At 52.8% G+C, this 64976-nt stretch overlaps 23 protein-coding genes across 23 annotated transcripts; 14 read left to right on the top strand and 9 right to left on the bottom strand.

Moving 5' to 3' along the window:
- The first annotated feature begins 1785 nt into the window (after nt 1–1785).
- On the top strand, nt 1786–2827 carry BDP55DRAFT_437065 (uncharacterized protein). Its single transcript, XM_060567564.1, has one exon. The coding sequence runs from the start codon at nt 2055–2057 to the stop codon at nt 2787–2789; it is 735 nt and encodes a 244-aa protein (XP_060422268.1). The 5' UTR covers nt 1786–2054; the 3' UTR covers nt 2790–2827.
- Nucleotides 2828–3967: 1140 nt separating this feature from the next.
- On the top strand, nt 3968–5664 carry BDP55DRAFT_567111 (uncharacterized protein; the record flags this gene model as incomplete). The annotated part of the gene is made up of 2 exons (XM_060570565.1): nt 3968–4105; nt 4162–5664. The coding sequence occupies 2 exons, from the start codon at nt 3968–3970 to the stop codon at nt 5662–5664; spliced, it is 1641 nt and encodes a 546-aa protein (XP_060422267.1).
- Nucleotides 5665–7781: 2117 nt separating this feature from the next.
- Nucleotides 7782–8210, bottom strand: BDP55DRAFT_685553 (uncharacterized protein; the record flags this gene model as incomplete). The annotated part of the gene is made up of 1 exon (XM_060576455.1): nt 7782–8210. A coding segment is annotated over one exon (181 nt), but the record flags the coding sequence as incomplete, so codon positions are not given.
- A 6-nt stretch (nt 8211–8216) lies between these two features.
- Nucleotides 8217–10630, top strand: BDP55DRAFT_761596 (AGC/DMPK protein kinase; the record flags this gene model as incomplete). Its single annotated transcript, XM_060580870.1, has 2 exons — nt 8217–8813; nt 9783–10630. The coding sequence occupies exons 1-2, from the start codon at nt 8645–8647 to the stop codon at nt 10628–10630; spliced, it is 1017 nt and encodes a 338-aa protein (XP_060422265.1). The 5' UTR covers nt 8217–8644.
- A 1780-nt stretch (nt 10631–12410) lies between these two features.
- Nucleotides 12411–12989, top strand: BDP55DRAFT_685546 (uncharacterized protein). Its single transcript, XM_060576454.1, has one exon. The coding sequence runs from the start codon at nt 12506–12508 to the stop codon at nt 12752–12754; it is 249 nt and encodes an 82-aa protein (XP_060422264.1). The 5' UTR covers nt 12411–12505; the 3' UTR covers nt 12755–12989.
- Nucleotides 12990–14443: 1454 nt separating this feature from the next.
- BDP55DRAFT_685541 (uncharacterized protein) lies at nt 14444–15571 on the top strand. The gene is made up of 2 exons (XM_060576453.1): nt 14444–15164; nt 15218–15571. Exons 1-2 carry the CDS (start codon nt 14773–14775, stop codon nt 15264–15266), a joined length of 441 nt encoding a protein of 146 aa, XP_060422263.1. The 5' UTR covers nt 14444–14772; the 3' UTR covers nt 15267–15571.
- A 353-nt stretch (nt 15572–15924) lies between these two features.
- On the bottom strand, nt 15925–16364 carry BDP55DRAFT_685540 (uncharacterized protein). The gene has a single exon (XM_060576452.1). The coding sequence runs from the start codon at nt 16243–16245 to the stop codon at nt 15970–15972; it is 276 nt and encodes a 91-aa protein (XP_060422262.1). The 5' UTR covers nt 16246–16364; the 3' UTR covers nt 15925–15969.
- Nucleotide 16365: 1 nt separating this feature from the next.
- Nucleotides 16366–18382, bottom strand: BDP55DRAFT_773939 (FAD binding domain-containing protein; the record flags this gene model as incomplete). The annotated part of the gene is made up of 6 exons (XM_060581192.1): nt 16366–17069; nt 17124–17436; nt 17506–17677; nt 17769–17932; nt 17978–18242; nt 18296–18382. 6 exons carry the CDS (start codon nt 18380–18382, stop codon nt 16571–16573), a joined length of 1500 nt encoding a protein of 499 aa, XP_060422261.1. The 3' UTR covers nt 16366–16570.
- Nucleotides 18383–18566: 184 nt separating this feature from the next.
- Nucleotides 18567–19958, bottom strand: BDP55DRAFT_685535 (uncharacterized protein; the record flags this gene model as incomplete). Its single annotated transcript, XM_060576451.1, has 4 exons — nt 18567–19302; nt 19352–19447; nt 19498–19841; nt 19896–19958. The coding sequence occupies 4 exons, from the start codon at nt 19956–19958 to the stop codon at nt 19017–19019; spliced, it is 789 nt and encodes a 262-aa protein (XP_060422260.1). The 3' UTR covers nt 18567–19016.
- Nucleotides 19959–25706: 5748 nt separating this feature from the next.
- BDP55DRAFT_436702 (uncharacterized protein) lies at nt 25707–27287 on the bottom strand. The gene is made up of 3 exons (XM_060567563.1): nt 26472–27287; nt 26277–26420; nt 25707–26221 (listed from the first exon to the last, which is right to left on the bottom strand). Exons 1-3 carry the CDS (start codon nt 27172–27174, stop codon nt 25935–25937), a joined length of 1134 nt encoding a protein of 377 aa, XP_060422259.1. The 5' UTR covers nt 27175–27287; the 3' UTR covers nt 25707–25934.
- Nucleotides 27288–30846: 3559 nt separating this feature from the next.
- BDP55DRAFT_638668 (uncharacterized protein) lies at nt 30847–33485 on the bottom strand (the record flags this gene model as incomplete). Its single annotated transcript, XM_060573146.1, has 4 exons — nt 30847–32151; nt 32196–32581; nt 32760–32999; nt 33293–33485. The coding sequence occupies 4 exons, from the start codon at nt 33483–33485 to the stop codon at nt 30847–30849; spliced, it is 2124 nt and encodes a 707-aa protein (XP_060422258.1).
- Nucleotides 33486–34093: 608 nt separating this feature from the next.
- Nucleotides 34094–34780, top strand: BDP55DRAFT_685500 (uncharacterized protein). The gene is made up of 2 exons (XM_060576450.1): nt 34094–34219; nt 34280–34780. The coding sequence occupies exon 2, from the start codon at nt 34287–34289 to the stop codon at nt 34554–34556; it is 270 nt and encodes an 89-aa protein (XP_060422257.1). The 5' UTR covers nt 34094–34219; nt 34280–34286; the 3' UTR covers nt 34557–34780.
- On the top strand, nt 34661–35119 carry BDP55DRAFT_436547 (uncharacterized protein). The gene has a single exon (XM_060567562.1). It carries the CDS (start codon nt 34765–34767, stop codon nt 34999–35001), a length of 237 nt encoding a protein of 78 aa, XP_060422256.1. The 5' UTR covers nt 34661–34764; the 3' UTR covers nt 35002–35119.
- Nucleotides 35120–36146: 1027 nt separating this feature from the next.
- On the top strand, nt 36147–36341 carry BDP55DRAFT_567100 (uncharacterized protein; the record flags this gene model as incomplete). The annotated part of the gene is made up of 1 exon (XM_060570563.1): nt 36147–36341. The coding sequence occupies one exon, from the start codon at nt 36147–36149 to the stop codon at nt 36339–36341; it is 195 nt and encodes a 64-aa protein (XP_060422255.1).
- A 1890-nt stretch (nt 36342–38231) lies between these two features.
- BDP55DRAFT_638667 (uncharacterized protein) lies at nt 38232–38828 on the top strand (the record flags this gene model as incomplete). Its single annotated transcript, XM_060573145.1, has 1 exon — nt 38232–38828. One exon carries the CDS (start codon nt 38232–38234, stop codon nt 38826–38828), a length of 597 nt encoding a protein of 198 aa, XP_060422254.1.
- A 1934-nt stretch (nt 38829–40762) lies between these two features.
- Nucleotides 40763–41776, top strand: BDP55DRAFT_638666 (uncharacterized protein; the record flags this gene model as incomplete). Its single annotated transcript, XM_060573144.1, has 3 exons — nt 40763–40801; nt 40860–41074; nt 41122–41776. The coding sequence occupies 3 exons, from the start codon at nt 40763–40765 to the stop codon at nt 41774–41776; spliced, it is 909 nt and encodes a 302-aa protein (XP_060422253.1).
- Nucleotides 41777–42537: 761 nt separating this feature from the next.
- BDP55DRAFT_685479 (uncharacterized protein) lies at nt 42538–44239 on the top strand. The gene is made up of 4 exons (XM_060576449.1): nt 42538–43075; nt 43123–43221; nt 43278–43598; nt 43645–44239. The coding sequence occupies exons 1-4, from the start codon at nt 42717–42719 to the stop codon at nt 43751–43753; spliced, it is 888 nt and encodes a 295-aa protein (XP_060422252.1). The 5' UTR covers nt 42538–42716; the 3' UTR covers nt 43754–44239.
- On the bottom strand, nt 44104–44825 carry BDP55DRAFT_721355 (uncharacterized protein). Its single transcript, XM_060578510.1, has one exon. It carries the CDS (start codon nt 44530–44532, stop codon nt 44134–44136), a length of 399 nt encoding a protein of 132 aa, XP_060422251.1. The 5' UTR covers nt 44533–44825; the 3' UTR covers nt 44104–44133.
- Nucleotides 44826–46403: 1578 nt separating this feature from the next.
- On the top strand, nt 46404–47012 carry BDP55DRAFT_638663 (uncharacterized protein; the record flags this gene model as incomplete). Its single annotated transcript, XM_060573143.1, has 1 exon — nt 46404–47012. The coding sequence occupies one exon, from the start codon at nt 46404–46406 to the stop codon at nt 47010–47012; it is 609 nt and encodes a 202-aa protein (XP_060422250.1).
- Nucleotides 47013–48056: 1044 nt separating this feature from the next.
- BDP55DRAFT_685470 (uncharacterized protein) lies at nt 48057–48433 on the top strand (the record flags this gene model as incomplete). Its single annotated transcript, XM_060576448.1, has 1 exon — nt 48057–48433. A coding segment is annotated over exon 1 (230 nt), but the record flags the coding sequence as incomplete, so codon positions are not given.
- A 91-nt stretch (nt 48434–48524) lies between these two features.
- BDP55DRAFT_685465 (uncharacterized protein) lies at nt 48525–49726 on the bottom strand. Its single transcript, XM_060576447.1, has 4 exons — nt 49637–49726; nt 49494–49587; nt 49184–49376; nt 48525–49127 (listed from the first exon to the last, which is right to left on the bottom strand). Coding segments are annotated over exons 1-4 (609 nt in total). The 5' UTR covers nt 49639–49726; the 3' UTR covers nt 48525–48807.
- A 3493-nt stretch (nt 49727–53219) lies between these two features.
- Nucleotides 53220–54181, top strand: BDP55DRAFT_638662 (uncharacterized protein; the record flags this gene model as incomplete). The annotated part of the gene is made up of 2 exons (XM_060573142.1): nt 53220–53284; nt 53335–54181. The coding sequence occupies 2 exons, from the start codon at nt 53220–53222 to the stop codon at nt 54179–54181; spliced, it is 912 nt and encodes a 303-aa protein (XP_060422247.1).
- A 9156-nt stretch (nt 54182–63337) lies between these two features.
- On the bottom strand, nt 63338–64924 carry BDP55DRAFT_567081 (uncharacterized protein; the record flags this gene model as incomplete). The annotated part of the gene is made up of 4 exons (XM_060570559.1): nt 63338–63493; nt 63588–63972; nt 64051–64337; nt 64430–64924. Coding segments are annotated over 4 exons (1323 nt in total), but the record flags the coding sequence as incomplete, so codon positions are not given.
- Between the last annotated feature and the right edge of the window lie 52 nt (nt 64925–64976).

The following is a 64976-nucleotide window of genomic DNA, read 5'->3' as shown; positions in this document are numbered from 1 at the left end:
TAGCCCGCAGACGTGGCGGCCGCTGACGTCCCCTGCATCACTGAGCAAGGTGCATGTACACTACGCAGACACCTTCTCCCTCTGCGGCGGAACGCCACCCACGGGATGAACGGATCTGAAACCGTGTGCAGCACCCCAGTGGGAGAGTTGCAGCAAGCGGACGCCCTGGCCTGTCTGCCACGTTCGATAAGGTTAGCGTGTACTCCGTAGTTGCATGGCTACCAGTCGTCTGATGATTGGGCCCACCAACAACGGCTACGCCTGTTTTGACTACAGCGGAGGCGAGTCAACGACGGCACCGACGATGGGTTATTGCGATGCGCAGCGACGACCTCGATGTGCTGTCGTCCTGGCCGTTGGAAGAGGATGCCAGCTTCTACCAGAGGGGGCGCTTCCGTCACACAATCTTGCAGTCACAACCGTGACTCTGCTTGAAGGAGGCGATCAAGACACCTACAGCTGAAGTGGGTTGAGGACCGTGACCAAACGCCCAGCGAGACCGTTCAATGTAGCCGAGTCATTGCGCTACAGGATGTATCTTTGCGAACCGCAGGTACCCGGACGAAGGGCCAACTTCTCAAGCGCAGCTGCCCCGTGGCTCCGAGGCTGCGGCAGTCGACGTGGACATGGTAGACATGCATTCCATTGACCGCTCTGCTTGAGTGCCCACACCGGTCAAAACGGGAAGCAAGTGGCAGATCGTTTTGTTGTTTGCGCCTGGTATCTGAACATGAGTTCGTATTGGCGCATCCACCGACGGGCTGTGGCCGTTAGCAGGGCCCATTGTGATTGGTCGCTATAATACCCACATTTATGGAGGCTGAAGATCTAGTAGGGCGTAGGAACAAAGCCATTATTTGCTCAGGAAGAAAGCCAGACACGCCCCTCCCGCTGGGTGAGGTACCCATGTTCGTGGTTGGCAGGCATCGGGACCGGGAGGACGTGCCTGCACCCCTGCTCTTCGACTGTGAGAGATCCTGTGGGTGCTCTCCTCCCATCCTTGTCGGCGCATGGTGCAGGGGGATGGGCCACACCCAACGCCGTCTCGCCAACAGAGCCTCGTCTGCGTACCTCTTCGAGTCGTGTGAAAGCCATCCCTCGGCCGTGTACCAGCGCGCTGGGGTTCCCATGCGTAGACATGGGCAGCGTGGCTGGGCGTGCCTCGTCTGCATTGGGCAATCAGGTCCGTGTAGGGTGGGTGACTGGAGGTGTTCGAAGAATCATCCCTAGCCATCAAGGGTGAGCATGCCTTGACCGTCGGAAGGTCGACGCCCTTCGGCGTCTGCAGACGCCCACCCTGCGTGAGGTACAAGGTTGGATTCAGGCAGCCAATTTCACCACCGCACGCGCGCGGACGATGTCCCCGGAAGGCGACGAATAGCGAAGTGGCATTTTGTGAAGGCCTCCTAGTTCTCGAGCGATGGGCACAGCGCAGGAGAAACGCTGTGCACGCACCGGCCACGCTGCTCTCTCTGCTGACGATTTGATCGTTCGTTGCCCCCCGGCTTGTACTCATGCCCCAGGCAGCCTCAAAGGTAGTTGATGTGGAATGGCTGGTGACTACTAGGTTTTTGTCACCACATCCAATTCACATTGACCTGGTATACGCGGTAGTTCTTGATCATCGCATCGCTGGCGGCACACCGCTTTCTTCAGCTTTGGTATCTATCTTGGGACTTTACATAAAGAGAATCGTCGTGCCAAAAGGCCTCCCTTGGGACCGTCCTATGAGGAATCCACCATGTCATCAGGCTGAACGGCAGGCTCTCGAAAACGCTTCAGCATCACCCATCGGTCGCATAGGTGTCTGAACGGGGCACCCGATTCTCCCAACAGGAAGGCCTCGACGCTCGGAAAGCGGAAGCGCGCTTTAACGTCATGGCATCCACCAAGGTTCCGTTCATGTCTGGTCTCAATCAACGAGGTTCGTGAGCATCACGTTACAGCCACCTCGCACAAAGCTTACATCTCTAGCTTCGTACGAACGCTGTGGTGGTGAGGTGGCAGAAGACGCGCAGGACCACGTGAATGTGGAGGACAAGCGCAAAAGCTTGATGAAGCTACAGAGCGCCTTTCACGATGGATACAACTGCATCAGTCCTGCTGATCGCAGTGCAGTAGAGGTATTGATGCAAATGACGACCGGTTGCGTCAGGTCACCGACGGTGTTCGGCGTTGACTCTAGTACTCTGAGCTCGCGACCTGCCGGCGAAACAGTGAATCCCTCAAACCATGCGACACCACCAAACTACGACTGCAAGCTTCAGCAGCAGTCGCAAAATCAACTGCCAGAGTTGCCGAGTTCAAACGTTGAGACAAAGAGTCTGGGTGTGAACCGAGTGATGGAGCCGGCAGACGATTCGGAAGTCCCACACAAGACGCCGTCGCCCAGTCTTGGGCGCGTTATTTACGAAGGAGCTGAGAAGTCAGAAATAGTACCAGTCATCTCGGATCCAATCGCCACCGATGACACTGACAGAATCCGGGAAAAGGCTCATATGCGGGACGGACTAATTGGGCCATTCCAAAAGCTACACAGCCAAGTGGCGTGGATTCAACATAAATTCACAGAGCTTGAGCAGGAAAATACTCACTTGGAAAAGGAAAATGCTGACTTACACGAACGTAACGCTCGTTTAAAAAGGAATGCGGATCGTTTAGAAAGGCGGGTGAAATACTTGAAACGCCGCAAAGCTTCACTTAAAAGTGCACTCGCGGTGTTACAAGCAGAGAAGGGGGGGCCGTGCTTCGTTGAACGGGAGAGGTCTTTTGATATCTGCAGTGAATGATAACAGAGGATGGTCTTTGCGGGGCTATGTTGAGGGAGCAATGGTTCCGAGTCTAGGTAGCGAACAAGATCGAGTTTCACGCCAGCCGCAGTATTCCAGGATGAAAGTCGACTCCCAGAACGGGGACTAGCTTGGGGCTACGGCTGATGACCACAGACTCATTAGCGGCTAGCTTGCAAGTTCGATGGTGGGCGAACGGTCCCAAAGGCTTGCATTCTGAATTGGACGATCTACTCACATTCATCTGGTCCCACTATCCAGGCGTATCCACGAAACTTGCCTTTTCTTAAGGGGAGGCTCAGTGACCAGGATGATAGAAGTCACTAGGGTGTAGAGAGAACAGTCAACTTTGACGGCATGGTGGGGTGGCCCTGACCTATTCGTCGGTCGGGCGAGCACTCCACGAAGCACGCCCCTCATATGTCATGTCCTTTGGCTCTGGGAACCCTACACCTTGTCGATGGCCTGCATCAAATACGACGACGAAACACCTAAAAGAGCCCTACTCGGCCCAACACAGAAACAGACCGCTGGAGTTTGGTCTGGCAAGAGGTCCATTTGAGTGGCCCGGGAGGGGGCAGAGCACCGAAGTCAGCTGGTGCTGAAACCGAACATAGCAGTCTCGCTACGTCACTCAGAGTAGCCAAAGACCTGAATCAGTGCCACGAAAGAACTTGGAACCCAGCGGCGAGCGTGACTTGGGATGGCCAGACGTTACACGATTGATAGCCTCGATGGAGGTCGGTAGTATTGGCCTCGCTGTTCACTGACTGAGGGTAAGGTTTGTTTCGTTTGCGCGTGAATGCATGCATGATTTTTGCCCCTCTGAATTGTCGTAACATGCATCTCACCATGTCTTGCTGGCGAAAATAGATCGGGACCACGGCAGACCTTTTGCATTGAGGGACATAACCCCAAGGCGTGAAGCGAATAATGTAAGTCCTCGAAACGCAGCTAACACTTGTCAGATTCTGCCCATGAGCGCGTGACCCAATAATCTCCCTAATACAGGGGAGTGCTGCCCTACACAGCGGGACATCTGAACCGACCCATTATGACTCTGAGTGGATGAGGCTCCGCGGGCCATGGTCTTGCATAGCTACAAGATCGCCAGAGCGCGAAGCATTCGACTCGGTCCATGGTTTTTCACAGAACTCACCCTCTGTCCGGCAATCACAATGCAGAGACTCTCGCACGAGCTCCTTCTCCTTGTTGCCAAGCTCCTCAGTCCTAAGGATCTATGGAATTTCTGTCTTGTTTGTAAGAAATTCGTTTTTCTCATGCACGATGAGTCCTGTGCAAAAACCCTACTCGAGGTTTGAAGATGTCCTTCTCAAGTATCCCCAGCTGACAGTATCTAACCTAAATCAAGAATCACGCCCCGTATTCCACCGAGATGAGAGATGCGCGTCCATATGGAAATTACGCTCGTGCATTGCGCCGACGAGAGAAGACCCTCAATGCCGTCATCATGGCCGAGCCATACGTAACAGCCGTCGTTGCGCACGCGAATGAATACATCTACTGCAACGGCATGCTTTGCTACACGCAGAGAGAAGCCCAAAAACTTTACCTCCTTAATATTCATCACTCGGCGCGGAAGAAGGTCGAAATCAGCGTGGACAAGCTACTTGCTTCCATACTCCACACTACTCCGGCAGAGAAGTATAAGCTCCGACCTATCTACTTCTCCGACGACATTCTGTCCTGCCTATATATCCCGCGTAAGAAGACAGGAATCGAACAACTTCTCGTCATCGATATTGAGAAGCGGAAAAGGTTCCCCCGTAAAGACTCTACTTCCTGCAAGAAGGCGTTTGTCAGAAACAATCAGGAGTATTTGTACTGCGGAACTTATGACAACAACGACGAAGTGTGGATGCTTGAAGTTTTGAGTCTGAGCGAGGGAGCCTGGCTACCTGGATTTCTTATCCTGGATGACATCGCCGGCTTCGACGTTGGGATCTCTCTGGCCTTCGAAATCGTGGACGATCACTTCTATGCTGTATCAACCACACCGAAAGATGAACCTGACGAGACGGGTCACTTGTCTCGTTACCACGGCGTGCGCTATCCCCTTGGTATATGCGGTCCCGAGGACAAGCAGCTGATGTCCATGTTTCGTCGTAACCACCGAGACGGCCCGATGGATGACAGATGGACGACCCTCAGCCTCGAGAAAGACTCCAAAACAGGAGTTCTCGAGGTCGTGGAGTGTCGAAGAGAACATTCTTACAACAGCAACGGGGAATCGAGGACTGCCTCGAGCTCGAGAACTGTCTATCGAACGGCAGTCAAGTTCTCTAGTGACGAGCCTGCTGATGATTCGGTGTCTACAAGAGAAGGCAGTGAGCAAGATTCCATCCACGTATCTGGCTTTCAAGATCAGACACCGCGCTCTCACGGAAGTCCATCGACCTTTCACCGAGGAGACGATAGCTTCACAGAACCACTCATCACCTTTAACAACTGCTTTGTAAGGTCCTACAGCAGCCCCTGCGGAGCTTTCTTGGACTTAATCAACCCTGCGGCCGTAGATGAGAAACCTGCGAACCTTCAGCTGCGGACCATGACTCGTCTGCAGGTGGCAACGCACAAGCAACCAGATTCTCGAGAAACAAACCACATCGAGAACGTGATATCTTACTGGACACTTCGGACTAAAGCACACGGAGAATCAGGAAAACTGGCCGACACTCTCACGCCACGTGGTCAAGACTCTCAGTGGGAAGTTTCCGGAATAGCTGATGACCGATCTCTTATTTACATCTCGGGAAACACTAAAACTGAAAACTTACGCCCTCTGGTGCTCGTCTCTTTTGACCCTTCCATCAGACTGCCTGGGGTTTTCAACTTGCTGGAGACTCCATCGTAGAGCACCAAGAGAGATGAGGTGAAATATCATCCTGATACGCCAGCAACTCAGGGAGGCTTAGCCAATCCTGCCGGGGTCTCCGGCGATTGTGTCGATCAACGACCTTCGCAAGCCTTCGCACCGGAGCTCACTTTGGCTGGTCCGGAAGCACCTATTTGGCTTCGATCCGTCGAAGCCATGTGTCCGAGCGGGCTATGTGTACCCTTAGGTACGATGTAGCGTACGAGACACGAGGTGCTGTAGAGCGTTCCCGCTGGGGCAGTCTAACATGTGGAGAGCTAGAACCGGATAGTGATACAGGACATCTTGAGGAACGACGAGTTGTTGAAAGTTACAGGATTATCAATGGACCTTCTCGAAACTAGTTCAGATGTTCTTTACGCAGTGTTGCATTGAATAACTGAACCAGACATTGGCCAGCTGCGTCAAGATGCTACTGCTTCGTCTTTATGATGAGGCCTCAGCCTGCTGGAAGTCTATAAAAGGTGTACACAATAAGATGAGGATATTCTTGCATCAAATCATGTACCATGATCTTGAGAAGTTGAGATCAGGATTCCTCAGGCTGCACTTGTCTTCTTGCCAGGAATCTTGAAGCAGAACGGTGGTCTGGTTGTCAGAAGTCGCAAGCAGCCTGGCACCACGCAACTGGTCTAAACTGTTGGACGTTCACCGCACCAACACCTACAATCCTACAATATTGATAAGCAGTTGGAAAAGAGTGACCATGGCCATGCAGAAAGACGTCTTCCAGACACTGGGGCTCGTGGAAAAGATACCCGTGACAATACGGGATACCTCGCCTGGGATAATATGTAGACTTAGACGGCTCTATGCAGCTTTTGAAGTTGCTTACTCTAGTCAATTCGTGCTTTTCATTCATAGAAATGTTAGAGATCTCGCACGGCTGTGATTTGATCGACTCTCACTTGGGTTCTTGATCGCCTGAAGCTCGAAATTTCGCCACGTTGCCAGGTTTTTGTTCGAAGTGGGCTGCTTTGATTGACTTGAAAAGTTCGTCAATGGCCGTCCAATCTCGACTCGAACTTTCGATCGGAGTCGACCGTCTTCGCACTCCCGGTAGTGCTCGCAGCAGTTGGCGATTTATCCAGCATATCTTGCCCCGAAATGGCTTCCACCGAGACTTTGAGGGAATAGCGGTGGCTTATTGAAAGAACCCTCGGTATGAATGTGCGGACTTATCCTTGGGCGCTATGATGAATGTGTTAAGTTGTTTCACGTCATCACGGGAAATGAGTATGAGGGGAGAAGTGTGGAATTTCCCAAGTGGTTTGCCATTGCACGAGTTCCCACGCATGTCCGAAAACAAGAACTGGCATTGCCTCAGCCCACAATAACGGTCTTACGGCCTGATACTTAGCCACTTTGCGTTTGCCGCGTCGGAACTCAGGATCGGCATGCCTGAGCCAGCCCGAGATTCTGCTGCCGAGGGACTTTTCTCAGACTTCCGTGGCCTGCGGGTGGATCATCCGAGGTAGTAATGCGAGGCAACATCCATAACCCCATGTGAATGCCTGTCGTGTCCTTGCCTCATGGCCAGCATATTCTTGTTGAGCCTTTATTCGGTCCCTTGACGTCTCCAACCTCTCGGATAGCGATCCTAGAATACCCGCCTAGCGCCCTCGGCTGCCTCATTGTGCAGGTAGGCACCAGTGCGAACCACAGCTCATCCCCTTCCGCCTTCCGGAACAATTCAAGGCGACTCAGAGCCTCTTTTTGGTTGTGTCAAGACAGGGGTTTCCATTGCGCAGCATGCCAGGTTTCAACCTGCATTGTTGCGCCTCTTCACGGCGATCAGCGCAATAGGGTAATTTCGAAAACAAAACAGTCTGCATGATTCACAGATTCGGATGGGGACACGTCACGCAATCATCTGATGGCGGCGCTGCTTACCATCTCGGCGCGCCTTTCCAGTGGATAGTGTAGCCGGCAGCCCGTCGCTTGAACAAGACATAGGCGAACCACCCGAACAGGTTTTGCCCTGCGTGGTGGATCCATGGGACACCACACCAGGGGGTGCACATGCTCCGTTAGGTATTTATGTACTGCATATACTTGGGAGGCTGCCAAAAGCTTCTCGCCCTACGCCCCCCTCCCCCACCCTCGTAGCTCACAAGACGACAGATTAAGGGGGGTCTCAAAGCCGTAATTGGGCTGCCAAGATAGAAGACGCGTCTGGCTTGCTGGCTGAGCACCCAAGCTGGCCTGTCGACCACCTCTACTCCACGATCGCACACTATCGTGGTGACGGTCAAGCATGCGCCCTGCGAGAAATCAAAGTTGGATTGCCCACTATACAGTGCAAGTAGCGAATATCAATGGGAGCCTCCTTGGCTTGGCTCGGTCAGATTTGCGGCCCATCCATTTTGAAGACGATGCGTCCAATTCGAAAGCAGTCTCTGAGAGAGGTTTGCGAGTGACACAGGGAATCTGACGGTGCACACGCGGCGCGTGCAAATTTATGCTGCTTCAAAGTCGGGTCGAGTGTAGGGCGAATACAGCGTTTACGCTCAGCAAAAAACATGCATATGCACATCAACACATGACTTCATCTTTACCGTGTGATTCGGGCGCAGCCACTGACTTCCAATAAACCCTGAATATCATCTTACAAGCACAGGTGCCTACATGGGCGCTCCTATAGGCCAACAACAGACTGGGGTGTCGAGCCCATGTTCACAAGCTCCAGAAGTAAGCCTGGTCATCGTTCAAGTCAGAGTCACAATGATGACGCTGAATCATACACCAAGGGAACCCACATGGCTCGGAGGCCTATATAATCAACACTGGGTCCGTTGTAAGGAGACTCAGCTGAATATGAAGAAGTCACCCACGTACTACACACCTCTGTCTTGTCAGATCATCTTCATACACCCAAACGCGCATGGCCTTAGTACCATTATCTCTCCTATCACCATACTTCGAGCATAGCTGATTTGAGACAGAACTGCTTCTCGCTATGTGCCAACAAATCCAGCCTACCACTAAGCACATTTGCGACCATACGATCGACGAGGAAAGCTACCTCATAGAATTCGAGGATTGCGGCGATTGTGGCGAGGTGAAAGAGGGCCCAACATACCTCGGAGCGACTACAAAGAGAGACCCATGCGATGACTGCAAGGAGAGTGGGGCTTGGGAAGAGGTTGATGGTCGATGGGAGAAAGTGTGAGCTACTCGAGGAAGGTAGCGGAGAACGGGACAAGACACACCGAAAGATCCTCTATTATGGGCTGTCTGAAAGGAGCATATTACCGGTGGTGTTGTTATTATGTTGTTATTGTTGTCATTGCAGTATCTAATGCCATAGTGGCAGAGGCGCAGCTACCCTTGCGGCAAACCTACCGAAGGCTTTGTGGCGAGGAAAGCCGCAGACCTTGAGCTACTGTACATACATCAACTTATCCGAAGGCTACCAATCCAAGCTCGAAGGCCATTAGGTCTCCGAACTGTCAATGAGTGCTGCTGGCCGGTCCGACGTGGTGATGTGTTGATCCCTGAACCGCAATTCCGCTCACACGGCCACTCCATCGACCCAGCACTCGCAAGTCTCCGGCTTGGGCGCCCTTTCAGTAGCCGTCCGTGGTAAAGACCACCATCGCGTACGGCCTTGGCAATCTTTTGACCGCATTGATATTTCTTTCATATAGCCTACTCGACGATGACCGACGTATTTGTATGGTGCAGGGCAGGAGATAATGATGCAGGGCTTTACAAGAACAAAATCTTGTTCTGCTACGTGAGCACTTTCATGCGCGTTGGCATCTTAAGCGTGACGAAGCGCCGCAGCCGTTACTAGAGCCTCGCCTCCGATTGGCTCAAGACCCGTGCCGCCAGCTTGCTTAGTCATTTTCACGGGTACCCGTGGAATTTTACATGCACGGGTACCCGTGAGCCTATTGGGAGCCATCCTAGCATGGCTGCTGACTAAAGCGGCCAATACCGAGTAGGATAAATATCAGCTATCGAGTTACCCAACCTCCTGCCAATCGCTGCCTTCCTTGTCCTTTCACACCGTTGTCCTCACACGAAGTCAATCATGCAACGCGTCTCGAACCCATACCGACAGATCACAAGACGCTTTATATCACTTGGAGCGGTTTCGTGGGTCTATCAAATAGACGACGAGATTGCGCTCAAGTTCCCGCGGCAAAAAAAGCTACGTGAGTTCGTTCACGAAAACAGTATCTACGACAAGTTCGAGAGCCATCATAGCCCATGCCCACACATTATACAAAGCTTTTATCGCATGGAAGTGGCCAATTTCCTTCAATTTCTTCCCCATGGTTCCCTTCACGATCGACTTCAAAGTAACCAGACAAGGGATGGAGACAGGGTCATTTCGGTCGACCGATTTGAAGACAGGCGATTGAGCGAGCGCTGGGCCGCGGAGCTTTGTGCTGCCAATGCCTGGCTAGAGGCTTTGGGAGTAGTCCATGGAGACCTGCGGCCAGCGAACATGCTGCTTGATCAGCAGAATCACTTGAAGTTGGCAGACTTTGATAGTGTTGCCAGCATTGGACAGAAGTCCCTTGGAAGTGCATCACCATGGGCACGGCTTCGACCGGAATCGAAAGCGGGAGGATACGGGCTGTATGGCCCAGAGAGTGAGCAATTCGCTATTGGGTCTATGGTTTATTACATGGTGCGAGGTTTCGAGCCGTACGGGGGCCCTGAACAAAATGATTGGGCGGCTGGCGTCGCTGTTGATCTTTGGAAGAATCAACAATACCCCGATATCCGAGAAGACGATCCGTTGGAAAGGCTGGCTTTGAATTGCTGGAGAGGCTCGTTCGTGTCCATACACTGCTTAAAGGAGGCCGTGATGGACGTACCGGGATCTCAGGATATGGCAGAAGCGGCTAATTGGACGGCAGAATACGGCTTGGAGATGAGACAGAAATGTGAAGCGTTGTTGGGTCAAGTAGCGCAGTCAAGAGCGTGATGGACAAGCACGGCTGTTGATATATTTCTCTATTCTGGACAACTTCGTGTCTCTTTATCCACCCGCATGCCCAGGAGTGTACTCTTCTGCCCAGGCTTCGCTGAGTACAAATACCGTCGGTCCGCAATCTCGTCTGGCGTATGTACTTTGTCTGTGCACGCAAACGCGACTATGCTGTTCAATTTCGCTATATCGCCAGCTGTAAGCATTGTTCCTCACATCAAGGGCAGGAGACCCTGACTGGACATCAGTTCCACAATCTTTACCGCCATCGCCGACGAAACCACCATGCCTCCGTCCGAGGGCGAGTAGGGAATCAGCGCGTCGCTGCTTCTCGGCCACGCGACCTTGGTTGGGAGCCTATAGATAGCGCCGGATGTGGCGCATCCTCTTCCTCACAGCAAGATGTGGACACGCTGAGGCCTTGTTGATTACCAAGACAGTGACTACGTTTCCGCGAAACGTCCGGCCAGGCGACTACCGCTCTGGAAGCCGTGGCGGTAATAGCGTGCACTTCAAGCGAGGTAACAGGCAGTGGCGAGGGAGGGCCTGAACGGTGACATTCTATTATCCGGCCGCTATTCGCCCTCCCCCCCACCCCCACTCCTGGGGCTCGTAGACTGCAGTCTGCCCCAGACTCTTAGTGTTCAACTCTTTATGATATCGTGTTCCAACAGTCTATAGCATTCATGCAGAGCCAATGACAAGTAGAGTTGAAAGCACGTTGTTCTGAATACAAGCATCATCAGACGCCCAGAGAGACGCCGCGACTTCCCAACCCTAGTCCCAACAGACCTTGACATGCGTCTTTATGGAACCGGGGAGAGGCCATGTCCCATTTGACAAGGTTTATCACGTAGCCGGGTAAACTCTTTGTCATATTCCCAGTAGCTGCCTTCGCAAGAGCTCAAGATATATGACGAAAGGCGATATTCCATCTCTTACTCCTACTACAGACTCCATAAGCAGAATTACATGCCACTGCCCCCGGTCCGTCAGTATGGTTTCAATATCATCCGCGGTGACGGCTGTCAATTGCCACATTCCGCGTTCATGAGCGAGAGCCAGACATACTATCCGGGGAGTACAACATCTTCATGAATATCACTGGCGAGAGAGACACCAGCAGTCCCTCTATTGAGGATATGATCAAGCGCAAGTACAAGAAGCGCATCGAGAACGACAAGTTAGCGCAGGCTAGTCCTGCATACGACTTAACGCACGATAAAGGCACTGCCCATCTCCAAGAGGTCGCCAGGCTGCATAAGATCAAAGAGCAGCAGAGAGCCACCGAGTCCCGCCAGAAGGAGCGCCGCAAGCTCTAAGAGAGACGTTGCATCAAGCGCGAAGTCGCCAAGCGGCAGACCTAGAAGAATAACAAAAAGCGCGACCGCAAGCGAGCCAAGAAGACAGAAGCGGCCAAGGCCAAGGTTGATCTTAAGGCCTCTCAGAAGGCAGCTGCGGAAGCAAAGATAGCCGAGGAAGCGAAATGACCGAAGAGGCAGAGATGAAGGAAGGTAAGGAGGCCAAGGAGGCTGAGGATCAAGATGTCCACGCGGAAGTCGCCAAGGACAAGACAACGTTTGACGATACATACACCAAACGGAGCTGCTGCACTAGAGTCTGAGGAGGACTCCGAGCGCAAGGAAGAGGCCAGAATCGAAGGCGAGCAGGAGTCTAAGGGCCCAAGAAAGAAGCCAGAATTGAAGACAAGAAGGAGTCTAAGAAGAGCCAAAGGATGAAGTCAAGGACGCCGCAGATACACCTGCTCCTACCCCGACTCCCGCACCGACAGCGCGGAAATCATCGGACTCAGATGGCAATTCATCCGACTCGCCCATCGAAGACTGGAGAGAGCTGTTTAGTGACGATGAAATGGTCAGAAAGCCACGCTTCACTCCTGCAGGACCGCTTAAAAATCACGACGAGCACTACGAATCTGAAGAAGAGGGGCTTCCTGATCCTTGGGATGCTATTTGCATCGTGGGAATCCGCGCCTACTCCATGGACGAGAATCTTGAGGTCCAAGTCGTAATGGAAGGCAGCGAGGGTGGTATAGGCAAGAAGGGAGAGGCGGATCTCGACAAGGCGAACGAATCGACGCAGATGAAGGCGAAGATATAGTCAGGTCCGATATCAACCAACCCTGCGGCTGAGAAAACAGAAGCGACCCAATGTATCACTGGTGGAAGAGACCACGATGACAGTGATGCAGTGGATGAAACGAACGGGGGCTCCATGTCGGAGAAGTCCGACAAGAACAGCGTCGACTCTACAGACTACTACAAGCTCCAGCCATCAGTGAAGTGAGGTTCGGAGAAGGCATGTTGACATCAGAAGCGAGGCAATGTAGTCGGACGCAGCTTCTGGTCATGCGAAGCTTGGACTTGGCGGTCGTGACAATGCACATACTTGACCAATACAACCCTCACTTTCATTGCATCGCCTATCTCGTCGTCCAGTGATAGGGGTCCCACGAAGACGTAGGTGACATAGCACTCTGATCGGTGCTGCACTACGCTTGTTTAGCGAACAGGGCCATCGCGCCATTTGAACGTGCGCCTTGCGGCGACGTGCAACATGAATCAAAGTGAGCCAGATAGAATAGCGAGAGTGAGACGGGGGCGAAGGAAAACGTCAAGGACCTTTTGCATCGAGGCAAGTGGCCTCGCCCACCCTTGGCGGTGTGTGGGTGCCCTGATCCGAGCGCAACTGTTGTCGCACTCACTCGCAGAGGCAGGGAAATGCGGCGACGGGGCTAGCTACCCTCCATCAGGCCGACGGCAGCACTAGCCAAGAATCGTCGCCCAACGCCTCGATTGGTAATTGGACCGTAAGCATGTCGGATTCAACATGCCTTTGCAAGCACCCTTGTTTCGTACAGCCACTTGACCTGGCCGCACTCCAAGTCCGTTCTCATGGGTGCCGCCCGCTAGGCCGACCCTACGGCTTCGATCTGGCAACACCTAGATGTATGACCGTGAAGTGATGGGGTCGAGCTTCTGCTCAAGGAAGGTCTGCCCTGGCAGGCGAACTAAGTCGAGATACTACTTGCAGTTACCTTCTGGCACACGGAGTACAGCCTAAAACCAACCACGGCCGCATTTGGCACCGCTATCGGGAGGCTTTTGTTTTGGCGATCAATTAACATCCTTCGGGGGGGGGGGGGCCGACTGGAGGTTGCGAGCGGCTCTCTGATGATTAGAATCTCTCTTGCTATTACTTACTCGGATGTTTGTGAATCCGCCAAGTTACACAGCAACATGAGTGAGCGGCCTTCCCATTCGAATCAGCGAGAAAACTGCAGAGGGGCTCGAAAACCCCTCATGTTGATCGGAGTGCAACAAAGTCCCTTCAGTCTAAGCTGCCTATATCGCAGAACTGTGCGAGTCCTATACCTCGCCGGGCTGGCTACGTATCAGATGTGAAGCCAGTAGAGGAAGACGCTGTGTTGCTTGAATGGATGGAGAATGGAAAGCACAAAGAAGTTGCATATCAGGCTTCTGTTCCTTGGCTCAGGGGCGAATACGGCCGCGACCTGGATGTATCGCTGGTTTCGAACATAGCGCACGCCCTCCTTTACGAATGTTCTCATTCCCACTCCGAAGAATTGCTTTTTGGAACATACTGGGATGCTTGTGAATCTAACAAGGGTCGATATGCGTTTTCATTCGGCGATGCAACATTATACGGGAAATGAGGTATCCGGTCGATTTGTTACCTCGAATCAACCCGTTATGGAGCTGTTTTGGAAAGATACAAAGTTCTCCCTCGACTACCCTTTTGCGCCGCTCGCTCCTTCTGCACTTCGCACCAGCAACGATTTCAATCCACCCTCCAAAAATGTCAATTTCAAAGTCCGAGGTCATCCATGGTCAATGCGGTACGGCCAGCCAGAACCATATAGATCGCAGCAAGCATCACCATGATCGCGTAGTAGACTATCTTGTCTCGCAGTCTGAAAGCGGCGACTGCGTTCACTTTCTGAACAGAGACATTCCGCTAAGTCTCCTGAATGACGACATCTATGAAGATGCCTGGCGATATCTTGGAAAGCAATGTGTCAGTACGTTGGCCCAGGGCATTGCTCCTGATGCCATCGTGATTGCGGAGAAAGCAATGCCGCTGCCTGGAGGTTCAAAATGCCACCCGTAGGCTCGAAATATGCGCCTCCTTCTTACTCTCTGCTAACTTGTGGCAGATATACGTGTCAGGGTAGCAACCTGAATAATTCGACGACAAATGGATGCGGATGCTCACAATCAGTGGCGCAGCCTCAAAAAGCCACTTTTGACGAAATCGATCGCGGCTTCCTACGCTTCTCTCGACTAGACTTATCCGATGCTCGAGAGCTCACTGCAGGACCGGCGCTCCTAGTGACTGGCCCTGAGCTGGAGCAAGACAGGGCTTCGTATACACGAAATAATCCGCTGTACTTGGAAACTCGCATGAGATCAGACGGACTTTATGTCTGCCCTTGGAATGGCCGCCCTGACTGCAGTCACCTTGCGACATCATCTTTTGAAGCCTCGCGGTTCGTATATTCTTCCCGATTGGGGCATTCCTGCTAATATGACAGCCTTTCAGTTCATACATCGACGATCACTTGACCGAAGACCAAATACCTAGAGCCTAAGATGACATGCCAAGCGTTGGAAAGCCATGCTGTGCCCGGATTGCCACATATTCGTAAACAAGCTTCTCCTCTTTTGCTCGACCTGTATGTTAGCCAGAAGCGCGATGAATCTTTGATAGCACATGTTCATTTACTCTTCCTCGTCATCGTCGACAGAGTGAATGCAAATAGCTTGCAGCTGATCATCCCGACATTCTCAGTCTCGAACCAAGTGTCATCTTCCAAAATTCATACATCCACTGACACCATACATGGACTGTCGTTATGAACCGCTATTCCAGTGTCAACCGGTATTAGCAAGTCACTGCGTCGCATTTTTCAAGCCCTCCGGTCTTCCTGCTTGTCGTCTTTCCGTAGAACCCTAGCTCAGTTTTCCCGAGAATCCGGCTCTGAGCCCGAAAGTCCGTTGCCGCGAATCCTAGTGTACATTGCAATCCAGTGCCGATCAACCCCAGCTTAGCATTTCCTATCCCTGAATCGGGTCTAGGGGTTTTGTCATGCTTTTTCGCGACCCGTATACTGGCTATCGACAACATCGCATTACCGGCAGATAAATTGGGATATACCAATCCAGCGGTCTGGTCGAACTAGAGGATATTACCCGGGGGGGGGGGGGGGGGGGGGGGCAATGAATGAGGACAGCTTCTCTCCCACAATGACCTCTTTGAGTCCCAGCGAGTGGATGATACCCTTGCCTATGAATTCAGCTCCGTTTACGACCTTGAGACCCGACTACTTGTTCTCGTTGATCACTACTGGCATGCCTTTCACATATGAGAACATCCCAGCCGCACTTAGTTTCCCTTAATTTCCCAGCAGAATGGCTACTTTTCTCTCTGCCGCAGCTGCATCCGCGATTTCCACTTTTGTTTCGATAGATAGGTGGACAACATCCGACCGGTGGCTGCGGTATACGCCAGAGCTGTATGTAGTGCAAGATTCCATCTGCATTGGTTAAGGGGTGTAACGGCCCGCCCATCCCCGTTTGTTTGACTGCCTTTGTCACGAGCACGGAAGGTCCAAGTCGTAGTTGGGGGTGGCGCTCCCCAGCCACATGGAGGGGTGGCGTTGATCACTAGCCAATGAACAATCATCCCCTCGATTGCGAACCTTCAGGATACATCGGCACCGCTATGAGTCAGGCAGGTATCTATTCTACGCGTCTATTATCTAAAGTAATCACGTTATCCAAATATCAGTGAAAGCCAGGCAGGCAATAGCCTGCATCTTGGAATATCTATACTTTGAAACGTCACGGCCGCTCTTGCTTTCTCCACGCCAGGCCTGTCCACTGTGTGTAGGACTCAAACAGGGATCCGAAAGCCCGTCCTCCGAAGGTTCTGGAAAACTCTGTTGGGATCGTATTCCAACGAAATGTTCCTTATGAAGTGGACTGTTTCCTCGCCATAATGCAGCATTGGCGTCTGATCAAGGCCGCTGTAGTTTAGGAACTCCCAGTCTTCTTGAAGTCCCTCCTTATCAGCATACTTGTTGATGACACGCTCTAGTTCGAGTAAGAGAGGCAAGATCAGCTCCTGGTTCTCCGCGGTATCCACCGTGAGTGCTAGGAGCCACATGAGAGCCGGACCGTCTGCAACTACCCTCCCGAGGCCGAGGATGTTGCCACCTCGTTCGTCGCCATGGGCCACCATCGACTTGGTCACGGGCTGGAATTGAGTGAGAAGCTCAAAGTTGGAGGCTGGAGCTGCGAGCTGCATTCTCTTCGTGTATTCGGTCACGGTACGAAGAATAAAGTCCATAATAGGGGCGCCGTGTGAGGTCATGCCGGTCCTCCAATTGGCGCTGTGTCATGGTCAGCCACGTCGCCCCTTTGGTGGATTTCGATACGAGACGTACTAGAGTCCTAGGGGAGTTGGTCCGGTGAACTCAGGAACCATCTCTGCGACAGATCCGACGCGAGCTGTGCTTGAAACGTTGGCAATGCTGGTAAATTCTCGGAAGGCGGGCGCGGAACTTTTCGCGTCACTGTTTGTTAATACTGCGACGAGGCTCAACCCCTGCTGGCCATACAGCAGAGTCACGATGGCCTGGCTGGCCGGGTCTTCTTCCATGGTGTTGACAAAGTTCACGTAAGCGTTGACCACGTCGCCTGTCTTGCTCAGGTCGTAGGTTGTAATCCCGCCCCATATCTGGGTCGAACGGACGACCTCTGTGGAAAGGTTAGCCATCATTGCGCCTCGTTAGGTACGCTCACGTCACGACATCATTTGCCACTTACCGACATCAACCCGTGTGACGAAGCCAAAGTTTCCCGAGCCCCCCTTGAGAGCTCTCCAGAGACCAGCGTTCTCGTGCGCGTTTGCATTGACAATGGTACCATTGGCGAGAACAACCTCGAAGTTGACAACATTGTCGCAAGCGAATCCTCTCCTGTTACTGTGGAAAGAGTACTGTCGAGAGTCAGTCTTCTTCTGTCGGGAAGAAACCGGTCTTTGCTCGGTCCGCGACGGTCTCGGGAGCAGAGGGACAGAGGACACGTACCCCACCGCCCGTGGTAAAACCCCCAACCCCGACGACAGAAGCTCGTCCTCCAACAGCCGTGACACCGAACGGATCCAGAGCGGAGTATACATCGCCCCAGTTCGAGCCTGGGCGGACGGAAGCGATGCCGGTGGTCGGGTCATATTCGGTCGAGTTCATGTAGCCTATCTCATGTGAGCTTTGATGCCAGATGAAGAGGCGATACTCACCAAAATCGACTGTAATGCCATCCTTGAGCCCGTTCGAGCCGCGGAACGCCGAGTGAGCCCCGCTTCTCATTCCAAAGTGACAGCGTCGAGCAGATATGATCTGGATGGTCCTGGCGACGTCTTCAGCAGTCTGAGGCAACACCATGCAGCGAGGTGGCTCAGCCGCATTGGCGGAGTAGTACGACTCCAAGCGATGTTGAAAATCCTCATTGCACGGAGTCAAAACCTTTCCAGAAAGTACGTCGTCCTTCAGGAGAGCGAGACACTTTCAGCCTAGCGTTAGTATGAGATGATGTGGTGTGTGGATTGCCGACATACACATTTGCTTTCAGAGCGTTCAACGGCGACTGATTCGATGGCGGTAGCCGCTAGGATGAATGCGACCGTAAGATAAAAGATTTGCATAGTTACTCAAGAGATGCGGAAGAAAGAGACCGTGATTGATTGTAGAGGTCAGAAGGGACGGGGAAAGAGTCGGGGTTTTTATACTCACGACTTCGCGAATCCGCCCGTATCCAGTCGTAGGCATCTCGCTGAAGTACCCATGATCGCTCACCGCTTCAATACGCAGGAACGGATGGTCATGTTGACGAAACAAGGTCTGGGACAGCCACTGCAGACGCTGATGCTGGGCAGCCGGACCCTCGCTTCCTGATTGTAATACCACGGTTATAGTGTAGAAGAGCGGGGTATTGTTGACGTTGTCAGGCCATTCGGAGAAGACACTAGCAAAACCGGGCAAGCCGAATGGTTACACATATGCAGCGGCCGGCAGGGCTGGGGGGCTCAGCTTCCGTGTAATCTGCCCCATGCCGACCAACCCGTCCTGATAGGGAGTCTGGCTCCGTCTGGCTGCTTCCATGTTGCTAGGGCAAAGAGGAGAGGACCAATGAGACCTTTTCCAGTGTTTATAGCTGTGATCTGGCCGTGTAGTTGGGTCAAGGGCTGTTTGTAACTGATCAGGGAGACAGAGCCCGCTTCTTATGTTCGATGGCTTGAGCTCAAAAAACTTTTATTGTGCCGTCTTATGCTGTCAAATCTACGAAGATTCGTTCATGTTCTTTCCGAGTTTCGGCTCGCTCCAAGCGCTGTCCGCGCCGCTTGAATGACTTCTCGAGACGTTTCCCAATTCTACATCGGCGTCAGCCGTCGGCTCGCGCAGTCGAACTTGACTCGAACTGTCCAGGCGTAACTGTCTTGTCCCCGAGACTCGGTTTGTGAAGCTGGATTGATTCACTATGGAGGAGCTGCGCTTGAGTTTCCTGAAGAATTGGCGCACAGCGGGCACACAAGTGCAGATTAGAAGGAGATTAACTTCGAGGAACCTTTTCGTCCGTTAGTGAGTGTTGCAGATTGTACTTCCGCATAACGTACGAAGTGATATTCGCTGGGGCGGCGTCCCAGGTCAGGTCCTCGCTGCCTTGAATTTGGATGAGAAGATACAGCCGGAGGGTGGAGGTGACAGTGGTTCTGCAATCTACGTCAGTTCTCATTCGAAGCTCTGGTGCATGGCGACGTACAGTAAGCCCAAACCGAATAGTCCTGCGACAAGAAGCTTGACATTGAGTGCCATCTGGAGGTTGAATACGGTGGGAATTGGAAGAATCAGCAACACCACGTCCATGACAATGTTTGAGGCGGCCGTTGCCAGAAAGAGGGCCACAGCATCGAGTGACAGATTCGGAAGGCGCGAGAGGTATAGCAGCAGGGTGATGGCGACCGTGGTCATGATCACAACACCCTGTGTGATCTTGGCGATGGTATTGAACTTTGTACTGGGGAATAGTTGCATATAAAGGCAGAGTATAGACGCCTTCGCACAGCCGATGGACATCATGAAAGCCGGCGCCGCATTGTAACTGAGCTGTGACTGCTTGTCAACCATGGTTGTCTCGTCTGAACAGGCCACGGTACGCACCTCGACGTATATCCGGAATCGATCGTCTGGAATGGATACTCGCGGGAAGCACATTGTACCCATGGATATCGCGACTACGCCAACTTCGTTAGCATTTTCCACCCCCGGGTCTTGGGGTTACTTGCCTATCATCAGAATTTGCATGGCGGACGAAAACACCTGGCGTGCCGAAATGAGTTCTTGGTCTCATGAACGTGAACTCCTATCTCTTACTTACCCAGGAAAATACCACCCACACTGGGTACAGTACGTCAGTCGTGCTCTTTTGCTGTACGTTCTTCGGCTGCGTGATCACTTACTGTCATCTAGCCTGAGACCACTATAACGATACCTGCTGTAAAGCCGCAAAAGAAGAAGGAGAGTGGAAACGCCATAGCCAACACCAAACACAACGTAGTGAAGGTCGACCAGGTTCCCGGTTGCCGCTGGAGCGACGGTGTTCGCAGAGGTAAAGCTGGGCTCAGACATGATGTTCGTGTTGTTGACTCAATGTCAATGGATTCCTCAGATAGTCGACCATTTCCAACGTAGAGAACTCGGGGACCGTCACGTCTTATAAAACCCCGGCAGGAACCGTACTCGGAGGACGGCCGGCCCTACACCCAGTGCGGTGTGATTGAAGTCCTGAGACATCTCCTGACGGGGGGATTAAACTTTACTTTGGTGGCGGCGGCGTTGTTGAAGAATTGACAATACGAGCATTTCCTGTCTCGAGATCCCTACCACGGATCGGCTCCTATAATCTTGCCATGCCCCCAGGTCAATCAGGAACAGACGCGGGTTTTTTGTCAAGAAAGGGGCATCTACTTCTGACAGACTTGCATACTACGAAGATCTGATGGTTCCTCTAGACTATACTCTCTTACCATGGCAGCACTGGCTTTAATGCTCGCCGCGCGATGCCGCCGCTGGAAAGCACAAATCCAAATGAGCACCACTCGAGGTGAGAGAAGAAGCCTCCACGCCCTGTACATTAGTCTCTCGGGACAATGGCCTGGCTCATGCCCTATCTACGTCGGAAACTTATGCGTCCCCGAAACCTCTCGGCGCCTCCAAGAGCATCGGCAGTCACCCATCACCTATCGAAACCCGTCTTCCCCATCGCGTCGAGCACCTCCAGTCTAGTGTATAATAAGGTGATGAAGTCGGCTGGGGCAGATGTGATTGGCCCGCGAACGACATCCTGATCCGGTTAGTGGGCGAAAGTGCGCTGACTCGTCTGCCCCCTCTGATCGAGGCCCGGACGTTGCGGCTTGTACCGTCTGGTGTCTCTGGCGGGAAGGGACTCGGTGGGGCCCTGGGGGTGGCCGCAAGTTCAGCGCAACAAAACGGCGCGGTACCTCTGACTCGAACGACGCCACCGGGTGCTTTTCAGCAGGGGCGTGAGGGGACCGCCCGGTGTCCACAACCCGTTCGAGCAACGACCATCCGTACCCGAGGCACGGACTTTTGGGGTTGGCTAGGGATAGTGCCAGTGGCCCTTGCATAAACCTTGAAAGTAATCAGTCCTCCGGGGTCTCAGACCGGGACCCAGCCCGCAGATAGTAAGCTGCACAGGGCACAATGTCCGACGTGACGATCAGTTACCTTGGCCAACATCACTCAACCAAGACCGTCGACCACTAAGCAGCGACGAGACGGCGCGCCAATGATGACGGATGTCACTTTTCATTCGATCCAGCTCGATAGATAGCATTGCAGGAATTACCCGGCTATTGGTGCGGGGAGTGACCCAGAATGTACCCTTCACACGCAATTTCCAACATACGTCCTTCCCTCTGAGTCTTTGGACCTATCGTTGCCCATCACTAGAGAGGAGCTCACTTTTCATTAAGACGCCAGACTATGCACGAACTGACGCCACCAACATAATTAACCCTTGATTCAATTGATCGCGCAGATCAGAGAGTCTCAATTTGGCACAGATCACATTAAAGCAGGAATGATATCCGCCCCAATCATTGCATCTCGCTAGTTGGTCCCCATATCTGTGCCTTGCCCTCTCGCGGTCCGATCTAGACATCCAGGGCATGCGCCAGCTTCATTACACAACACAGCCAGACAGTCTTCGGGGCTGACAAGCGCAAGCATTTATGCCCTTTGAGTGTATATCGCGTGAGATAACTGCCCATACACGCCGTCGGGGTTCCCGAAGCCATATTGTGTCTGTCACTGCTTTCATTCGACGACGAGGCCATTTCTTTGTCTTCAACATCGTATTGGCCCCGTGAATGGTAGCACTGGTGCTGCTGCTCCGTTGAAAAGGCTTTTTGGAGTTGTATGCTACCAGGCTGACAGAGCCAGGGAAGTGCTCGACTGGTTGGTGAGAAGATATCCTTCCAGCCTCCAAGGCACGTCCTCCCAGCCTTCAAGGCACGTCCTGCTACCCTTCGGTCCTGGCCACGACTCTTACTCACTGCTGTTCTTAAATATGCCCACGATGGAAGAGCACATATCGCGTTGGTCATTGGACAGGTCAACAACGTCGCAAACGGAGAGCATCAAGTTGTTCACCTCCATGAGAGTCTTCTCATGGTATCCTTTCTAGATAATTCTGTGGTGCGTCATGTCAGCCAAATAGACTACAAGTACCTGAATCACTGACCTAGAGATCTCCTCTCTGCGTGAGATCCTTGTAGCACTGATCTAACTTGCAAGCGAATGGCTTTCCGCCGGTATGTGTTGCTTTGTGTTTCTGAAGGTTACCGCGCTGCGCAAACGATATTCTGCACTGCTCGCACTGGAACGGCTTCTCAACAGTATGACGGCACACATAAGTCTGCAACTTTGTCAGTTGAGTGAGGAGCGAGCGGGCGTAGCTGCTTATCTTTAGGTTGCCTGGCTGAAAAACAGTGTGTTCGCCATAAGGCCAGCCGCATCGCTGAGTTATGTCAACATCTTTCAGATCACCACCATCTCATCAACACTGAAGTATGGCTTTCCCCCGGTGTGCGCACGCTTATGGGTGTCAAGGCGAGTTCCCTGATAAAAAGCTTTGTCACAAGCATCGATGTCGCAAATAAATCTCTTGGCCCTGCGGGCGTCCAGAGCTTCCGAGAATACTGAACAGGGTGTTGGAGCGGACGGTCTGTGATCGGTCCCGAACTAAAAGGATTCAACGGGACCGTTTTTATGCCTATGTCAACACTTACATTGGGCGAAGCTCAGTTCTGGCTTGACTTGATCATTTTCCGGAACGCCGTTGATAACTGCATAGGATTCAGATCTCTTCTGTACGGCCTTAGGGCGTCAACAGAGGTGGTGAAATTCGTAAAATCGGCGCCCGACGGTTTGTGGAATGTGATGTCCTTCATGTTGAGCTGATCAGGTGTCTTAAAGTCTCTTTTCTCTGGCTTAGCACTAACAGAGGGATTACGTTGTCGAACATCTTTTCCAGATACGACATCGCAAATATTGAACCTAGGACGACATTTCTCTTGCTCTAGGGTGGCCATGCGCACAACTGGCCAGTATCATTGTGCTGAGACCAAATCCTGATGTGCGTGGACCATATCATTGTACGTCGGGCAACCGTGCTTTGTCACTGGCGTTCGCAACTTGTGCAATGGCGGTGCGCTCGGGTATGAATGTGTTTATGGAACCAGACATGGCTGCACTCTACTGGTACTGCACAGGGGTCGGATGGCTCATCATGGGGTACCTGTCCACAGCAAGCTCTGACTGATAGTATCCCCAGGTCTTAGACTACATCATTTGCCGCGAAAGAGCCACAGGACGACGTCAAAGTGGTGTGATTGATGATATGAGGTTTCCCGCGGCTTGGAGAGGAAATCAAGTGAGTGCATCCAATTCAGCCAACCAGACCGATAGGGCAGCTCGCCATACAAAAAACAACCAGAAAGGATTAAAATTGCCTTTGTTGTTTGAAATCCGAGGTTAGGCATGTCGTTACACCTGAAGTATAACACACACACGAGGGAGGAGATTTTGACAACCTGAATGCCAGGAGAGCAGTTTGGATTTCGAAATCTGGCCGTGCGTTATACATGCATCACGGCGAGACTTGCAAGCGCCAAGGCGCTGTAGGGAGAAAAGATAGCGGTAAAATAGCTGGTACGAGGCAACCCGACATCGCACATGCCATCGACGATACCACAAAACCAAACATCTTTGGTTGACATTATTGCGCAACATTTTTCTGGGTTCATCACGCCTGCGCGCAGTTGGGTGTCATCCTCGACTTAGCAAGGTAGCACAACCATGGAAGGAGCATATGGCTCCAGTAAGGCTAGACCAGTCCTGTTAGCGATTCTCTTAGTGACGAGTTCCTGATCTTTGGCCGTGACATGTCCCGAGGCTCGAGATAGATCATTCTTATTATTTCTTTTATTTGTGGACAATCATGACCGTACGAATTGATCAGCGAGACTGGCAGGATCAGAAGTCGGGAAAACAAAAGAGAGTAGTGATACGCAAGGAACAGGTCAACAAAGGGTCAGGTTGAGAAACTCATTCCAGAGTAGGTGGTGGAAGGGTTGATGAACAGCCCGTCAACTCGAATAAGAACTACTAAGAGACTGATGACGCAAAGCGGAGTACCCGCATCGATAAATGCACATGAACTGTACCGCCATCAGTCAGTTTACGCGACAATGATCATGTGAATTGGGTGGGAGACTCCCATACTCAGGGCAAGATTACTATTCTGGGGGTAGACGCCAATCGTTGATATAGATCTCGTGCAGGCTCACCAATTTGGTGATGACACACACTCATATGATTTGATACGTGCCATACTGTTCGGGTCAGCGTCAATTTTAGTTACGCAAGCTAGTTACAGGACCAATTGGACATAAGTGCGGCAACATAGTTATTCCGAGAGAGCGAAGCGGGTCGAATTACATGTACTTGGCTGACTAAATCCTTCAGGTCTTGCGGCCCCCGCTTCGAGGAAACTCGTTACTACTCGATTTTTGCCCCACGTCAGGCAAGGCACGTGAATGATGAAGTGCGACTTCTAACGTAATGGCCCAACTCAAAGCGGCCGAATAAGCAACAATTCATCGACATTGCGGGACGAATTCATCACCTTCAGCGACGCAGGACGAGAATCAATGCAGTATTGCTGGCCTGCAAGCGGCCGAAGAAGCGACACCGAAATTGTTGGTATGTGAGCAGCTGCATGTTGTTACATCACAACCACTGACCTTGGCGTCCTGACAGCAAGACCGCTGGAACGTTGTCGACTTCGCCAGACTGTGTAGGGCAAGTTACGACACGGGACTCTTTAGCTTCTGCACTTTGTCACATGCTGTCCCGAAGCCACATCACACCTGCATCGTAAATAGGATACTTTATGACCTGATGAGCTCAGCATAGTTTCACAGGCAAGGAAGGAGGAGACCGGCCCAATCGCTAGCTTTCTTCTAAGTATTAGCCAGCTTCTCATGCCTTTGATTGACCAGGTGCTTTTTTCTCCATCCACGATTCTGGAAGTGGCTGGGTAGTGTGGCTGAGATGCACTTTTGAGAAGCACGTGCATATTTGCCTGAGGGGTCAGTGGACCCCGACTGGACACTTGGGCATCAAGATTCGTAAACAGTGTGAGAGCCAACTTCGCCATGTCATCCTCGCAACTTCTCGGCTTCAACGTTCACAGCCATGGAAGCCACCGAGATACACCAGCGGAATTATCATTCATTCTGAGTAAGAACTTCTGTCATTACTTATTGCTTTACTAACTAACCGTCAGCGTGTTCGATTTTCTAGCCGCACGACCTCTACTAGACGATTTGGACTATCACGTTTCAGAGTCACCAAGTTTTCGCACACACAATGTCCGGGGTCGACGGAAGCAAAGCCTTGGAAGGGGAAAATGAATATTTACCAGCACACCATGAGTTCACGGTCGACGATCAGAAAAAGGTCATTGCAGAAGGGATGATGATCATGATCTTCAAAGAGGACGAAAGCAAGGCTTTTTGGTACGGGAAGAATACGGGTCCCGACGGAATCTCTGTTTTGAAAGGTTACAGAGTCAGAACCTACAACGCGAGTGTGCAATTCCAGCGTTGACAACTATCTTTCCATCTCTGAAGATCGAAATTCTAAATACTGCACGATATCCCACCCTGCCTTGTAGCCTACTGTCAGAACAAAGGAGATGTCTGCTTGATCGTTGTCGGGAATCATGGCACAAATAGCACCCGTCCGCATTTCATCCGAGGATAGAGATTCCGCGTCCTTTTGCCTCTCCCAACACCATTGACGGCCGGTGTGTATGCCTTGCAGGAAAGGAGAAGTGCAAGGCAGAACACCTTCAAGCTTGTCGCCCCGCGCCGCCACAAATTGGAAAACTGCTCCCCCTACCACAAGGTCAATACTTTGCCTTATAATGTTACATATCTGCCGTGGACTCACTGTCAGGGTTCAAGTTCGGAGCGGTGTCCTCGCGTGTAATTACCGGGCATACCAAACTCTCCGGTTTAAGAACCAACGGATCCGAATGACTGATTGCATTCGCAAACCGTCGCTTCTTGTTGCTTGGTTCCGGCGGTAATAGATCTAGTATCATCAGAAACCTACCGTAAAGATATACAGGTTATGTGAACTTACCTGCCACCATTTGAGTGATACCTGAGGTATTTTGGCGACAAATTTCTCGAAGGACATCGATAAACATCTCCCTTGTTTCTCGAAAAATCGAACACTCCCCTATAGCGCGGGGAAATAACTCGACGAAGACGTCAAATAGGCTTTGTTCCTTGATATTTGTGACACACGTCTCTGTCAAGGAAAACAAAGCCAAAAGAAGCCAGTCAATAGGCCTTTCTGGGCGAGAGGAGCAAAGTTCGACAAGAGGCGACAAAATCCGGCTCACATCGCCGCCTTGCACGAGCTCTTTGGCATTAGTCTCGAAGTAATCGCGTCGCCTTCTTTGAGCATTACGCTTAGTAAGAGTACTTAAAAGTGTTTTGTTTCGCTCTATGCTCCCTCGAAGAGTAGCAAAAGCCGTGGCGGCTTGAAGCCTCTGCTGATGTGTACTGAGGGTGTCATTCAGGCCGAATATTGCTGTATCCTCAGCCACAGAAACCCCCGCTCGTTGAGCCTGTGAGGATCGCGACGACTTAGCCATGAGTAGGACGACGACGCGGGCGGTAGGAACCGTAACGAGCACGGCGCTGAGGATCGCGGTGAGGGAGGCGTGGAGGGTGGCCCTGAGGACGGCAACGAGGAGGACAACGAGGAGGACAACGAGGAGGACAACGAGGAGGACAACGAGGAGGACAACGAAGACGGGGGTGGCATTCAGTTTCATGCTATTTGCGGCATTTAATGCAACAGACAGTAGGGTAGGGGAGGGACTTCGTTAGCGTGACCCTGAGTGCGGGGCACCAAGCACAAGAATGACGAAGGCAGCGAGGACGGCGGCGAGGGCGGCAGCGAGGGCGGCGGCGAGGGCGGCAGCAAGGGCGGCAGCGAGTGGCTAGAGGCTGATCTCGGTTTTCTAGTCCCGATTAGGTGTAGCTATTGTTCAATACCTTTTGCTGCTTGATTCAACTTCAAGCAGGCATCATTTGTTCATTCCCATAGTTTGGGTCTACCATTGAAGTCGGTAAGATCACGGGTGCGAGCGAGTAAAGACATCAGCTCGGGGATCAACTCATGTAAGGTGAGCCGTCATTCTAGGATTTCACGGCATTGTGTCTTGGTCTCTCATATAGCACCATCTCAAACGCCAAGCAAGAATTCCATCTCGAATCGATTCCCACAGAACAACAGGTGTTCGAATTTGAGCCCTTGCATTCACAAATTCTCTGTAGCTGTTCCGAGGCTACGTGCTGAGGAACGAATATCTCGATAATTGACCTAGTGCAGTATGTACCAAGCTTCTACCGGAGGACCCAGCATTTTCAATGCATTCCGATGGAACGTCGAATAATAATAATTATTTGGATATATTCATCCCTAGGCCGGAAAGAGCAATAAATAGCTGGATATGGAGGTGCCGGTCTGAATACATGAAACCCAGATAGTGTTGCAAACTTCGGAATCAGCGCCAACATCTTAGTGAGCACTGGCAGTCTGGCCGCATGTCAGGCCAGCCGATAATGAGAACTGCAAACCGTAAACAGAACCCATATTCGAGGGTGTATGCATGCTACCGACTTCAATGGATCCGGGCTTCCCCTCCCCCGTCTATCAGCTACTACGCTTTAAAGCCCGCGAAGGGAGAAAAGGTTGAGCCGATGCCCAGTTGGGACGTCAACCGGGCTGCACCGGTTATCACCAGCATGCTGTCGACGGACTTTGAAGCAATAGCAGGTATGTGGCCGCAGGATGGGTCTGCCTATGAGATCACTGGGAAATAACAAGGAGGGTGAATGATTCTCGCTGTGTTCGAGTAGTATTTGACAGACATCTGCATTGAAATGCTTACTATAAAATGCACTTGGAATTCTTGTCACTGCTAATATTCTCACACAATGCGTCCTACTTCATCCGTTATCTTGTATAGCCCATCTCGGAACACACAGTTTTTAATTCATTCCAAGATCGAAGGGCAACCAAAGAAGGTATGTCCAAAGATGAAGAATGCCCACGAGACTTTCTAAATCTTTACTCCACCAGCCTCGCTCTATCAAACTCGCAATGCTAAACAGCCGAAATCCTCCCCCACCACCGCCTCCTTCTCCCCCTCCGCCCGCTGCTCCACAGGAAACCACATCCATGACCGAAATTGGCAGCGTGAGGGAGGTAGTTCGACTCTGATCATGTCGATTTCAGGTTTCGAAGATCAGTGAGTTTCGTCAAGCTCGACCGAGTTCGGCTCGTTCTATTGCTGAGTCAACAATTCTTGTTAGAGCTTAGGTTTTAGCAGATATTGCTCTGCGTTAAGAGGACAGCAATTCCTTTTCCGAAGGGGATGTTTAACAAACCAAATTGTGTATGGTTCGTGGTATGGTGGAAGAAATTGAGCCTAGTGTTTTCTTGGTTTAGAGAACGACACGTCCTGTGAGGTGCGTTCCTCGTTGTGGGACGTAAGCTTTGTCAGAGTTAATAGGCAATTGGTAGCCTTTGAATCATGCTTGTCTCAATGATGATGGTTTGGGTACAAATATGATGCTCGACGCAATAGCATCGTGGTGTGTCGTCTTTCACCAGTTGCTCTTGTGTTTTTCTTCTTGCAGACCTTTTCTCTGACCATACTTAATGTCCTTGCCCCAGTGTATTCAGTTGAGATGATGAAACCTGATTTGGAGCAACTCTTTTAACATGAAGGGAGGTTGGACGAGGTTTTGATCGGTGATCCATTCTAGAAATCCGCTGTGGGTTTGGGTAATTGATCCTACACCGTCATCAACTACTCTTGTATCAGCAGCTGTCTGGGAAGCATGGTTTAGCGAGCAGTCGATGCGTCACGGTAAACTGCCACGCCTCGCCTCGCCCTTCGCTGAAGTCAGGGTCAACTATTCCCGAAGCTCCTCGCTGCGCTGTATATCCAGTCCTCTGTGCCATCTGTTGAAGAGTAGGTATCATCCTGCTGCATTTTCCCCTCTCCATTGCAATGCCTTCCGGATCCATCTTTCACGAACTTCTGCTCCGGCCGCCGCCAGTGCTTGCCACCAAGGCTGGCTGTGCATGCCTACAGCCTCCAGTCGGTGCCCCGCTTCGTCTGTTCAAGATGTCTGCATCCTCTCGGCTCGGGCGAAGTATTTCTTCCATGAATCAGCAGGACATCGTTGACTCCTGCCCAATTCCTCTATGGATGTTCGTCTCCCTGTTTTGACCACCACGGCCGTCCACCATATTGCTCTGATCATCGTCCATGCACAGCATGCCTACTGACTGATGCTCTCTTGTGTAGAAGGCCGTACCGTTCTGCCAGGCTCGCGGCCATCGTCGTCATTATCGCCATCGTCGTTGTCATGGAATGTCGCCAACTGGTCGGCTATAGTTGACGACCCAGAGCCTATCGGGGGCTGGCAGGGTGGTCTCTGTTTTGACGCAGGTATGGTGTTTTGTGCAACGATTCGTTGCTGCCCACGATAGTGGTTGTCTCTCGACACGCCTGACTTGGGGACTTGCTCTCGAAGTTTGCGTTTACAAACTCGCTCGAATATGAACGGCGAGGATGATGTTTCGCCGATGGATCGCCTTCACGAACATGGGTTGGCGTATTCTCAGTTGATCTGATGCTGTTTTCCAAATTTGTCCAGGCTACTTCCCCAGGAAGAATGTTGGGTAAGCAGCAAGAGCTTACATAATCAGCCATCTGCCTTCACCTGGTCACATTAACCCCGCAGCTGAGCCGCACAAAATCAGCCGAGTCTGAATCTGAACATTATTGAAGCAGGCCATAACCCTATCATCAAGATGCCCTCAAGTACGTAGCTTGCAAAGCACAGACGACAGAAGCTTCGATGTCCGCGTTCGCTCCTTCTCTCAGCTATGTATCGCATGCAACGTCTGGCGTGTACCATCGCTTCGAACTCGGTGAAGACAGACTGCAACTCGCAATAGATGCCGGGAAAGATCTCACTGGCATAGTTCTAGTGCCTCCCCAGGGAACCGGGACCTGGTATTCAAATATCGGAAGACTGTTCAAGTTTGCGTGGCGAGCAATACATTCTGAATTATGGGATTATGCATCCGACAACGAGGTAGTGAAGTATGTTGAGAAAAGTCCTGGTAAATGCGCCAAGCTGACATCCAAGAGACGTAAAATTAGAGGCAACGAGCCTGTCGACCTCGACGTGACTAAAGGCGTCGCCCTGCTTGAGCCTGGACGCCAGGTCGTCGAGAGCTCGAAAGCCTTGATCATCCCCATAGGCGAACGGCATGCTACCAAAGTGAGCATGTCAGCAAAGGGCAATGTCTACCCAGACCTGGAATGGGACACTGGCGTATATTACTTGCTAGAACCAGAGGTTTCTTTGACGCCGGTCGAAAAGCCAATCTTATTCATCAGTGTAGTACTTAGGCTTTGCTAATATTGTATGCGCTGTCTTATGTCCCCCAAAGATGCCATATTCGTTGTACACATCATTGAGGCAACTTCAATTTCCTGGCTGTTTCCTCCTAGTTTCCCATGCAAGAAACGTGTCTCAGGCTCCGCAAATGCCACTGTGCGGTTCATCATGGCCCTTTCGTTCACGCCAGACAGTGCGCTGCCGGTGCCGAATCCTGGACCCTGGAGTTGCGGATGAAGCCGGCTTAGGTCCGTCATGGTCGTGTTTGGAATTATGGCATGTGGATGATAGCTATCTCGAGAATCAAGATTCTCGGCGTGTCCCCAAGGAACTTCTGCAACAAACTGCCGGTGAACATTCATCCTGAGGTGGGAGGAATCGTGAGCAGGTCTGCCAAACATCGACAACGATGCTTGAGGCTGGTACTGTTCATACCCAGCCATGTGAGGACTCGCGGTGATCTGTTCCGCCAGATGAATCTGCATCCTGTCCGGATCTGTAGGCAAGGAGCCCATCGAGCAGCGCTGGGAACCCGCCAGACAGATATTGTGTGCAGGAAGCGGAGTGCTCGTCACGGCTTGTGTGGCGAAGTCCTGTTGAGGCAAATGACCGATATTGTCTGGAGCCGTCGGGATCGTGTTGGTCGAGGGCCAGAGCTGCACCATGTATGCCGGATGCGATGACATTTCCGCTGTGCTTTCGCTGTATTGGTGAGGAGTGGTGGGGTGGTGAACGTAGGACGATGAAGACTGTTGGGTTGGCGATTGTTCAGATATTTGAGTGTTGTAAAGCATTCTGGCACGCTCATCTGACTGGGCTATCGCGCAAGCAGGTGGCTGTTGATCGACCAAGGCCGACTGCCCGTCAACGGGATCGCTTCGATCTGTGTTCTGGAGCGGAAGGTCTTTGGCCAAGCTGTCGAAGACAACTTGATGTGGCTCATCAGGAAGTAAAGTATTCCATGAATGGTTGTGACGGGCCCCCCATGGGCGGGGACGGCCTGAAGTGCGGTGCAGGCGAATGTTTTCTAGACAGCTATAGCCTTTGATGATGTAGTCCCTCAACGCTTCTTCAAGGGCTGCAAATTCTTCCGCATATTGTTTGACTTCTGCCGCATCAAGCTGTTTGAAAAACTCCCTGTGCTTATCATGTTCTTTTCCTTGAGGGACAATGCGAAAACTGTTCATAGTTAATGAGTTGTCCTTGCCCGTGAGAATGAGGGAGCTGACGTTGCATCTGTAATTATCAGACAGCTCGCCACGATGGTACCGGCGGCATGTCCTTGAAGAATCATGTCCGTAGTCCTCCCGGTGTCCAGCCACCTGTCGTGGTCAATCAAGGATAACTCTGATTTGCAATGACACACGTGAGCCTTGAAGGCGCTTAGCCCGCGGTATCCCCATGTCTTTCGACACCGAAAGAACTCTCCAGCTCGAATCCTGAACGCGATCGTCCCTCGTATGAAGTCCACCGGGCTGTTGCGGTCGTACTTGGTTACACTATCTGGTACAGCTGCGAAGAATTCCTCGGGTGAGTCTTGCCATTTTTTACTTTCTTGTCTCAAGGCAGACAAGGCAGGGGATGCGCTCGATTCGGGGCTACTTTCGAGGAGCGTCGGGTTGTAATTGCCGGAGGGCGGAGTCGACTTCGGCGGAGGGAGCTCTTGGGACCGCGGAAGAGAGACCCACATCGTCCGCGGGTATGGGAGAATGTCTCTTGAACGAGGGCGTCGGAACGGCGACCTGTCAATGGCTAGCAGGCTCAGATTTTGCGGTCAGGCTGGCGCACTACGTCGATGCTGGTCTTGCGCCGCTTGGTTGTTGTCAGGGTGCGGATCGATTGTGTGGAAAAACGAGCTGGCAGGAGACGAAGAGACGCGGGCGCCTGCTTCAGGAGCGAGCTCAGTGGCACCAGCCGACTTGACGCTTACCAAGTTGAGCGACCTCGTCAAAGTTTGCGAGTTTGACAAAACAGGCTAGCTCGGATTCACAGCCCCAATAGGCACCCTGAACCCCTGTTCGGACTCGATGGGCCTCACGCCTCCTGATTCTACCGAACTCGTAAGCTTTTGCGAGTTCGTCTAAAGAAGTAAAGCGTCGCCGTGCGATGTCCATTTGCTGCAGCTCATTCTCCCTCCTTATCCACTCAAATCCACCCCAGCCCACACGCCCTGCATGATAGCTACACGTGGAGTGTGCGCAAAGCTGCAAGCAGACTAGCTTGAACTCTCTGTCTCCGACACCCCCTCCGTTTAGCAGTACGTACCGCACGCCGCGTCATCGAGCCTGGTATGATAATGTACACGCCCTTGCCTCACGCTTACCGCTTTCACTGAACTCGCAACGTTTTGCGAGTTCGGCCAAAAGAGTAAAGCGTCATCGTGGGATGTGCATCTATCTGCTGCAGCTACATCTTCTCCTCACCCACCCCAGCATGTGCCCGACCCACCTAGATCCTATCTACCATTCACGCCAATATAGTGTGCGGATGAAGCCAAGCAGGCTAGCTCCAAATCTTGGCCCTGATTGCACACGTCGAGCTCTGGACCCTGGTATCCTGATATGCACGCCCTTGCCTCACGCTTACCGGTTTCGATGAACTCGCAAAGAATTGCGAGTTCGGCCAAAACAGCAAAGCGTGATGCAACGGCGTGCATCTGCTGACGCTGGATCTCCGCCCTTATCCAGCCAATCTACTTTGTGCACCATGGACTCCAATTGAGACTTGGAAGTCGGCAGCCTTTGGCGGGCCACGGAACTCTCAGCTTGTAGGTACTCTTACCAACGCCCACCACTAGTGTCCCGGCTGCGTGCACCCAGAACCTGCGTCTACTTTTCAGGACCTATGTGAAATTATTCACTTACCAGGGCGGGCGAAAGATCTTCTAGCTGATATCGGTACATCCATGGGCCACAAACTGGAATTGAGCGCCCCAGGCAAGCTCTCGCAGGTGCGATCGGCGAGACTGCTGTACACTACCAACGCGCTGTCTACTCGATTGTCAAAGGCTTTCCCCCCCACATCTATCGCATGGCACAAGTCTGACCCCGCATTTGCAGCTCACAACCCCGGCGATTGGCCAACTCGCTCAGTCATGTCTAGATCACCGTAGGGGGCCATCTGTTGAAGGCCCGCCGAGGACTCGCGCGGAATGGATGTATCACGTGAGTATGTTGAGGGACTCTCGTGCGTATATCTGGGCGCTTCACAGCAATTTGACTAGCCAAAGTTCCCTTCTCAACTGACTCCTACATCTACGCCTAGCACGAGCCGCCCTCACAAGCATCCCGTCTCAGCCTTGACAAGACACTGCAGAAGCAGCGCCAGCCATAGCCACATCGGCTTCCTTGTATCGAAGGTGGGATTGGGTAGTTCTTCCCCGCTCCATGTCTACTCAAATTAACAATTACCCAGAACCGATTGCTACAGCGGAATAGTGCCACTCATTACCATCAACATGTGCGATTGGTGTTACCGAATCTTCGCCTGTGGGCACTGGATGACTGGTGCTGAAGCATGGTGTTACGAATATGGGAGAAACCAGAAGCCGTGCAAAGTGACGGTGGATTCAGAATTCCAGTATCCGACCAAATGCAAGAAGTGCGAGGGAAGCAGGGACGTGGTCGCCTGGGAGCATATGATTGACCGCTCCAAATCTCACATGATAAAGCAACTCGGTTCGATAGTGTTGCAGCAACAGGCCCCAACGTGGTTGACCGTACGATGAACAGCGGGCAGTTCCTGATGGAGAAGATGAGACCCACCCGCTTGAGCTGATCAATCAGCACCGTTCGTGCGCTGCTCACCACACGGCGGACTCATAAGAGCGCACACTCCAAGGCACCGACTACTTAGTGCCCATTTGCGCCCTTCATGTCCTACCACTGCTTGCATTACAGTAAACTCAAGTAGATCGTTCCAACAGCGTCATTATAATGCTATGTCTGATTTTAGTAATTCAGCTTGTGCTATCACTTTTGGGTATGAATCAAGTGGCGTTTGCCATTGGAAAGATGGTCTGGCTGCAAAGCCGCCCTTTTTTCTGTCCGCGGCGTGTCCGTGGAGATACAGTAACGCCTCCAACAGCCAAATTATGTGAGTCGAGTCTACTGACTCTTCATAGGGTTCTAGCCTTTCCCATCAAGCACAGCAATTGCAAGACGGCTGGTTGAATTGCGACAAAGGAACAGCAACTGAAAGTAGCATTCCGATCGTCCAGTACATCATATGACCCCTGACTCCGACTTCACGAGCCCAGCATGGCTAGGCCCGAACGCACCCGTCCATACTACACGGAATACCGAGTTTCGACCAACCTTGTGGTGCCCGTGGTAATGCGCCAGGGCCAAGCTCGGGGGCGGAGTCCCGCGGACGTGAGGTACACTGGAGTGACTTCTCAGAAAGGGGTCAACAGTGGTACGGTTGATCCATCAATGCAAAGGTGATGCACTTTTGGCGCCACTCCCTGTATGGAGTCCACCAGACAGTCATCCTGGGGGCAGGCTTTACGGCCGTTAGACCAACAGGGGAAGATGTCCGCGGCCCTGCCCTTGGCCCGCCGATAGCGTGAACAGCATCCTGGTGTACTTTCCCCTCTGATTCTAGTGTAACTAGGGCCAGGAGCGGCTGTCCAGATCGATGCCGGCTCCGTCGGATCCAGTGTGTGCATGGCTCCAACACCAGCATGCAGGTCAGTTGCGCTGTTGGACTGCCATAGGCAATGGCGGCTTCTATCCTGTAACTCGACGCAGTCGCACAGATCCATCCAGAGTGTATGTCTGTTGCTTGAATAGGCATTTAGGTCTTCTCCTTTTTCTCACCCGGGCGACCCTGCCCGGCGTTCCGTGGGGGTTTGTTATTGCCGACCCATCATCATCCTCTCGAGCCGCGCGGAGCGCTGGCAGGCTTGCTGCGATGTGATATGACCCTGCGCTCTCGCTTACTATAGCGTAGACATCTAATGCGACTTTTTCGGATGTAGACAGCCCAACGGGGTCAGAAACTCGATTAGATGCAGCTCTTGATAGCACCGTCATCTCTTTACATCTAGGCTGTGGCATGTCGAGCTAACGTCACTCAACGAAAGCGATCTATTCTCGTGGTAGGCATGCACGTTGAAATCATTCGGGCGTGATCATCCGTCACTTTGGCCGTTCGATACTTCAGCTCCATACGAGGTAAAGGTCTCGATACACCATAAAGCCAATCATTGGAAATATGAACCTGCGGGCGGTCGAACGTGCCCGTGGGTGATCCCACCCTCGCGCGCAGTATATTACATGTATGCATCACACACTCTCTTCACAGGAGTTTGGAAATGTGCAACTATACCCAGCGCGAATTCTACTGCGGTTACGTCCGGTGGATTGTGTCGCGGTGGTGTCCAGTTTACAAAAGAACCCAACGACGATGCCCGCCTTCCGTTACGCATTTCGAATACCGCGGGGATGAAGTCTGCGGGGAATGCAAACCATCTGCCCCAGTTGTATGGGAGAGTATGATCGAACGGTAACAACAGTTTCTCGTCGCAAGCGTGATTGGGCTAAATAGAATAGCAAAAAAGACCAAATTAACTGAATTTCCCAGGCACAGTTGGCGGCGATGAGGAGGCTTCGTAGACAAGGAGCCGATCTCGTTCTGGAAGGCTTTGTGTGCACTCGGATGCGAAACCACCATCGTCAAAGCCAGTGAAACGCATCATTGTAATCTGAAAACTTTATACATATCATGGCTGTAATGCTGGGGGCTTTAATAATGAGTCCTTTGAAAAAAAATCATTGTGTATCACCTGTGACGTTGGTCTTGCGTCTCAAGCTTCAGAGTAGAGTTGCGATCGGCGGTCGGGAGTTTCTGCTAGATTGTAAATCGTACATCAATACCATCAGATGGCTGTGGAGCAACATTTCAATGTGCCTGTCCTCACGCTGGAGCGGTCAGCATTGCTTTCTCGTCACAAACCGCGCGGGGCCGAGGCGAGTCCATCCACGGTTAAACTCAATTCACAGGACACCACAATACTGTTTGCGGACTGCTAAGATGTTCTGGCGATCACTTTGTTCATTCTTATGAGACCCTCAACCCGCCTCGATACTATGATCTGAGCCATCACCTCCCCTCCGTCAACGAAAAGACTCCTGATTCCCATATGAGAAGGTCCCTGCTGAGACCCATGGACGACAATACTATTAGTTTACTTCGCTGGCTTGAGAATGACAGCAAAAGCCTCGAGAAGAAACCCGACTGGTTCCTGTTCGTGGACACAACCAAGGTAACGTTAAGAGTACTACTCTTCGTCGCTGGAGGGTGTTCTAATGCATGCAGGTCATTGGCCTTTGCCACGAGTCGCGTGCCAAAGTAATGGTGTCGGTCGGATATCACGATGTAGCACGCCCACCCTGTTCCCGTCGGTTGCATGTCAAACGGAGGGCATCGCTGGCCTGGCAAAAGCTGCGAACTCGCTGGGTCTCGAAACCCAAGGCGGTCTCGAAACAGCGCAGCACAGTGTCGAATGAGATTTCAGGTTTCGGCAGTTGGAAGTATCACGCAGTCTGGATAGATCAAGAGCGCGGCTTTCCTCGCCACGGACATTATTTTTCGCATTCTGAGCAATTCAGAATCGAGGGCGGGATTTGTTGGGAGTCGTCGCTTACCGGGCTCGACTTTCGTGGCTACTGGTGACTGGTGGGTGGTGGCCAGTGGAATGACTGGATAGCCAGGCCGAAGAAGATGATGTGATTGGTCTCGCGGTGGAACCACTCACAGTCCCCTCAGTCACCATTTTTACCACATGTCGCTGCGGTTCGTGAGGGCGACGTGCCAACCGGCGACTTCCATGAGCTGGGATTTGTCTGAAGTGTTTGACCATAACCATGAGAGATCGGACCAATGAAGAGGCATGCATGCAGTGAGGCCGGGCAAGGTGTTTTGTTCTGGACAACTTCCCACCGTGTCTCTAGTCTGGCTGCTCCAGGGCACGTTCAATTTGAACCAATCTTCGCCTGTCTCAAATCCACGTTCATCATAGGCTCTAGCTAAGACCTGCAGTCAGGGTGGCCGTAAAAGTAGCTCGTAGGGGGGCCGACTGCTGTATTGGTCTTCATCATTCTCAGCCATCGTTGATAGACAACCCAATGACGGATGGCGTCTCCGATGGCAGTCACTTTGAGAAGTTTGACAACATTCTGCATTTGCGCGCATAAATTGGGCGCGGTGTACAATGACCTAGATCCCCCCTGACAGTCCACATCTGGCCACACAGCAATCTGGGCAGCGTGTAGTGACTCGAACAACTGGATCCATTGTTAGCAGCAAGCTTGAGGCGAGGATCTGTGGCCTTCGGCAAACGAAGGCATGATGTGTTCGACGACGCGGGACTATGCACGCATTATGAAAGAAAGGTATAATGCATGGTGCTTTTGTGATACGCCCCAAAGATCGTGCCCTACTCGCCATGCGCTCAAAGGCATCGTCAGCTACAGCCTATACGACATCGCACTGGAGCTGGGGTACGCTGTTGCCGCCGCATCTGCGCAGGATCTTTGGGGCGCCCGTCAAAATTCAACACCCCGATTTCTCGCCCCTTTCTTTCTGCCAGAAGGCCTACCCCAGCCCTAAAAAACCTGTTTATGATACACGTTCGCTTCTCGCTTCCGCAATATCTCTGGCAGGCGACGCATCGAACAGAAATGTCGAGGCGGCCAAAGTCCGCCCACTTATCCAGTTGAAGTCGCAGTTGGTGTCACAACGGAACGTCAAAGAAACGTCAACGACGAGGGAACGGCGAGTAAGACACTTCTTCGTACAGAATATGACAAAACGGATGAAGAGACAGGCTGTGATAAGCGCATGTGACTTCCGCGTGCTGTACGAACGCTCGGTGCCTGACTTGTATGGGCCGTCCGTCGACAACCCAGTAAGATTGAATGAGGTCGTCGTTCCTGCTCCCGCCTGTTGGCGGCCTGTACTAACTTGGTGCGCGGGACGCATTAAGACGCCTTAAGCACGACCTCTAGACCTGGTGAGCTGGCTGTGCGGTTTCTTCAACAATAGGTTCGGCGACAACGGCCGAGGCAAAGCCCAATGCTCTGAGCTGGCGGGCCTGACTCTGCTATACTCGATGGGCTTTCACAAATTAACTTCCGAGGCTACAGGGTGTATTTTCAGCGGGATAGTCTTATATCTGAGAGCCAGAGCCTTCACCATGAACCAGGGAAAAGGGGGGGGGGGGAAATGCGGCAATCTTGGACAATGAGTCGGGACTTCTAGCTTCTGTTGAAGATTGCGCACCAGAGCTGTGTGGAAAGCCATGTCTTGCTCTTTTCGAATCTTACGTCCATGGCGGCCGGTCTCCCCGCTTCAGCTAAGCCTTAGGGAGCCGAGTAACCTATCGCTAACGATTCACACAGAGCGAGCGCAAAGGACGTCCGTAGGCTGATCGGGTTCTCTGACCATTTGGAGAACCAGGTGTGGCCCGAGGCCGCGAACGAAATTCAAAGTGAAAGCCTGGAATGCTCTAGCTAGACTGGTGCATGGGAAACCCCCTGCTGGCTTCTGCAACTTGCACGAGGAAACAATATCCTTACCCAAATGAGAGCTTGGAAGGGATTCAGTAAGACCGAGACTAGCCCGACGGCGGAAACCCCTCTCTTATCGTTACGACTCATGAACCGAAAAGTCCGCGTGCGACTGCAAATGCCCAAGCGGCCTCTCTCGTCCGTTGAGTCGCAACAGGGCCGCGTATGGGAATTTGGTGGACAGCTCGGGGCAGTTGAACAGGTATGTATGGCTGACATCCTGGCTCCCATATGCGATGATCTGGTCTTTTGGCCATTGACCGCGGAGATCCTTACGACACGTGAAATATTATGAATGAGTATCGCTATAGAAGCAACCTAGACTACGTTCACAGATACAGTCAGTTGCTAGGAAGGATATGGTTCGAAATCCTGCCAAGAGCTTGATGGAGAGGGGAAGAAGGGAAAGATGATTGGCGCGCACCGCACCCGTTGCCAACGCTTGCTTTGGGTCAGTCAGGCATGCTTCAAAGTGACACACCTCCTTTCCTGTCCATAATCCCACTGCTATGCGCTACAATCCACAAAGATTGTAACTCCTGCGGTCGGCCTGGATCATTAGTTCACTCAGCTGAATGTGGTAAGTGCATACCACGGATGGCACACAAGCGGATTGTACCTTTCCCAGCAGAGAGAGCTTTGAAGCGGAAGTGGTTCTCTGAATTGAGACCATTCGTTCAGAACGCGGTTTTCATTTGACTCTCGAAGTATTTTGCTGGTGCTCAATGTCTGGTGTTGAGACGATGGTTCATCCACTCACGATTGGGTCCGCGCCCAAGCAGGAGCTCGGTGAGCGCGCGGCTACGCAGAGGGTTTCGCCGCTTCGACTCAGGGATTTCCACCAGTTCAAACTACGAGGGCTATAGCTGTGACCAGAAACAAATCTAGGCTTTTGATTACCCCGGTTGCTTTCTTAGTGGAACCTAGGACCTTTGTGATTAGATGCTTCGATTCCTTATGCCATTTCTCTTGCGACCTTGGAGGGTAGCTTTCCAACAGCCGTTGGAACCCCCGGATTGCGAGATCCGAGATTGCGACGGAGTTCATGCGTAGGCCGAGCGAAGAGCCGACGAACCTGATTTCCAGGCCTTCGAGATATCCCCTGTAGAAAAGCCTCATCAATCAGGGAAAGCGTTGTAATTTTCATCACATGACGCCGAGCACCTGTTGGACCGCCTGCAAGGGTCTGAAAAATCTCATAGCTCATGATTTTCCTCATGTTCATCAAGGAGAATCTGATGGCTTGCCAGGCTCGCAAGACACAAAAAGCTTGCCTGAAACCACTGTGCACAAGATCGAGCGCCTTGTCATTTGTTCTTGATTCCTTTATCTCGAAAGCAGTTCTGTGCCAGACTTCGCAATGGCTGTACCATCTGCTACACGACAGTACCCGAAAAATGTGCGACCCATTCCGGGCACCCCTACCCCCTTCGCGCTGACGCTGACAGCTGTGACAGGACACCCTCGCGAAAGCATGGGACCTGCTAAACCATACTCTAGAAATTGGTCTCGGACATCAATCTTGGTCTTCAGTGCCGGAAGTCAAACTTGCCGCAGACTTTCCAACGAACAGCGCGATTTGGCTGACTCGAGCCGCCGATATGAGGGCTTCCAACGGACTTGAGAATGCACAATTTATAGGATATCGTGACCCTCAGCTCCATCCCTGGCTGTATGTTGAAGAGGTCCACCAAAAGAACAGAACTGATAATCCTGCAGAGACTCGCTCGACGATGACATCTGTCTTGAAGTCGACCCGAACATGATGTGGAAGGAGCGAAAGTACGATCTGATCCATTCTCGAGTGATCGGGTATATAGAAAACTGGCCAGAATATCTCAGGAACGTGCAAAGTTGCCTTGCAACTGCAGGTGTGCTCAACATAGAAGTAGTTGAGATGATTCCTTTCACCGACGAGGGTAGCCTGCCCGAAACATCCCCTCTCCTGAAACTATCTCGGGTCTTGTACGAACCTTCAGAAACACCAGAAGAACCGATCGGTAGCGTTTCCTCCAACATCGAACAAGATATCCAGAACCTTGGTATGAAAACAACGCTTACCACCCACAAGCTTCCAATCAAACATCACCCGGACAAGAACAAGCCTTTGCTGGGAGATTGGCTCGCATCGACGATGATCCAGTTTATAGAAGCAAATGTACCCATCGGGCGCGAGACGCCAGCGCGACTTAGACTGGATGACAAGCTTGTGGAAGCAGCGAAATCAGAAATCTCACACCCTTCTTTTCATGCATATTGCAACTGGTCGGTTTCTCCTCGTAATTCGGCAAAAGATCTGAAGCTGATCGTCTTCAAGCTATTGCATAGTGGCAACACGGTATTCCGAAGTACTATCTGTGTCTTCGCTTTGTAATTGATGGGCTGGAGAGATAATTGCGGGGCAAGTATTAGTGTTTAGTCGCCTGTGGGTTCACGAAGTATGGCATCTCCAAACCACGATTACAGAAAGGCACCTCGCAATAAACGCTCCGCACACAATCGCATTACACGAAGCTGCCAATATCTGTCTCGCATGCAAGTGATGCACCGTGTCATCGTGACATCTGAGAATGTTACACTCCTTAGCAATTGCTTGCGTATATCACACATCACGTTCCAAGGTTTCGCGATAGCTGTGGGTTAAATTGTATCGTCCAAGCCACCACAGTGTGAACTCCTTTGCAAGACTGCCCCGACGAAGGGACGCCGAAAACGATAGAGAAGGTGCTACGTTCGACCCGAAACATGATTTAGTTCTCATCGAAGCAGCTCTTGGCGTCAAGTGTGAAGTGTCAGCGGCGATGGAACGACAAGGTGTACCGGGAGAAACGATGGTTAGCCGAGCTTCAAAGGTGATGACTTGATGGATCAGGAATTCAATCAGAGGCCCCACGTATGAAGCGGCCGGTCTCTCGTACTTTGCTACTCGTCTGTGGCGCTCAAGATACCGCACCGGCCGACAGGATGTATGAGCGGCGAGCATGGGTTGCCGACACCACTTTCGAGTAAGACAGGCTGACGGAAAATGCCCTGAATGCGGTGAAAACTGCTTGCCAGGTGTGGTTTGGCTCCGAAGACCCCTGAAAGCAGCTCAACGTGGCCAAGGCATTGTTCTTGGGCACCTCCAGTGCCTGGGCAGCCCGGACCTAGCAATGGACGATCGAGGCCCACCTGATTACATACTGGAGAACGGGGTGACGAGACCGTGCGCCGCTGGCCGCGTCTTATAAAGCCGTCGCGGTCCCGACGATAGCTGGAAAGGTGTTGGTCGAGACCGTATCAGTCTCGATAAAAGAATCTGTTCGTTGATCAACATGGCAAAGGAGCCCCAATCTTATGGCGGCGAAACGTTTTCACAATATGGCTATGAAGCATCCTCAAGTTCTGACGATGGAACAAACTCATCTCTCGACTCTGGCGTTTCTGACCTAGATATGTTCGTTGACTCCGGCCCCGAAGTCTGCAGTGACATCGAGCTAGAAGATCGCAAGAAAATGGCCCTTGACGTGTTAGAACGTCACGGAAAATACTGGGACACCCAGTCGATCGATGATTGGAACCTTCAATCGGTCAAGTCCGGAAGGTTTATCATCAGCGACAAATCCGCCAGATTTGCGACGGGGAATTTCCGCGCCAGGGGGGAACCACTTGTCCTGGATTTTGTAGATAGCAGGTAAGTCGGTTGATCGATAGCACACTTGATGTCGCTGACAAGCACAGTTACGGAGAGGATCTCGGCGTTCAGTCTTCGCATGACTACGTTTGCATTTGCATCACCGGAGCAACATTTTCGTCGCACCTCTTTGAAAATCTCTCCAAGTACCGCTGTTACCGGGCCTTTCTATGAGACGTCTGCTAATCGAATATCGAATCAGGTCTCTCAATCCCAAGGCTACCATCGACGTTCAATGCGGCGGATTAATTGCATCACCCGCGAAGTCCGATGACAGTCCTTCCACGGACGAAACCTTGGCCGGAGAACATGCAGATATGATACAGAAGGTCAAACATTTGATGGAGAAAGTTGGGCTTGTGTCTCAAAGCACAAGGACGCGTCGTATACCCAGCGCATCAACAGTGGCGCGAACATTCCAGACTGGAGACCCATGGAGCTTACCGAGAGTGACAGGCGGCGCGAATAGGTACCTTTCTACCTGGCAAATGCTTCACAGAGAAGAAGGCGTGGAGACGTTACTGTAGGGTCAGTCGCATCAATTGACAGGCGGAAGCTGACGACTGCAGGCACATTATTCGAGCCAGCGCGTCGCGAATGAAGAGACCTAGAGAAGATTTCATTGATGAGGCTGGACCGAAACGACTTCGCTTGTCGGCTGGGAGGCGAGACGTGTGACGGAGAGATGCGACTCCGTGGGCCTCGATGCGTAAAAGACCACTCGGTAGAGAATTAAAGGGGACTATTTGGATGCGCTAGCCGAAGTCAGGCGTAGTTAAGGCGTCATGCCGCAAAGTGTATGCTACGCCCAAAACCATATCTGTAATTCTATTCAAGCCGTCTTGCGTGCTGCTGGGCATTTCCTCTGTGACTTGGGGTGGGGGAGGAGAACAGTATGCGTAACATGATATTCGAGCGGAATTGACCTTATCACCGGCTTGCGAGGCTTCCTGTAGGGCATACGTGGCAGGTCGGCGATCTCATCACATTGACGGAGGACGTTCTGCGGACGCAGTAGCGGAAGGCCTGGCGCTCTCGCAACAGCGCCGAAGCCTGGACTAGGGCATCTCGAGCCGAGGCCCAATCGGGGCAGCCCTGCGGGGTGGGTTGAGGGCAGGCGTGGGCAGCCGGAGCGAGTGACATTGACCGAGGGGCGCTCGAGCCCCCGGCAGAGTGACGGACACCAGGTATGTGGGGCTCGAGGACCAGCTAGGAGGGGGTGTGCGGGTGCGGGTGCGCATGCTGGACTGGTGAGGTGTGAGCAACGACAGAGGTGCTGGGTGAGCTAATCGAACAAAGTTGGAGGGGAGTGGGAACGACAAATCTTGCATCGTCCTTGCAGCCTCCCCAGTGCCACGGCACAGACGACGTGGGGCGCTCATCTCACGTTTTAGCGTTCCCAGACGGCCCGCTTTTGGCATGCACAGGGAACGTTGGCCCAACCAATCAGGGCTCATCTTCCGACTTCATGTCTTGCGCAGCGACGGCCAGCGCAGAACCCGACAACATTCGTGTTGGCTGACCGTCGAGAGATTCGCGGACCAGGGAAAGGGCCAATCGCGGACATGCCGTGCAGTACCCGCTGGTTGCCGCCGGCATGGGCGGTCTGTTGGGCATCGGACCGTGGCTCCTTGCGAATGGAGGCACTGGCTCTGCGGTCGTGTCCCTTTGAGGCAGCTGCGGCACCCTAGGCATTCTAGGACATATAAAGGCTGGTCTGATGGCGAGATATCAATTCGAATACATCAAACCTCACTTTACCACAACGCAACCTTACACTCTTACCCGCAACCAGCACAAGATCGAAGGCGAACGAAGCCGAAAGGATGGACCGCTACCCCTGCGTCAACAGATACAAGCACGGCGTCGACTGCCCCGGCTGGGTGAACGTCCACGGTGCGCGGTGCGAAGACTGTGTTGTCGTAAGTCACACGCCCGATCATACCCACGTCTTAGTGACCCTGGATAGTACAACCGGTAGACGCGAGGGGTCTTAGGTGGTTCAATGCGATCGACGGAGCCAAGGGATGGGCGGAAAGTACCTGCAGCAACTTGATTAGCCAGACGGAGATGATCTTGAATCGACCCTGTGTACTCCTATTGTGTGTTTGATGTTCCCTCTGCCAGGTCCATGCCCCTGGATGCCGATGCTACGTGCAAGTGACTGTTCTCCGAGTTTCCCAATGCTGCCTAATTGTACCGTAGTCTGCCTCGAGCCTGCTCGCAGCCTGCTCGCAGCGATATCGGACGTGCGAACCATCGCAGACGCCTCTCACGGGAAGCCATAAAACCGTGCTGCCCAGACGGCGTCGAAAGAATTGTACTTCTAGTCACACAATAAGCGCAGAATTGACCGCCGCGGAAAGTTGCGAAAGGACGACAGCCAATTGCTCACGATACTTCCAATAGCCCGTAGAAGTGCTGGAGTCGAGGACCATGCTAGGAGCCCTGGGGAGGCGGAGCTGAGATGGCGGACCAACCTTAACGCCCAAGGTAGCACAACCTCCGCGACGAGGGCCTACCTATGGGACTAGATGCTGGTCGGATCAACGTAACTTTCCAAGGTCTCGACCCCAACGACACCACCGCACTTTCGCCCGTCGGCCAAGGAACCTATCCGTCGATAGTGCCATGCCACTTTCGATACTGGCTGCGCGGGCTGCACCTGAACAATCGGGAAATGGGGATGGGCCCGCACATGGTGAGTCCCCAGTCTTATCCACCCTCTACACCCTTCCATACAAGACCGTCAAGCGGTGTCAGAAAGCGTGCCATTCCCGGCTGGCAATTAGCCGTGTTTCCGCTTCTAGTCAATCCCCGCGCATCAATGAGACTAGAACTTTGGCCAGCATCGGCAAACGGCACCTAATTTCGCGAACGGGTCTTCGATTGCCACGACCAACTGGAACTCTGGCCGTCGATCAGCGTACTAGTTCCGGGCGACTCACCACATGGGCTTCGTTTCATTGGAAATCATCAAGTCGTTTTTATGACAGCTGGTGTCGAGCCCTCGCAAGCTATCTCAAGCCCTTCTTCTGTCTCGATCTCCCGTCCCGCACGTCCTTCCAGCGATTCTTGACGCCACCCAGGCCGACGAGTTCATGAGTTCTTAGAATATCAAACATCATACTGGTAGCTGACGCATCCAATCTGTTTCAATGGGGCTACTCGGGCGGCGTACTGACCGACAAGTTAGGTTCCGGTGCATATTGTCTTCCTGCGCTCAGCTTCAAGCGTCCATCACCGCCAATAGCTAACCGAAACGCTCACTAGCCATCCTTCAGTCCGCCTCCAGCATCGACTCCGAGAGCAAAGAAAACGCCCGGACATGTGCCCCAGGTCCGTTCCTCCAGCTGCTACTCCCGGGTCGAGTTGGCTTTCTGCCAACAAGCCTGGTCAGGCAAGCGAGAGGCGCATGCCGAACTCGGCCGGTCTCGACCCCGAAAGGGAGGCTCAGGACTATGGGCAAACACCTTCTTCTCAGTCCTCCGTGGGAAGGGACAAGATACAACCTAATGACCCAGATTCCGACTACGGTGACGAATGCGCGATTGACAATGATGACAGCGCCGACGTGTTTAGCGTCAGCGAGGAGACTTTCTTTCAGCGTATCGAACCCAAGGTTGGCCTGAACTCGCATTGCTCTCTTCTTACCCTCTTGTTTAAGCAGAAGACAAACGACAGAGGGGTGGGCAATGTTGTCCCTCAGTCCACCTCGGCACTCCCTTGGACTCTTCCCAGCCAGCCGGCCCCGCCTACCTTGGCTGGCTCTCCCGACGATACCGACGGTACTCCGTTGATGATGAGCCGCGGTAAGACCTCGGTGCCGCTGAAGTCCATCACTGAGGCGCCACCGTTCTCCGCTAGGCCTGTCAACGCGAGTATCAATAACGATAATGCGACTCTTCCCTCCCCCAAACCACTCGACGCAACATGATCGCAACCGAAGTTGCGGAGTCTGTCCGAAGGGATGTTCCCTCTGTGTGCCTTCGGAAGGATTCTACTGCTAAGAGCACCGCCATATCTTCCACAATGTCGCGAACCTGAAGTAGTACCCCGAGAGGACCTACAACAATACAAAAGAGGATATTGCGAGCCCTGTGAAGCACTACATTGCCGAACATTATGAAAGTTACTATTCTCAGGGCTGGTGAAAGCATTGGTTGTGAGATATCAATGACGACCATGGGGGAAACAATGCATGGAAACGATGTTTACGCAGCATGCAGACATCGAGTGACGGTTTGGCTCGCGACTGGCCGCGCGGGTTTGCGGCAGCCTACTGTGGGCTTTTCAATGAGCGACGCTCCGGCTATGGGATCTAACGGCTTCATTGAGGTGTACAGTACTGCAAAAACTGGGCCTCATTGGTACATACAAACACGACTCCTCGGCAATCTTAGACTGTTAATCAGGTCGTTGCTAGGTTCTTAGGCGGGACTGGATGATACGAAGATGGCGTATAGAGGATCTATTATGTACTCAGCGAGACAACGTCCCTTTGAGGACCAAGGCTACCATCAAAAGTTTCTCCCACTGCTTTCTTGCGCAGCCGGGTGTTGCGAAATGCGCCTTGACCCCTCAAGTTAGAGTCACACATCCAACGGTGCTCCTAAGGAGAGATCTCCAGCAGCTGTGTAGACGAATATTAGTGATGTGAAAACCTAGTCCGCTGATCGTTAATCTAGCGTGCTCTACGATTTAAAGCCTTGATCACGTCCTCTTGAGGTCCACGAGTTGATTCAAGAGCAGGGCTTACGTTTCCCAGTATATGGAGTGGCTGCCAGAACCCCGACTCCTTGTCCGCACTCCATCTCTCCTCTCTCAGTCCTCAACGGATGCATATGGGTATATATGAGCGCCTGGCTGGCGACATCTAACTTCGCTAACAAGATCCCTGGCCCAGTGTTCAATTACGTTTTGGTTTTGGACGATAGATGCATTGCAACAGTCAAGTCTGCGTATCTAACTTCCGTTTATATGGCTGTATGATATCTATGACACATGCGACAAGAGTTCTATCACCTGCTGTGTATAATACTGTTCATGTTCAAGGAAAAGACATCAAACAAGTATCTCTGGACCATGGGGGCATACTTCCTAAAAAGCTGCCCAGAGTTCTCCACCGATATTCCCGCGATCCGCCCGATACCTTGCACAGCTTCCGGCGTCGCCATCGTATCCTCCATCCCTCCCCAAAATTTGCCTCAGCAGGCCTCTTCGTCGCGGCTTAAAACGTACGAGAAAGCTGGCGACTGCTAAACTTGCATCGTAGAACCTGGATGGAAGACTGACCTCCTGATTGGGGAGATAGAGATACAGGTTGGAGGACTTCTGTTGCGGAGGGAAGCAGCAGGCCTCCTCAGCCGATGTCGGCCGAGCAGGGGATATCTGTGTTGTAGGCATTTACAAAAGTTCTGCAATTATCTACAACCTGTGTCACATTGGAGTCACATATTTAACGGTACGCCGGGAGGAGATGTTCAAGGCCATATCCACGCTATCTGGTTTCTCATCTTTCTACTCGGAGTCGATTAAGTGAACGAGAGAATCCATTCTAAGTACCGCCGATGGAGTACAACAGTAAACACAAGTTCGGTCGACTTTGTAAACCATATCCAAGTCTACCGAATGCTCAAAAGGATTGGAAGGGCAAAAATCCAAGTAAGCCACATAGTAAATCCGACTGATTTCTCACAATTAGGGCAGGCCGATGGTGTGAGGCAGCATACTTACATCACTATGTCTCGGGACAACATCGTCAGAGCATTCAGGTAACCCTCATGATAGCCACTCTCGGAAAGCAGACATTGGTGTTGCTCCATAGCTTGAAGTATCAGCTTATCAAAACCACGCACACAGTTGAGGGGGACACAACAGGATTCCCCAAGACCGCTGTAAACCAATTTGCCTGAGTCGAAACGTTCGTAGACCACCCAATGGGTCATTTGAGGTTCAGACTTGAATCCTGGTTGCAGCACATCGTTTTTCCCCGGAGCTGTAACGGGTGCAATGTAATCATTGGGCATTGCCGATACTCGTCTCAAGTGGCCTGTTATAGATCAGAGACTGAAATTTGTGTTTCCGAGATGACGTGAATTTTCTGACCTGAGAAATTTGGATTGGATGCGTTCTCGAAATATTCCATTTTCACACAAGAGGTTGGGCTCTGGTTGGAAATCGGAAAACTGTCTACTTTTCGTTCTCCTAGGAGAGAGCAGTCGACCTTCCGCCGTTGACAGGTCTTACATGGTCCGACCTTGCAGCATTTAGTCTTCAATCTACGGCATTCAGCGCATGCCTGGAAAGAGTTGGTTAGCTATTTGATGCCGATGCTACTTGATTCTCTACTTCATTAGAACGCTAGAGAAAGTTTGGCATCCTGAAGCAGTGAGAGCATTTCAGGACTTCGGCTTACTTTTGGGCGGTAGGTTTTTTTTGTGATTGCTGACTGGCCGCCTGACAGATCTCTTTCGCCAGGCCTTCTGCGTTCAGAGTAGCGCCGGCCACTCCTGACAACGGGTTAGATAGTATATAAAGAGAGTAGCAGCACTCACTGACATCGTGTGGTTCGGTTGTATTTGGAGATGTTGGAGGTGAGAACGGCGACCAAAAAACGTCCCCGAACAAGAAGAAAGCCGCCTTTTTATATCAGAGCCGTCAAGGTTACGGAAGGTAAGATAGTAAAAAGTTGATGCCCTCAGGAATAAGGCCATAAACCAAGAATCCCTGCCCAGTGCCCCTTTTGTTGTAGTGACACGTCTTCAGGGGAAGGCGTAAAACCCCGGGCTTTGCCCTTCACCAGGCGAAATGCGGTACGCAAGTTGGATAGTCATCGATTTTTTTGAAGCCGATTCATTTAGACAGATGGTCTAGCTTCATATGAGCCAAATGTACTGAGGACTGATCAATCATGCCGTGATGTGATGTTCTTCGTTACTTCAGGTCTCAAGAGTGCAAAGCGGTGCTACATTTCCCCAAGACCAGCCGATGTCAAGTAATGTTGACTCTAAAACTCCTGCTACGGGGCATGAAGGGAAGCCTATAGATTGAGGAGCATACGTCTGTCTGGAAAGTTCCAGTAGGTGTCTAGTAATCCGCTAGAGATAGATAGTAGACAGGAGACAGTACCAGAATGTTTTAAGTTGATGTCTGCGTGTGCGAGCAGAAGCATAGCCGTAGTCCTCAGACCTTCTGATAAATTCTCATTCTCTTCCCCTCCATGGGCCTGAACTCTTCCAATTTGAATGATCTCGATTGATCTTAACCATTTGCGGTTTCGCCCCTCACGAGGTCTGTGATCCAGTCACTTGCTGGCAAACACCCAAAGCCGTCCCCTGAGCAGTGTTTCACAAGCTGCCTTCACGTAAGCGGCAAGCGCAAGTCAAATATGGGAGATCCGAACTCCATAGAAGATAATCAGAGTGTTGAGTAAATGCATCCTTTCTCGCCTCTCATGCACAGGTGTAAGGTCTTACCAACCTTGCACTACCGAGAATAGAGGTTCGCTGTTTTCCTCCACTACCAGATAAGAATCTATCATTGTACGGATCAGTACTTGGAGTTTCCTTGAAAATGAATGACATGACGTTGGCTCGCAGACTCGACATAGCGACATTGAAACGAGCTGCGTAAACGAGAAAGCGGTTGTCGCCAAGGGGCCACTTTCCAGGTTTGGGTAGCGTCGCTAACAAGCGCCAGTTTCCAAACGGCCGGCCGGTTTCGGGACCAAACAAGAAGAATACGGAACCGTGGGCGTTTTGCCCCGGGGCCCACCCCGCTCCGATAACATTTGTGGGACAATACCGGCCCGAGGACCAAAGTCCGGCTTGGTGGTAAGTGAGGACTTGTCGCGTCGCTGAATACCACCTGAGCGACCCGCCCATGTCAGGCTGGTATCAATGTGGCAGGTAGCGCCCTGCAAGTACATACAAGGCCGCTGCCCGCATTAGAAAAACTCCCTCAAAGTCACTACCCTTGTTATACGCACCGTAGAGCACGAGGAATGTGGGAGCAAACGCGCGTCGAATGCGACAAGTCATGATGGCAGATTTCGAATTTCGACAGGCGCAGGCCCACATGAACGCAAGGCGGGCGTACAAACACGATCAATGGGGTGGGATTTCAGTGCGCTGATCTCCAGTCCAGGGTGCTACACTCATCCGAGGCCTGGGCGTGCATCCCTGGCTCCTTGTCCGCGTTGTTGATGTCTTCTCGCTTAGTCCTCCCGATTCCAGTTGGAGCCTGATCGCAGGTGTGCATAGCGCGAGTACGCAAAGCGCCCGCTGACGCATGCTCTAATGCTTTTACATAATGGTAAGCGTAGTGCTTATGCTGGTAAGTCGATACGGAAGCAGTCCGTAGCTGAAGGCGGTTGGAGAGAGAGGTGACGGCCGCCAAAATTGGAAATTGGGAAAGCTATCCAAGCAATGGCACGGCATATTCGGAGATAGGTGGTCGAATCGTCTAACGTAGGTAACATATCATGTTGGAAAGCTCTCTCTTGCACCGAGCGGCTGCTGACTGTCACGTTCGTCATGGCCTTTTGGGTTCCGTTGTTCTAACCTGTCACTTGGAAACCAAGGGGCGTTCAAGGATCTGTTCGTCAATGATGAGATAGGTTACCTGTGCAACACAGACTTTGGCGCAGGCATCGAAGGCGCGCCCAGGACCACCTAAAGCCGGCTTCAACCGCGAAGGTCAAGCTTGCGAATCAGCCCATACTACTTCACTTCTCTATTTTTCCATTGTAGAAGTGTGCTACGCCGTATTGATTTCCGCTCACGTCGTCAGGGACTCACAATGATCATGGTAGGTAAGCCTCACTCGGCCAGTACTGTGGTAGATGTGATTGGTTTCATGGGTTCAGTACCTACAGGTCAGTAGAAATTTACCGTCGCTACTTCCACCACCTCTTTACTACAGGGATAGATTACTCTATGACTCTTACGCGGCACTATTTCTAGCTCTCGGTATTGTACTTTCGTTCCGGTAGAAGGACGTTTTCTCCTCGTAGTAGCTGTGCTGACCCGCCATATCGGCGAGAAGTTACGAGAGTCAGTTTCATCGCATTTGTACATAAGTATATAGATTTCCTTCTCATTTTAACGCACTGGCAGCACGATATTCTCGTTATGTCGCCTTCTTTGACCGCCCTGACGCCTGAGGAGAGCTGGATTTGTCTTCTCTATCGCTGAAGAATGGAGCGTGAACATCGTAGATGGCATCCATTCTCCTCCCACAGTGGACCGTGAATAGAGACGTCTTTTGGTACCTATTGAAGCGAAAGCTGCAATTCCATCTGTCGCTCTTAGTTGCGTTGGCGATGGCAAAAGTAGAACCGGTGCGCAGCTCGATGACACAGTGTCAATGCTATGCGCTTGCGTTCGCTCTAGGGTCCTGCCCACGGCGTGGTAAATTTTCCATCAACTATGACTCATTCGAAACTCGGTTCGTGTGTCTAACTGCCTTCGAGGGCGGTGTGCTTGATCAAGGGGCTGCGGGGTGAGGCATTGTTGATAACTTTACACCGGAAGCAGGGACAGCTCGGCCGCCTGCGGGAAAACGTGTCCGCGCGTCAAGATAGCCAGGATCATAGACAAGGGCAGCGAGTTGCATCGAGAATCAGGTAACTAGAGGTGAAAGGTGACAAGCAATGGAACTTATTAGCCTCTGGATTCGCGCTTCCAGGCCGCAACTGGCAGGATACATTATCAGAGATTGACAGAGAGTAGCACTGGCTGGTCAGCCTGCCTCGAGCTGACATGGGCCTACATGTGAGACTCTGACCTAAGATTGGTCCTCTTTGCCCCTGTAGCTTCGCCTTGGACCATGTTCATACACACCGCTTGAACTTTCTCTCCTCGACTAGGGCGTTCTACTGTCCCTAGCCCAGGTATGTTGCAATGGAAGCCGGTTGTGATACAGCAGGGGTCCAATGACACAGACATCGAAGGACGTGTAACGATTGGATACGGTGTCGAACTTTGTTGGGAGACTGAGCGGCTGGATGTAGGCTTCGATGATTATAAAGCACGCGAGCTGCCTACCGATGCTTTGGGTCCTCGACTTCACCGCACATGGCGACTCATTGAACGACCCGAACAGCCGTAGTTGATCAGTCAACTGGCCCTTCTTTCAAGCTATGGAGGAGATTCTATCCCATTACATATCTGACGAAGACTTTGTCAAAAGCTTCGAGAAGGCGACGTAAGCTCATCGCTAGCTCAGCTAGACTGTTATGACTAATACTTGCCCAGGACCTCCAGAAACCATGACCGAGCTGTCCGAGACCTGGTTTCCCAAGCACTATCTGCATTCTCTAACCAGAACTGGGACGAGTTGCACGAGACTGCACGGAGACTTCGTTGGGTGCAGATGTGGAACTTTGCTCTCGAGGCGTTTACCGTTGTCACTCGAGGCAAGTTGAAGATATTCGGCAAAACCAACCAAACATTCAAAAGTACCGTTAGCTTGGCGGACGCTCTCCGAGTCACCGCATGCAACATGGAGCAAGACAACTGCCGAAGACGTCGGAACGATGTCCTCTCGCTATTCCGAGAAGCCCTAAATGGAACCCAAGATGAGTCGCTGCTCCAAGAAGCTCGTATGAGACTTGGCAGTTTCTACACGGATAAGGGAGAGTATGATGCGGCACGAAGTGAACTTCAACATGCAGAAGCGTACAAGAACACCAGTCGAACTCAACTTTTCGAACTCCGAATGACTTGGATAGACATCCCGATCAATCAGGAGCAGTTCCTCGAAGCTGAAGAGGCCTTTGAAAACTTGCTTGGAGATCTTTCGAAGTCTGATGTGGATAGGCTCATTCGAAACACTGCCTTAGATAGGTACGCCAACGTACTTGTGAATATCAAATGGAAGGCGGCTGGGAAGGCAGAGGATTCCACCTTGGAGGGACCCGACTTGCGCAAGGCACACGACATGTATCACGAGTTATTTAACTTCTACAGTGGCATGAGCGACATCGTCGGCGTGAGCGGCATCGCCAACTCGTCGCTTCCCTATCTTTCTATCCGCGTCGTTCATTACGGCAATCAAATGCGGGTTATGAAAAAGAGGATGGAGGAGCTCAAGACAAAATGAGGAACGATACTAGTTTTAATGAAGACGGTTTTCATGAAAGTTGCAGGATCCCATGGCAGTCGCGGGACGGTTTATTCTGTATCTGCCCAAAGAGCCGATTCGTTTGATGTGAACAAGGAAATGAAGGCTACCAATCCAGGTAAATGAGTTGAGAGAGATGAGAAATACCCCAGTCACGTCTAGCCGCATCAATCAAGACACCAAACCTCTCGCATTTGACATAGTGCAACCTTTTGAATCTAAATCCGCCTAATCAGACAGAAGCATAGTATGTTCTATCAAATGGAAGGCTCGCCTCCGCCACTGGAGAGATCGCAGCGAAGTACTCGAAGATTTACGGCCCGGATGGTACGCGTGCCGGGTATGAAGAAGGTACTGCGAAGCAGCTCAATAGTGTTTTGAATATGTTCTTGGATGGGAAAAATATGCATCACTGTCAACTCAGTACTAGCCACGCCACCAACCTAGACTCCTGCACTGGTCAGCGTAGGCTGGCCTCGGAGCGTCACAGGCGCATACACGTCGCTGCTTGCCACCTTCACTTTGGCCCCCTTCTATGTGCAGGGAGGCTACGGCACAACCCGTTCAGTCGAACGGTCGGTGTACACTACGCAGCATCATCGAACGTGAGGAGTCCGGGAGTCGAGGAAGGTGTAGAAAGAAGGCCAATTTCGGACGAGGATGACGCCTGTTCGGGCGCCCGAACGTATCCGCCGAAAGGAAGTGGACCACAGTAGGGCCGGTGTGCCGGGGTCAATCCCTTTGCTGCGAGTCGAGTGGGGCGTCCTTAAATGCACGACCAAGTACAGTATACGTGACACTGAGCCTGGAAGTCGCGACACGCCCCCGACTATCCGCGGACGAGGGTGTCGGTTCCGCCTGCTCGCCTTCCAAGCATCCCTAATTGGGTGGCTTTGGCGCTGCAACAGGGGCCGCTGCGCGTGGCATACCACCAATCACGCACTGCCTAGCGAGCTAGATCCAACCCAATCATGTGGTTGTTTGCTAACGACGCGCAAACCCCTGTCAGGTTACCTTCCCTGCCCTCCGCTGGAACGAGCCTGCCAGGGTCCGGCAGCTTTTTTACAGCCCGTGAGTGATTCATCTTCCCCAGATCAGCTACCTCTTCTGTGCAGCTCCGCTCTAGTTGACCTGTCAAGTGTCGCTGCAGCGGGAAACACGCGAAACCACTGCCTGTCTTGGAGAGTGCTTGATCCCGGGAAGCTTCTCTCCTTCCTTATCCCTGCGTTAACCGCACTATGTAATGAATACCGCCGGGTGACCACGGCCGTCAGGACCTGCATGGAAGTGAATCGATACCTTTGGGATGTTGTTGTTGTTGTTGTTGTATTTAACGCCGTGGCGGCCGGGCTAGAGCCCTTACCGCAGACCTCCCGAAGGGTATATGGCGTGGAGGGCCGTGAGCCAAGGCTACCTACTCTACAGTACGTCGTCTCTTTACATCGTCCTCCAAATCATGCCTTGTGGCCACTACGCGTTCTGTCTGTCCCCGGTTCCCGCTGGTGCCCCAGTTTCATTCTTTCCCAAATCGTCCCTTGGAATCGGGAGGTTCTTTGTAGTCCGCACTCACATCTACGTAGGTGTGGATGCTGCTACCGCAGACAGATCTTCTGGAAGAAGTCCGTCACGCGGAGAAAGGCCTCGAAGCCTCGTGGGTCGGTGATTAATCTCTTGAAGTAGGCCTCGAGAGATCCCATAGGGCCTATGGGCTCGGGCATACTGCGAGAGTGGAGGGTCGGCCACCGTTGCCTCCTCGCCAGCGTTAGTCGACAGTAGACCAGGTGGTCCACGTCTTTCGCCTCTCCACAAGAGCACATCATTAGAGCGTCGTCGTGGTTGAAACGTCGGTGATATTGCTCGAAGTCCCCGTGACCCGATCGTGCCGCCAGCAGGTGATGTAACGTAGCCCGCGGCAAGGCCAGTTCAGGAGGGCTGGACAGAGCTGCCTCAAGCCCCAAGTCCGCGTACCGCGGCCTTCGCTCTTTATACCACCATCTCCTGTGCTGGCTTTGTAATTTTTCCCTTGCAAGCCGCTTGATGCCCGCTAGTGTTGCCATTTGACCCATCCGCGCCGGCAGTGTCGTTCCTTCTTTGGCCAGCCGGTCCGCGGCCTCGTTTCCTTCGATGCCCTGGTGTCCCGGGGACCAGTGCGTCCGTATATCAAATATCCTGGCCGCTTCTTGGATTTCGAGGAACGCGTCTTGTGACGAGTCCGGCGCCTTGCCGCGGATGCCTTGTATAACGCTGGTGTTGTCGATACATATGTGGATTGGATGACCGCGATTGGTGAGCAGAGCCCTTCTGAGGCCGGTTCGCGCCCCTTCGACCTCGGCGTCGAACACTTCTGCTAGTCCGAGTCGGCCGCACCCTTGTGCTATGCGTTTGGAGTCTCGGTAGATGACGAAGCCGTACCCCACGGCTCCGTTCGTCGCCCTGGAGCCGTCCGAGAAGACGATCATATGGCTTTCCGGTACTGTCTTTAGCCAGCGCTCGAAAGCTTTCGCAGCCTCTTCTTTGCATTGAACTACTATCTGATCCTGTGAGCTTGGCAGGTACTGTGATTGAAGGAACGCTGGTCTTCCGCATCTTGGCAGAAGTTCAGCCGTCCGTTGTAGTCTCGTCTGTTGCTGTCCCTGCTGGGAGAGCCGCGCGACTAGCGGGTGTCGGCGATCAATCCTCTGTAGTCGGACTGCGGCCCGTAAGCGGACGCCCTCTAAGGCGACTTTGGCTGACGGTAAGCCGGCGTCTCGGAGGAGGCTACTGGTTGGCGTTGTCCTCCAGACAGGCAGAACGGCCCTTGCTGCCGCTGTAATGACGCTGTCGATCTTCTGCACGAGCCCCTTTTGGCCTGTGTTGACGGGTCTTCCTTGGAGAGGCGGATTCGTGTCTGTCTCCGCTTGGCGTCTCGAAGCCGGCTTCGTGATACCTGCGTACCATGTTTCGGCGCCGAAGAGCGCGATCGGCAGTACGCAGGAGACGACGGCTTTTCGCACGGCGGCCGCTGGGAGTCCCCTCTTTGTGTTCGTAAGCTGTCTCAGATGTTGAGCTGCCCTCTTTGCTGCAGCTACTTTTGCGTCGACATGGTGCCGGAAGGACAGTCTCTTGTCGAACCAGACACCCAGCCAGCGTACAGGTTTCGTCGAGGCCTTGACCACCAAATCCCCCGCCCGGACCTCTGGCAGCTCCGCTGGCTGGCCGTGCTTCCTAGTAAAGTGGATGACCTCGCACTTGCTCGGGTCAAAGGAGACCTTGTTCTCCAAGCCCCATCTGAGAATGCCGGCTGCGCTTCGGTTGAGTATTGCGACGTTGCTCTCCAGGGAGGGGCTGATGGCCAGAGTGGCGATGTCGTCCGCGTACCCGAATCGCGCGTTCGGGTCGTCTTCAAGTATCTCTGCGATGTAGAGCAGAAAGGCAATGGGAGATAGTGGTGACCCCTGAGGCAGCCCGCATGACAGCGGGAAGTACTCCGTTGTGCTTTCTTCCAGTCGGACTCTAGCGGTGCGGTTGCAGCAGAAGCTAAAGATCAGTCTGGTCAGGCCATGTGGCCATCCCTGCTGACGCAGTCTAATGACGAGCCGGTTCCGAAGGACGGAGTCGAACGCCCCTTTTACGTCCATAGTCAGAAGTGTCGCCGTGAGTCCTTTTAGGAGGGCCATCTCGATGTCGTGGGTGAGGCAGGTCGTCAGATCGACGGCTGACCTGCCTTGTAGAGCCCCGATCTGTTGCGGACTGATGATGCGCTCGACAATCGCCAGGGACGCCATCCTTCTGGCTATCAGTCGCTCTAGTCCCTTGCCCAGGCACGAGAGGAGCGCGATCGGCCGCCAGGACCCGGGCTTGGAGGCATCCCTGCCGGCCTTCTGGATCATGACCACCTCAGCTCTGCGGAAGGGCAGAGGAAAGTGGCCGGCCCGCATACAGGACTGGAATAGCTGCCTGACCGGTTCCGAGATGACATCCCAGCATGCCTGGAGGAGGCGTGTTGTGATGCCGTCCACACCAGGGGTCGTTGTCTTTGTTAAGGTGGCCGTCTTCACTTCTTCTCCGCTAACATTGTCCTGCCAAGTAATCGCTCGCCTCGGGACGACGGGTACGTCAAACGGGTCACCCGGTGCGTCATCTTCCGCACTAAACCTGTCGAGAAGGGCTCCCCGAAGCGCTTGAGCCTTTTCGTTAGTATCCTCGATCGTCTGGTTGTCCACAACCAATGGGGGTGCTCTGGTCAGTAGGCTCGCCTTCCGCCAACCCATGATCTGGTACAGGTCCCGGTCTGAAGCGACTCCATCGATCTTTCCGGCCCAGTATGCTCGCTTAGCCTTCCTCACCGTGCTCAGGAACGCCTTTCGTTTCTCCATTAGATAAAGGTGCGCATCTTGCTCCGTCTCCCAGGCTTGTTGGTTGCGGGCAGCACGGTATGCTCTGTGGGCCTCTGCGCATTCCTCCGTCCACCAAGCCGCGCCTTTACCATGTTTTCCTCTCTTCTTGCCGACCGCCTCAATGGCTCGGGAGAAGAGCTCGACGATGTGACTTGCCTGCCCGTCCAGGTCTTCCGGAGTAGGTTGATCCCCCAGATTGGGCATCGCAGCTAGCCCCCCTTCGATCAGGTCTCTCAGCCGAGGCAGCGCCGAGTCGGGCACTGACAGTGGCCGTGGCTGCGGGTGGCCCTCTCCCTGTGACACTGGGCGTTTGAGTAGTGGTATGACGGCCACGATGGCCTCGTGGTCAGCTCCCGGGTGTAGCTGTGGGCTGACCTGCGCGTGCGCAAAAGGGATATTAGAGAAAGCCAGGTCCAGGACATGTCCGCAATCCTGGGTTGCCACCCCAACTTCGCTGATAAGAGAGAGATTGTGGCCGTCTGCCCAGCCTGCGATGTCATCTCCCCGGTTCCCGTTCCTCGTCCCGGGCTCCCAAGAGTAGTGATGCGCGTTGAAGTCACCCGCGATCAAAGCTCGCTCCGGGGGTTTGAGTTCTAGCAGTATCCCTGTTGTGCGGCTGTGGGGGTCGCGGGGTTGTCTGTACACGTTGACGATAGTCGTCGTTTTGTCGACCACCAGCCACAGTACGTCTCTCGTGTGGACAGGCCTCTGCTGCTCCACCGTCATCCCTATCCCTTTGCGTGTGTAGGTCAATACTCTTGGTCTGGTTCCTTCGCTGTCCCAGAAGTCGACCGGGACGAAAGAGTCGAAACCCGGGTGCGTGTTCAGTTGCACGTTTCCGTCCTTCCAGCCCGTCCAGGGTTCCTGGACGAGGACCACATCTATCTGAGCCTCCCAGCAGAGCTGCAGGAAAGCCGTGTGCGCCGGGGAGATCTTTCCGACGTTGCCCTGCGCAACGCGTAGCATCCGTGGGGTCGCCGCTCTCGGCTTACGTCTCCGAGTCGAGTTCGAGGTGGGTGTAGGCATTCGCGACGTTGTAGTTTGGCTTCTGTGCTGCCCGTTGGCTCCTGCTTGGCATGGGTAGCACGGGACGGTCGATGGAGGTGTTGTCGGGGGAGTCTTCGCCTTCGCCTTCGTCCGCCTCGTCTTCATCCATGCTGCTGCTGTCAGTGCTTCCGTCACCGAGGCAAACGATCGAGCTTGCGGAGGGCGTTCTCGTGCGCGCGCGCTTGGCGCCGGGTTGCTGGTTCTGGCTGGTGGAGGTAGGGACGCCTGCCGCCTCCTGGCTACTGTCGGATCGAGTAGCCTTGTACAGAGTGTCCGATGCTTTCTGGCCGGCCTTCCGGATCCGAGCCCGCTCCTTTCGACCGGGAAGGGAGACGACGCCGTTTACGGCCGAGGGCCTCGCTGGGCAGTCTGTGTGGCTGGCTTGGAAGGGGCCGCAGCAGTTGGCACATTGGGGCCTGGCCATGCAGGGTCCCGTTTCGTGTGAATCGGAAGGTCTTCCGCAGTTGCTGCAGATCGGTCGTCGTCCGCAGAACCGGTTGGAGTGGTAGCCCTGGCAGCCGGGGTCGTGTCGGATGAGCGTCCTTCGTTTCTTGACGGGCAGAGATCTGCCGCTTTGGTTGAAGAGCCTGAAGGGCGTGACCTCTGATGTGAATGATATGAGCCAAGATATTTCGTTCGTGACTGGGTTGGGCCCAAGGCGGGACGGTCGAGCAAGGACAGGCTTCTGTCCTGTCTGTGCGAAGACCTCATCTTCAACGAGTGTGGCTGGGTCCAGGACGTCCCCGCCAATGCTGTGTAGTTTTGTTGGGCATCGCGGCACAACGTAAGTGTACCACTTGATAGGCGTCTCGACCTGGTGGGCGCCGAGGCATTCCGCCAGCTTTGCCTTACTTGCAAGTAGTCTTTCCTGTATTTGCTTGTTTCGCGGCTTCAGAGAGTAACCTGTGCTGATATGGTAGACGTGGGGAAGGTCCGCTAGCCCCAGGCCAACGGCCTTACAGACGATCTGTCGTACGGCGAACGGTGCGATCTTCCGAGCGGCCGCTAAGCTTTCTTCCGGGACGCGGGCAAAGATGCGGAGGTCCTCCTTCGGCTGCGCCTGCGGCTGATCCTCGGCGGGGAGTGTGGCCTTCGGGCGGGCAGAGCTCTGGCAGCTCTGGCCGCTCCGGGTCGCCGCAGTGGTGTTGCCCGCCATCGGTGCGACGACAGCCGCCCAACTCCGGGCCGCTATTGGGCTTGTCTCGTGATTGATCAGTCTCTTGAGGGTTTGAATGACATAGGCAGTGGCTTCTTTCGCGATCTGCTTTCTAGAACCGTCAAAGCTGGCGACAACGCTGTCGACGGACCGTGCAATGGTCAGAAAGACGTCTTTCCGTGCCTCGTACTGTCTAGCTTCTTCTGCAAGGGCTGTCAAGACGGACCCTGTGGCAGATCCGCTCGGAGCAGATGCGGTAGAGGCTGCGGGCCCCTCGGCCGAGGTAGGGGCGTCGGTGGTGGCATCAAGCTGGCTTCCCGTTAGGCTGGGCCGGGTCGGCTGTGCCTCGGCGTCGCGGCGTCGCTTAGCTCTTGAGGTGGGGTTCGGCTCCGGAGGTGTCCCGGAGCCTGGTTCGGGGTCGGCTTGGTCGGCCGACATCAGTCCGGTGCCCGACGGCGGCTGTGAGGCCATCGCGGATGCGGGCTCCGGCAAGGGGAGGTGAAGAGTTTTCGGCTGTTAGTAATTTGGTGGTAGGCTCACTCATTCACTAACAGCAGATGCCAAGAAAAATTAGGCGAGAGGGAAGTTGCGATACCTTTGGGAGGGTGCCAGGGCTCCGTGAAGTAGACAAGGGATCGTTCCCTGTTCCGAGGCCTGGCATAGGGCCGTCCTTCAGGCCACACCAGTGACTCGTCGGCGGCGTATCCGTAGGAGCCATGTCGTGATCACCGCTGTGAACGCGATCAGGCGGGCGAATTTCGAAAACATCCCAAACTTGACGCATCTCACCTCCGGCCATTCATTGAGTAGTCCTTGACCTAGCAAGGTCTCTGAGAGCTCCTTGCAGCATCTTCCTTTGTTGTGTGAGGGCCCCTCAGACCTGAACCGTCCCAAGAGGGCCTCCATAAGTGGCCGGTCACATACATAGTCCAGGCCTGTACCGGCTGTTGACCAGTCGCGGGACATCCGGTGATTTAAAAAGCAAGTTGCTCAGCCTGACCGGCGAAAAAGGTGGCCAGTCGACGTAGGCATAAAGCCCAGCAGGCAGTGTTCCCAGACTGTACCTTGCTCCAAAAGACCATAAGAGGCCGCTCTAAACTCCACCAGATGACTCAACGAAAGCGATTGATCCGCAAGACTCGACAAAAACGATCTGCGCGCCGAGCTGGCAAGACCGTGAGTTGCCTTGTCAGCCCTGACTCTGCAATAAATTCGAAGGCTAGAAAGCCTGGATCCGCATCTGGGTAGCCAGTCATCTGTCCGTCGACCCGCCCTACCATTTGGTAGCTGCGCCGTCCATAACGGAACTGCACCAACCAACCCCTCCGTAACTGATCAATGAACCGAGTCAACTCATCGACATGGAACCTCGAGTGAAAGTCAAGCCCGATCTTTCCACGCTGGTAGGGCAGTCATGCAATCAGGTACGCTCCAAGCCGCCCATTGTCTGGTCGTTACCGTAGGAGGAGGTCCAACTTGAGTTTCTACAGGGCTGTATTTTTCTCATGTCGAGCGTCAATGTCAGTTCGACCCATGTAAGGCTGTTAATCCTCACTGCCAATCGAGCCCGGGCGGTGACACAGAAGCGGCGCTGAAACAGGAAGTCGAGCGAAAGGAACCGAGAATGCCTTCTACAAGGGCTTGCTCGGTTCGATCTGTACCGCCAACGACCAGGAAGCAGAGGAGATGTTGAAGCAATTTCGGGAACCAGGTAATCCCCTCGAACTCATTGGATCCAGCTCGACGCGGATTGCCACCAAGAATCATCTAGAGAAGATAAACGAATCCACGCTATCATTCGCGAGGACGAGAAGATAAATTGGCTCAAATCAACAGCCTGCCTCACCGTAACAAGAGGCGTCAGTTTGACTGGAAGGTTCGACAAAAGTCACAGCTCAGTTGGCGCCACGTCCGCGGGCAGCAGGCAAGCTGTGGGCAATATGACTATTGGGGATGTCACCCGAACCCTCAAGCATCTCTGCACGGGTTCTGTATACCTAGGAAGGATAGGCTTGAGCACCGGGTCAACCGTCCTTGAGCTGCGTTGGTCTCGGCCTCATGGGACTTGCAGGTCACTTCGCGAATCAATAAGATCAGCTCAGGAACACCGTGCAGCCCCTTCCTGTGTTCTTCTTTCGTCATTGATGTCTTTCACAAATATGATGGTCTCTTCTCGGGTGAAATAATCCAGGCATGATTCCGGCTTGCCTCGAGGAGCCTACCTTGACGAATGTTTAGTCCAAAGTTACGGTGTTCTCGAAGAGGAGCAGACAATTGGTAACAAAATGAGTTAGCAGCTTGCAGAGTTGAACGAGCTTCCTTGTAGCATCTCATCTACCTTTCCGAACATCAAATCAGATCAACATCACGTTCCGATATTCACAGGTTCTTCATCGTTGTTCACAGACTGCCAAGTTGGATTACAATGGAAGTTCTCCTGCCAAGATCTTGGTCATGAGTGCGACGCTGCGGGCTTCCACATTCACGCCCATCCACGACAACGCTGTAGAGTATGGCATGGCGGATAGAGGGAAGCTTGCGGCTCAGTTCATCTCTCTACACAGGCTCCGGATGAAGGCATAGTACGGCCTGCTGAAACCAAGGCCAGTAAACGTCCTCGATCCAGGATATCAGAAACTGGAGCACACAGACAATCTGATACACCCCCAGCGGTTCACTTGTCGAGCCAATCATCTGATTCGACCACAACGTCTATCGTCTCATGTGTCAGCATATTGCTCGCAAAAATGCATCGGGGAAGGGAGGGTGTGTGGCCGGAACGTCATCCTGCCATGCCATGACTTACCACTTCATCTCCATCTCTCGTACTCGCTACGAATAACCAGTCGTTTCCTTGGACAATGATGCCAGGAAGGAACTCGATCAGTGGCATCCGCGGAACGGTGCCGGCCATGAGACGATCTAGCATGCGCCATTGGCTCGCATGCCAGGTCAGGAGCTGGGCCTCAGCGACCGATAGGCCTTCACCCTGAAGCTTCGTCTCGATACTAAGGCCAATCGGACGTGTTTTCAGGGCGCCGTACTCTGTGTGGTTGATAGACGGCGTCTCGGTCAGCACCAATCTATTGATGGCTTGGGCGGCGGCACCAGTGGGTTCGATGCAGAGGCAGAAATCGACTTTCCGGAATGCGCTTGTCTGAACAAGGTCCGGAAGGGTGTTTGCACTCGTGCTAAAACAACAACGCAAACAGATGTCAGGATTACTCCAGAAATATTAGATAGGACGACGACAAGCAGCAAGTACACACCACGGAATCATGTAGACAAGTTTGCCTGTCGCTTGGTAAAACTCCGGTACCGCCAGATTGATGACGTGGTGATGAAGACTGGTGTTCCAGCCCGCCTCGTCGAACTCATAGTCACGACACATCTTGGCTCTGGACACCATCTCCGTCACCTGCTGTGTCGTGGGAGTCGGTCCCAGAACGCGTCGGGACAAGCCATCGGTTGTGTTGACGGAGGCGTCGTCGAAGTAGAGCGAATATCTGATCTCTTCCATATCGGGACAAATCTTTTTCGCCTCGTCTATATTCTCCTAAATGCCCGGCGGAGGGTTAGCCTGTGTGCTTCAGGCGGGGTGGAAGAGCAAGGTCGATCAGGACCGAAAGTCCCGCAGGGTTCCATTACCTTTTCCAAGAAATCGATTACGCCCACTCCCCGGGAGTACTCTCTTATTCGTTTCCATATCTCGCGCAACGACGAGGGAGCGTTGGCGCTCATGTCGAAATGTCTTACCCTATGCGGGTTTCGATCTGTTCTCCTACGTCTCTTCGTCGGCGATCTAGACCCCGTGGAGCTACCCGACAGCTGGCTACTGGCATCGCTAAGCACCGGCATTCTCTGTGGGAGACTCGCCCTTGGTGTTGCTTCCAGGCTGGTGGCGGAAGCGTGGCCATCTGACGAGGTTGAGATGCTATGGGATTCGTCACCCAGTTGCGACCGTTTGAGTGGGGATGATGGTGCCATGTTTACGGAATCGGGCGGCGTAAGAATTCGGTGACGTTTCCTCGTCCTATTTTGCAGGGCCGGCGGACCAGCTTCGAAGTCGGTTGTGGAAGGCTCGTCGATGTTGTAGGGGAGGGAGCTGAGCCAATTCCTGACAAACCTGGTGGGAGTGTCGTCGAGGTTTGGGATGGGGGGCGCTCATCGGAAATGATGGGAAGCGATGAATACA

This window comes from Colletotrichum godetiae (assembly GCF_030913485.1).
Source record: "Colletotrichum godetiae strain CBS 193.32 chromosome Unknown BDP55scaffold_91, whole genome shotgun sequence".
Taxonomy (NCBI): domain Eukaryota; kingdom Fungi; phylum Ascomycota; class Sordariomycetes; order Glomerellales; family Glomerellaceae; genus Colletotrichum; species Colletotrichum godetiae.
Note: the sequence above shows the minus strand (reverse complement) of the source record. Positions and strands in the feature narration are given on the sequence as shown.

What these genes read in the sequence shown, in the direction of transcription:
- BDP55DRAFT_436702 (XM_060567563.1), bottom strand. Translation starts at nt 27,174, where the DNA reads ATGAAACTGAATGCCACCCCCGTCTTCGTTGTCCTCCTCGTTGTCCTC. An exon ending in TATCACTCAAATGGTGGCAG is followed by an intron (nt 26,421 to 26,471) that starts GTAAGTTCACAT and finishes TGATGATACTAG; the next exon opens with ATCTATTACCGCCGGAACCA. An exon ending in TCCGAACTTGAACCCTGACA is followed by an intron (nt 26,222 to 26,276) that starts GTGAGTCCACGG and finishes ACCTTGTGGTAG; the next exon opens with GGGGAGCAGTTTTCCAATTT.
- BDP55DRAFT_685541 (XM_060576453.1), top strand. Translation starts at nt 14,773, where the DNA reads ATGCCACCCGTAGGCTCGAAATATGCGCCTCCTTCTTACTCTCTGCTA. An exon ending in TCATCTTTTGAAGCCTCGCG is followed by an intron (nt 15,165 to 15,217) that starts GTTCGTATATTC and finishes ACAGCCTTTCAG; the next exon opens with TTCATACATCGACGATCACT.
- BDP55DRAFT_437065 (XM_060567564.1), top strand. Translation starts at nt 2,055, where the DNA reads ATGAAGCTACAGAGCGCCTTTCACGATGGATACAACTGCATCAGTCCT.
- BDP55DRAFT_685465 (XM_060576447.1), bottom strand. An exon ending in AAAAAACCTACCGCCCAAAA is followed by an intron (nt 49,377 to 49,493) that starts GTAAGCCGAAGT and finishes AACTCTTTCCAG; the next exon opens with GCATGCGCTGAATGCCGTAG. An exon ending in ATCCAATCCAAATTTCTCAG is followed by an intron (nt 49,128 to 49,183) that starts GTCAGAAAATTC and finishes GATCTATAACAG; the next exon opens with GCCACTTGAGACGAGTATCG.
- BDP55DRAFT_685540 (XM_060576452.1), bottom strand. Translation starts at nt 16,245, where the DNA reads ATGGGCGGGCCGTTACACCCCTTAACCAATGCAGATGGAATCTTGCAC.
- BDP55DRAFT_685500 (XM_060576450.1), top strand. Translation starts at nt 34,287, where the DNA reads ATGTGCGATTGGTGTTACCGAATCTTCGCCTGTGGGCACTGGATGACT.
- BDP55DRAFT_436547 (XM_060567562.1), top strand. Translation starts at nt 34,765, where the DNA reads ATGCTATGTCTGATTTTAGTAATTCAGCTTGTGCTATCACTTTTGGGT.
- BDP55DRAFT_685479 (XM_060576449.1), top strand. Translation starts at nt 42,717, where the DNA reads ATGGCAAAGGAGCCCCAATCTTATGGCGGCGAAACGTTTTCACAATAT. An exon ending in CTGGATTTTGTAGATAGCAG is followed by an intron (nt 43,076 to 43,122) that starts GTAAGTCGGTTG and finishes TGACAAGCACAG; the next exon opens with TTACGGAGAGGATCTCGGCG. An exon ending in CTCTTTGAAAATCTCTCCAA is followed by an intron (nt 43,222 to 43,277) that starts GTACCGCTGTTA and finishes ATATCGAATCAG; the next exon opens with GTCTCTCAATCCCAAGGCTA.
- BDP55DRAFT_685546 (XM_060576454.1), top strand. Translation starts at nt 12,506, where the DNA reads ATGGTCAGAAAGCCACGCTTCACTCCTGCAGGACCGCTTAAAAATCAC.
- BDP55DRAFT_721355 (XM_060578510.1), bottom strand. Translation starts at nt 44,532, where the DNA reads ATGAGCCCTGATTGGTTGGGCCAACGTTCCCTGTGCATGCCAAAAGCG.